At 33.0% G+C, this 55,315-nt stretch overlaps 3 protein-coding genes and 1 long non-coding RNA gene across 4 annotated transcripts; 3 read left to right on the forward strand and 1 right to left on the reverse strand.

Annotated features, from left to right (window-relative positions):
* Positions 1-18,471: 18,471 nt before the first annotated feature.
* Positions 18,472-21,458, reverse strand: LOC116417856. The gene is made up of 3 exons (XM_031932976.2): positions 21,268-21,458; positions 21,009-21,182; positions 18,472-18,911 (listed from the first exon to the last, which is right to left on the reverse strand). Exons 1-3 carry the CDS (start codon positions 21,358-21,360, stop codon positions 18,804-18,806), a joined length of 375 nt encoding a protein of 124 aa, XP_031788836.1. The 5' UTR covers positions 21,361-21,458; the 3' UTR covers positions 18,472-18,803.
* A 411-nt stretch (positions 21,459-21,869) lies between these two features.
* Positions 21,870-22,641, forward strand: LOC107980813. Its single transcript, XM_031933287.1, has 2 exons — positions 21,870-22,104; positions 22,412-22,641. Exons 1-2 carry the CDS (start codon positions 21,870-21,872, stop codon positions 22,639-22,641), a joined length of 465 nt encoding a protein of 154 aa, XP_031789147.1.
* A 3,536-nt stretch (positions 22,642-26,177) lies between these two features.
* LOC116417881 lies at positions 26,178-28,323 on the forward strand. The gene is made up of 4 exons (XM_031932987.1): positions 26,178-27,023; positions 27,103-27,227; positions 27,579-27,792; positions 27,878-28,323. Exons 1-4 carry the CDS (start codon positions 26,699-26,701, stop codon positions 28,060-28,062), a joined length of 849 nt encoding a protein of 282 aa, XP_031788847.1. The 5' UTR covers positions 26,178-26,698; the 3' UTR covers positions 28,063-28,323.
* An 8,356-nt stretch (positions 28,324-36,679) lies between these two features.
* LOC116417822 lies at positions 36,680-38,436 on the forward strand. Its single transcript, XR_004228067.1, has 4 exons — positions 36,680-36,759; positions 36,833-37,075; positions 37,611-37,737; positions 37,802-38,436. It is a non-coding gene; the product is annotated as an uncharacterized LOC116417822 (long non-coding RNA).
* The last annotated feature ends 16,879 nt before the right edge of the window (positions 38,437-55,315 follow it).

The raw sequence follows: 55,315 nt of genomic DNA on the forward strand, positions 1-55,315 counted from the left end.
TCGATCTTTCTCAGATCAATATTGAGCACTGTACGTAAAATTAGCTTGTATCGATTCTCGTAAAGATTTATTAATTGCTATTATCGAAAAGTATTGAAGTAAATGATACATGTACAATATGCGCTGACGACCAGCTTTTCTTCGATCGTGGGCTTCTCGGCGTGCATTGTCTTCTCTAACCGCTTCCTCCTGGCGATCGTCTTCTTGGTGAAGCACTTGTACAGTCTGTCAATATTTTCAATGAACTCGTCCCTCCACATCTTTATCTCCTTGATGTTCAACGATATCTCGACTTGTTTGCTGTCCTCGAGATGTGCCTGGAAACTGTCGCCTCTGTTAAGTCCTCCATCACGTAGACCTGCACGTCGCCGTTTTGAAAAATCAGAGCTATGTCGCGGGCTTCCAGGATACTGCACGTCACCTCCATGCGTGACTTCAGCAGCTCTCCATGTCGAACTCGATGCAAAACACCTTAATGGTATCATCTTCCATACGCCTCAAACGAAGCACGAACTGACTTTTCTCCGGTACCACGTTGAAATGCTCACTACATACGATTGCGACATCTTTTTCTGGGGACAGATTGAACTCGTATAGCTATCGCGCAACACGTCGAGTCTCACGTACGACCAGAGAATCGCTTGCTGAGACGCGTTGAAGTCCTCTTGTAACTGTTTCTATGAGTCAATCGTTCTTTTAGCTTGTAATTAAGTACACTTTGGCTCCGAATTTATTTTGAAATTATTTACTGAGATGTCAAATGTTCGAATTGCAAGGGTAGTTGAGGAATGGAAGGTAGCAACAACGTTCTTAATTAGGTATAGAGTAATTAGTAAAAGTATTGAGAAGTGCACAGTACTGACCTGTGAGGTTCCAGGAACAGTTAGCTAAGTCTAAAGGTCTTAACGAATTCCAACCGTTAATTTTTTACCGAGTGAAAATTATGATTTTATACGGTATTTAGAACTGTTCATATATGTATATACGTATATATGCATGCACAATTTATTCCCTGATAGAAATCTTGAGGAGTTGTTGCCGATTAATACCCGAATTACGAGAAATTACGCGAATGTATTTGAACCGTTTTCACCAGTTACCCCGTGACCTATTGACGTTAACCCGTGGAAAACTCGGTAACAACCCGCCAAGCAATATGAATTAAAAATTTTATATTGAATAAGTGCATAAGTGCAAATACTGCATCATAATAACCTCAAAAGGTTATGTTATATGCGCGCGCATGCGAATTTGGCTTTCCGAGCAGTGTAGCCAAAAGGGACAGAATAGAAGGAGGGAAAAATAAAAATTTAAAATCGATGAAAAATAAATATCGCCGAAAAAATATTTAAAATATTGGATAATTACTTACGAGGGATTATAAGAAAATTTACTGTAACAAAATAATTTTTTTGCATTAATTAACATTGTTATAAATAATCAAAGTTTTACGTATATTTCCCAATTAAAGCTGTGAAAAACTTTAATTTGTGCAATGAAGGGAATTACAATCGCTTAAGTAATGAATAATATAATATGTATAAATGATTTGATGGAAGTATAAAAAATGTTTTAAAACAATATAAATTGCAAAAAGGGGGATTAAGGCGCTTTTCCACTATCGAACGAAAGTATGTCATTTCACAGGGAACAGAAGTGAAGCGTAATCACGCAAACTATGTATGTACCTATAGGTTTTTAGGGTCGCTGATTACAATTCTGAGTTTAGATTTGCAAATCAATTTGTTTAAACAACTTTGTTTATGCAAATTATTTAAAAAACGACGAACACCTACAAAGTAATGATCGATCGAGGGTTTCTGGGGTCGCTGATCACAAATATGGTTTCAGATTTGCAAAATAATTTGTTTAACTTTGTTTATGTACATTATTGCAAAAACGAATAGCACATAGAAAGTAATCATCTCTCAGGAGTTTTTGGGCTCGCTGAACGCAAACATGATTTCGGTTTTGTAAAATAATATATTTTAACAATGTTTATGCAAAGTATTGCAAAATTGAATTGTTAAAAAAATCTCTATCGTAAGTTGTTTTCAGGCCGCTATGAACGCCGAAAAGCGCAATAGCTACATTTTAATAGCTCATGCAAATATATTTTTTATGTTAATTAATACAAAAAAGAAATTGCCAACGCGAGCTGTTCTAGTCTACAAAAAGCGCCAATATCTTGCTGTAAAAAGTATTCTTTGGACGTCGGAAGAAGGTAAGTTAAATCGAAATTTGTAGTACACAACCCTGTAGTTCTAAAACAAAAAGTTACTAATAGATAGATATACCTATACTCATCTGTTATAAATATCATTCATACAGGTACCACTATTACCTGTATGAACAGGAACCTGGATTCTGTGATTTTCTTTTTAATAATTGATCCTAAAATGTTGCATTTGAATGCACATAAGGTGGAGTCATATACGTATATAAAATATAAAATGTCTTTGCTCTATACCGTGAAAATATATGTATACACATTTATCAATTATATAAAACGTACCTACTACAGCGCGGTATGTATTTTAATAAAGATTTGTAAACTAGGTTGATAGGATTTTTAACTATAGGTACATTCTTAATCTCATGTAGCCCACGTGCCATAAATTTTAATAAGGGTACATTTTTTAAAGTTTACATTAGCTTAATAAACATTAAAAGTAACTATCTCACATAAATCTGCAGATATGTATACACTGAATAATAATAAGACGTAGCATGAAATGTAATTATCAGATGTATCATGTAACTCCAAAAACCGTCGAAGCGAGCGAAAGTAAATTCCATATCATATCTGAAACTTACTCTAAGAATTGTGATATCATTACAGAAAATCTATTGTGTATATTAAGGGTCCTCGTGTACATAAATTTAAAGTTATATACTTATTAAGAATGTTATACATTATACAAATTATTACGAACATGTGTATCTCATGTTTGCGTATGAGAATGACATAAAAGTTTGGACGTATTTGAACAACTTTTAGAAAGGCATTTTCAAATAATTATTTAAATGAATGAACGATTATACGGATCTGTCCAGCTCGCTTGCCCACGTAAAGGGCGTATTTAATAATAACATATTATATTTTTCATATCGTAGGAGCACAGGTTATTTAATTATTTGAGAGAGAGACATGACATTTTTTCCTTTATTATACAGGGTGACCCAATTTAAACGGGCACCGCTCATAACTCGTCAGGGACAGCCACAATCGAAAAAATGGTAGAGACCAAAGTTGTAGGATATCGAAGGGGCAACCCGTGGTGACCTTGGATTTGACCTTGAACGCGTTTTTCAAGGTCATTTGAAGGTCAACTTTGGATTTTTAAATAGGAACCCCATTCTTTTATTGCGGGAATGGAAAGAGCGGTAAATTTTACGTTCAGAATGGTATGTTCGGTTGCGGCACTGAAGGTCATCTCAATGTCCTGCAGCCAGAATGAAACCCCGCCTACGTAATTCCTCTAGCAACGCCAAATTAAAAAAAAGTGGTAGAGACCAAAGTTGTTGTATAGGGGGGGGGGGGGAGAATTGTGACCTCGAATTTGAGCCAGTCCTACAAGGTCATTTCAAGGTCAAATTATTTTTTTTTCAAACTTTACTTTTACTTTGTATCCGAGATGAAATCCCTTCTTAGATGTTCTCTGTCCAGCGGCCAAGACGCAAATGAGCCCTCGCTAGCGTCCAAACATAAGTCTCGCTATTCCCCGAATGATCCCTTCCGACGGTTAACTTGCGAATGACTCCTCTAGGTGGTCGCCACCTACCTACCCGAACTCCTGATGTGCGAAAAATAAAAATGGCTCCCGAAATAAGCCTTTTAAAATAAGTCCCGCGCTCAGTCTTGCCACCGCGACTCCGTCGAACCTTCCCCTACGACGCTTAACTCACGAATGATTTTCAAGCAGGCGCCCCGGCCCCGCGCCGTACCTGCCGCCCGAACTTTCGATTTGCAAAAATAAAAATAGCCTCCGAAAATTGTCGAAAGAGTCTCACACTCGGCCTTCCGCCAAAAATATTAACGAAAATTTTTATTAAAAAGCCAATCATCGATACAGAAAAAGATTAAGTAAAACATCGAAGTATTGTAGAAAAACGTCAAAGTTTGATAAAAACGTAAAAAAAATATTAAATGTTTTATTTTTAAAAAATCATAAATTGATAAACCGTAATGCCAAAATATGAATAGAATTTTACAATAAAAAGCCATCGATACAGAAAAAGAAAAAGTAAAACATCGAAGTATAAAGTAAAAAAGTTTTTATATTTATTTTACACACATTTATTATTTGAATCAGAAATAAATTGCATTATGTTTTTTTAAATAACGTTGTTGTTTTTCCATTTAATTTATTCATAAATTATTATTGTTTTAAGTATACATAGATATACATACATACGTATGTTTTTATACATATGCTATACACACATACATGTAAACACGCATGTTGAAAATACATATGTATAAGCAGAATTATAAAGTTTGTAATACATACCATGTCGTCACACAGATTATACATACAATTACTGGCAACAGTTAATATAATTATTTAGTGATAATTCCACTGTATAAATATTTTAATTCTATTAGAAATATTTTTGCAGCAGAAATTGGTAGGTACTTACATTTTTTGCACTTTTCTATTAGATAAGTAATAATAAACAACCAACAACACTAAAAAATGTATGTTCATTATTTAAACTTGTACAATATGTAAGCTGTAAAATATTGTATTTAACACGATAATAATTAATTAATAACATACATATTAATATAAAATATTGCATCTAAAGTTATGTTAATGTAAAAAAATTTTTATCTAACGTAACAGAATATTTATTATTGTTAACAAATGAAGATTGTACTTTTTACATAATTTCATTTAATATTAAAAATAATACGAATATACATTTTCTATTAAAATTTTTGTATTAATGTCTTGTATAAAAAAAGTTCTGCAATACGTAATGAAGGTATTTCTTGAAGAATCAATTTACTTAAAATTAAAAAATGTTTGATATAATTTAAAGTCATAGCGATTATTCTAGAAAATATTGTTTAAGAGCTAAATATTCCGATTAATTACCCATATTTTAAATGTATGTATAAGTTTGATTTCACTTCATAAAATTTAATAAGTTAAAATAAATCTTTTACTAAAATACAATTTTAACTATTTTATAAGTTATCTATTAAAATTTACTTTTAACACTTTTGGAATTACAAAATATTTATTTATTATCATTTCATAAAAGCTTCCTAATCAATAAATTATTTTATAATAAAAAATTAATAATTACTATTTGCAATTAAATAATTGTTTAAGTAGTTTTTTATTTATTATTTTTTGCAGAAAACAGTCTAAGTTCTAGTAATGCAGTAGAATTTTTAAATTTATTTAGATATTTATCGACTTCAAATACTAATTTAATAATTGAAAATATGTGATTTGAGTCATTTTTTTTATTTTTGTAATATTTATAATCTAAGTAAATATGCCGGACTATAGTCGAAGCGAAATTGTTGATATTTTATTGATTTTGGGAGAGTGTCGAAGAAATTATAATGCAGCAGCACAATTATATCGGAGGCGTTTCCCAAACAGAAATCATCATCCATCTCGAAGTACGATCCAGAGAATTGAACAGCGAGAGAGGCGAGGACCTCAAAGATGGTACGCTAAATGATGAAAATCTTTTCTTCTATTTTAAATTTACTACTTCGTTTAAAGTGCAACATTTTACACGCTTTCAGGATCCGGAGTCGAAAAAGTGGGTGCTGTTTGAAAAAAAATAATTTGACCTTGAAATGACCTTGTAGGACTGGCTCAAATTCGAGGTCACAATTCCCCCCCCCCCCCCCTATACAACAACTTTGGTCTCTACCACTTTTTTTTAATTTGGCGTTGCTAGAGGAATTACGTAGGCGGGGTTTCATTCTGTCTGCAAGACATTGAGATGACCTTCAGTGCCGCAACCGAACATACCATTCTGAACGTAAAATGTACCGCTCTTTCCATTCCCGCAATAAAAGAATGGGGTTCCTATTTAAAAATCCAAAGTTGACCTTCAAATGACCTTGAAAAACGCGTTCAAGGTCAAATCCAAGGTCACCATCGGGTTGCCCCTTCGATATCCTACAACTTTAGTCTCTACCATTTTTTCGATTGTGGCTGTCCCTGACGAATTATGAGCGGTGCCCGTTTAAATTGGGTCACCCTGTATACACTTACATACATATATGAGAGGGGGGGGGGTACTTCACAAATTAACAATACCGAGAGCAATATAGTGTGCTTTTTGCATTTAACAATCTTGTCGAAACATTTAGATAAGACAAATTTATTATAATTAAATAGAATAGAGAGTAGAGAAAAAACGTGTTTTTTAAATTAAGTATCAGCACGAGCAGTTGCTTATTTCACGAGCTACAAGGTAGATTTAATATTTATTTACAAAATAAAAGTCTTTACATATACTCCCTTTCAGTCGTCGATCTATACTACTTAAGTACTTACAAAATAATATTGTCTGAAGTATATATATATTTTTAAAATTTTTTTTAATTTTTTTATTTATTTACCAGAGTAATACAAGTAATACATAAGTTATACATGTAATACATGTTTGCTAACCTCCGGACATACTTGATATGTCCGAGGCAGCCAAAACATCCTATAGAGGTAGACACAGCTACCTGTACATAGGTCCAGTATGATACATACTACTTAGAACTACTTAAGAACTACTTAAAACTAGATTCCAAGATCTTCAGAAAATCTTGAACAGAATCAAACAATTTTAACAAAACCCAAAACCATAACAGATCCTAATTATGTTATTCAAATATTGCTTGTAATATACTATTAATTTTATAATATATTTTTCTTAATCCATTTTTTAATTTTGTTCTTATTATATTTTTTGCTAATATCTAAGACTTTAAGATTAATTTTGTTCTTTGGAAGACAATTGTATACTTGTATCGCTCTTATGTAGTTATTTTTATCACTAACTGCTTTAGAGCTCTTAGGCGGTATTATAAGTTTGTTTCTAGTTACACTGCTGGACATTACATATAATTTCTTGAGATCAATATAGTGGTATATTACGCACTCATATGCAAAAATTTGTTTCATATTCAAAGGACTTTCTTCATCGAATTTATTCTTGTTTACAAGTTTTAAAATACTTTTTTGTGCCCTTTGTAGTAGGTCGAGCTTATTTTTATAAGCACCACCCCATGCTATGTTTCCATAGCTTATAATGCTATGGAAGAATGCATAATATATCATTTTGAGTGTATCTGTTTGCATATATTTCGACATTTTATACATTATATATATTATATATTTGGTTTTCTTTATTATATACTCAATATGTTTATCCCATTTTAAATTATAGTCGAATATAATACCCAGATATTTACACGATTCAACCCTGCTTAATCTGTATATAAATGTCCAGATTAACTGGAACACTATCATTATAATTACCAAAAGTTATATACACAGTTTTTGTTACATTCAAGGATAATTTATTTAGTTCTAGCCAAGTACTTATTCATTTTACTTTCAACCTTCTCTCAAGTATCATCAGTTGTAATAATAGCTGTATCATCAGCATATGAGATAGTATTTTCATTCCGATCAGTTAACAAGTCATTTACATAGATAATGAACAGGAGTGGTCCCAAAATAGTGCCTTGAGGTACACCCGTAGTTATACTTTCATAACAACTTTCAGTCGTTCCAATCCTTACTTTTTGCCTTCTATTATTTAGGTAGCTTGATATTAGTTTATGAGCTTCCCCTCGGACACCATAATTATACAATTTATCTAGCAAAATCGAATGATTAACAGTGTCAAAAGCTTTTGCCAGATCAAGGAAAGTAATGGCTATCGGTTTACTTTTATCTAACTTGCTATATAATAGATTCGTTATAAAGCTAAGCGCATCTTTTGTGCCTTTATTTTTCATGAAACCAAATTGATTCTGTGCTAATATTTTATATTTATCAAGGAATGAGTGTAGTCTTGAATATATAATTTTCTCAAAAATGTTAGCTAGATTAGATATTAACGATATCGGTCTATAATTTGATACTTTAGTTTTAGCGCCAGATTTATATATTGGAACCACTTCTGCTGTTATTAGGGCCAAAGGCCATACAAATTTTCCAAGGCATAAGTTAAAAATATGAGAAAGTGCATTAACAATTATATATGATATTGTTTTCAGGGATTTGGTTGTGATATTATCAACCCCTCCATACTTCAATTTCATATTTTCAATTATTTGGAGTATCTCTAAGTTATTAGTCGGTTCCATAAATATAGAGTGTGTGTTAATAGGTGGCAACTGTAACTGTTTACCCTGTGGGTTTATTATTTTATCACTTAAGTTTTGTCCAATTTTACAAAAATAGGAATTCATATTATTAGCAATTTGAACTGGGTTTTCTATTATATTATTATTACTAATTTCAATTTTACTTATAGTATTTTCAGTTAGCAAATTATTTCCCATTTTATTTTTTATGTATTTCCATAGTTCTTTTGAATTGCTAATATTCTTCTTAATTAGTTTTTTTTCATAATTCATTTTTGCCTCATTAATCACTTTGTCAAAATACTTTATATAGTTTTTATATTCTAGTTTTAGTTTATCATTATTTGGTTCCTTTTTCATTTTAAAATATAATTGTTCTTTTTTTCACATGATATAATTATTGCCTTAGAAATCCAATCCTTTTTTGGATTTTTTCCATGATTCTTTGTTTTTATTACTTTTTTTGATTTGATTAGGTAATCTTGTATCTCATTTATAAGAAAGTTTGTAGCTTCATCAGGATCATGCATTGATTCTATTATATTCCAGTCTTTGTTGGTTGCTATTCTGTATAATTCAGTATAATCATATTGATGTTGTACAGCCTTATTTTTTATATTTGGTGGTTTTTCCATTCTCAAAAATAGTGGATAATGATCTGTAAAAGGAGTGGATATTTTAAAAGTATTTGTGCTGATAGACTGTGATTTTATATAAATATTATCAATGCATGTTCCATTGGCGCCAGAATCGTTAGGTCTAGTTGTATGTATAAAGCCAGGAAAGAAACCTTCTCCAAGCATATTGTTTAGTAATTCTTGGCTAACAATATCTTCTTTCATAATATTGATATTAAAATCACCAATAATCAGGTGGTTTTTAACATTTCTTTTCTTATTAGTATATGTTTTTAATTTAGATATAAATTCAAGAGTAGGTAGATCATGGCACCTATACAGTGCTGATATTTCAAGATTTCTATTATTGTTTAATTTTATTCTAGTGTTTAAAAACTTCAATTTATCAATCTCAATTGTCTCTGTAATTTCAGTAACGCAGTCTTTTATATATACAACTACACCATCATTTTGATTATTATTACTATTATTATAATATATTTTGTAACCCGGTATCGCATAAAGTTTGTAATTCAGTAAGTTCCATGTTTCAGAACACACAATTAAATATGGTTTAACCTTTAATCTCCTAATAAAAATGTTTAGCTTAGAAAAATTTGCATTTAGACTTCTGACGTTAACATATAGTATAATACTATCATTGCTACTCATATTTTTATTAAGAGATTTAATATCAGGAAACACTTTTTCTTCTTGTATCACTTCTTTTTGTAATTCTTCCACGATGTCAAAGTGCTGCTCCATTACGAAGATCTTTGGTTTGTTTGTCTGGAAAGGCGTTTTTGTGCTACGTCAGTGTTATTTGAAGAGTTCCCTGTCCTTCTTCTGTGTCTATTGTCTATGTTAGTCATTGCATTGCTCTTATTATAGATTCCTACATTACCTACAAATCTTGGTATAGTAGGACTGACTGGGTAATCAGTCATGTCGATGTATCTTTCTATCTTCATTTTTAATATTGCACATTTTTCAGTGACATTGGCCATATGTTTAAAGTCCAGATTAGTTTTATATGTAGTGTTACTGTAAAAACAGTTTATACATATATTCTCAAGTATATACATTTATAACAAACAACTAATAGAATAACTGATTTGATGTTGGAATTATGTAAGTTACATCTCCTGCTTCAATGAATACACACGTTTTATGAATATCATGTGTTTTTATACATATTTCATCAGACATTTCAGATACTTCTCTTATTATATTCGCATATTTATTAGTTTTTGTTTTAATAACACGGCATATTGTTCATTCAGTGTGTGCTTCAACGTTAATAATAAAATGTAATAATTCAACGAATTTACCATTTGTTAGCTGCGCGTAATAATTGCAAGATCGTTTATTTTTCTTCTTTGACATCATAAATAAGGAACCTCCATAAACGATCTTGTGATAAACTTTGGAATTTTTTGGTATATTGTGTGCATTTATTAAATATTCAGAAACTACTTGTACTTTACTTATATACGTAATATTGGATACTTTGTAAGCTTTTTGAACTAGCGATGATATGAGATTCTCACAAAAAAACATTGATATTCCAGGATATTCTGAATAAATTTTTTTTTCCAGAATTTGTATGGTTCGTTCAATGCTTTCATATCTTATTATTTGAGAAATCACTCCTTTAGCTCCATGAATTGATTTTAATAATTTATGATTAGCAGCTTCAAAGGCATAGCTCGAATGACAATACAGAGGGCCCCAGTTATATATGCTTTTAACTATATGAAGCAGTTGATGTGCATTATATGTTAACGCAGTTAACGAATATATATCTTCTGCTTCAGCCACAAATTTAAAAAGCATTTCATTAGCGTAATTCAAATCTGCAAAGGTAATATCGATTTGCAAACAAATGTGCAAGGCGTTTACTAATAATGACCAGTGTTTTAAGATTTTTTTGTGGTTTTTTAAAACCAAACTTAGCAAAGGAATGCTATAGTATAATATCCAATTCTCGTATTCTCGAGCTTTCCATTTTCCGCAGGCTTTTAAAGATCTTGATAACCGTGATAATTGATTAGGAACCTTTAATTTTTGAAAGATATTCTCAAGTATATCTTCCTCTGTCTTTGTTAAAATTTTTACGATGTACTCAGTAAATTGTTTACCAACACCAGCTACGTAACAGTGCATGTAGTCTGATGTAAACCCATCAATAATATCAAAGTTCTGTAAATTTAAAAGTGGCGAAGCAGTTTTAACACCGAATACACGTTTCTGAGTTTGCACAGCTTGAGTTGCATGTTCAATAGTCATATTATGATTTCTGTTTTCTGATAATGGATTTTCAAACGGATATCGCATACTTCCATTATAATAATATCCTTTGTGCAAACACCAGTCGCACCCATACTTTGAATTAAATTGACTAGTACCATTCATTGGTGCCTGAGCCACTGTATCGACACAAGCGATTAATGCATACACTTTTATAGTACGATTTTGATTTTTTATTGTACACGGAATACCTGCTGTTGAAAGTTTGTTCATTAAATTGACAAATGCATGTAAAAAAATATCCATTTGTGGTTTATTTGGACCAAACCACAAAGCAGTCGTAATAACGCTTTTTAACCTTTCTTGAATAGGAACTTCGTTAAGTATGAGGTAAATTGGCCATATTGAAAAAGTAGAAGATTTAAAAACTGGCGCGCCATCCGTATTGAACATTACCGTCGCATATGCATTGTGTTGAGGTTTATCCTCGTATTTTTGCTATGTTGCGTGTATACGTGTGTATGTGCGTCGAGAGAGTCACCGCGGTAACAATACCTTCTATGTGTGTAAACGCAGTTCTGAGAATTCGTTTCAATTCATGAGCGCGTCTAGTCGAACGTTATTAGAAGCGAAAATCATCGCGTCCAGTTGGCACCGAGCCTGCTTAGCGACAACAGTTATTCGTAGCTCCTCGTAGTAGTGGTTCTGGTGATTGCTGTGAGACACGGGCTGCTAATAGGTTTCCGGAAGGAGTGTGTGCTGACATCAATAAATTATTTTCTTTTACTTAAAGCGTTGTACCACTTTATTAAAACCCCAAAAGGTTATGGGCCCAGGTATGCAACAGTGATCCAAGAAACAATTATTGAAGTCAAGAAAAGACGCATTGCGTGAACTGTGAAATTTATTGTAAAGAAAATTTGCACACTCCTTGCGAAGATGTCCAGTGATATTCCGACTAACCATCTGGTGAAGTTCGACGGCAGCAACTACCACGTTTGGAAGTTCCAAATGCGGGCGGTGCTACAGGCTCATGGATTGCTCGAAATAGTATCAGGCGCCTCAGAAAAGCCCGAGGATGCGACGAGCACAGCAGGACAGAAGTGGATAAAGGACAATGCCAAGGCGATGTGCATCCTCTCGACAGCTATGGCACCTGAACAGTTGGAGAACTGCATTACGAGCGCTACAGCCAACGATATGTGGAAGAAGATGATTTTAATACATGAACACAAATCCGCCACGAACAAATCAACGATTCTGCAAAAATTCTATGCTTGTCGGATGGACGCGAGCGAGCCTGTTGTGCAGTTTGTTACGAGAATATGCAACATGGCAAGAATGCTGGATGATCTCGACGAAAAAAATTCTGACATCGGCATAATTGCCAAAATTCTTGGAAGCTTGCCGTCCAAATATAACAACTTGGTAACGGCATGGGACAGCGTGGATCCAGCAAAACAAACGCTTGATAATCTCCAGGAAAGGCTTATCAAGGAGGAACGACGGCTCAGTGAGTGAAGAAACCAACGCGCTGGCCGTTTCTAAAATTTTCCACGGACAACAAACAGAGAGAGCATCGACCAGCTATCAATCAAGAGTACCAGAGAGCCGGAGATCAGAAGCAGTGTGTTATTATTGCAAGAAGTCTGGGCACATTGCGAGAAAGTGCCGAAGGAAGCAAAACAGAATGAGAGGTAAACAAACAAATCATCGAGACGGCGAGAGGAATCGAGGCTCGGGCGATCGCAACGACGAGGGAGAGCGGTACAAGAGTGCGCTCGTATCAACAATCGAATACAAGCAGACGCGCAAGGATTATTCTCCCAGCACGAAAATTGTTGACCAGTACATGAGGATGGAAACGTCGGAGATTTGGATCACTGATAGTGGCGCATCGTGTCATCTTACGTTTCATAAAGAATGGTTCCAATCCTTTACTCCAGCCAACGGTTCAAACGTAGTTCTTGGAAACAACGAGGTATGCGAAATAAAAGGATCTGGCACGATCCTCATTGAACGATTCATCGATGGCCGTTGGATAGCAGGTAAATTGGAGAATGTATTCTTTGTCCCGGATTTGCGAAAGAACCTATTTTCTGTTGGTGTGTGCACCACCAAGGGGTATAGTATTTTATTCAAAAACAATCTAGTAGAGGTAACTCAAGATGACACGATAATAGCACAAGGAGTCAAGCAATGTAACGAAATCTACCGTATGCTATTTAGAGTCCTCGTCTGTCAAGAAGCGAACGCGTCGACTTGCGACAGTCTTCAGCTGTGGCACGAGCGGGCGGGGCACGTCAACACGAAGACATTGCAAACGATGGTAAATAAGGGCATTATAACTGGAATCAAAATAAAAGCAGAAACCGAATTCTCTTGCGAGGCTTGCCAGCTAGGAAAGGCGCACGTATTACCGTTTGCAAAGAATATCGAGCACAGAGAGTGGAAAATTGGAGAATTTTTTCACAGCGACGTTTGTGGGCCGTTTTCAGCTGATTCTCTTGGAGGTGCCAGATACTTCTTAACTTTCAAAGACGACTGGTCAGGTTATAGATTTGTGTATTTCTTAAAACATAAATTTTTAATAAATTTAACCGATCAATGAAAGTTCTGCACACAGACAACGGCCGAGAATATGTCAATGGACCCATGAAAGCGCTCCTGGCAGAGAGAGGCATCAAGCTGGAGACGACCGCTCCATACACTCCTCAACAAAATGCGAGAGCGAAAAGAGATAATCGCACGATTGTGGAGAGTGCTCGTACGATGATCATCCGAAGCCAAGCACCAATGCACCTATGGGCCGAAGCCGTCAATACGTCAATTTACCTTTTAAACATGACCTCGACTAAAAGAAGAGCCAATACGACTCCGTACGAGTGTTGGACGGGAAGAAAACCGGATTATTCACATCTAAGAAGTTTTGGAAGTATTGCGTACGAGCTCATACCGAAAGGACTAAGAAAGAAAATGGACAAAAAGAGCAACAAACGTATGCTGGTTGGATATGAGGGCGACTCCAAAAATTACCGACTCTACGATCCCCGCACAAGAAAGATTTCTGTCGGAAGAAACGTCACCTTTGCAGAAAATCAATTTTTCGACACTGCCAAACCCGCTGAGCCCATGGATTTTTCCATGCTGCTACCGAACGATGAACCTACCGACGCAGATGCTGAGGCTGCGGATAACGACCAGGTAAACAAGAAACAACAACAGACCACTGCTCCTCCTAAGAAGACAACAACCGACGCAATTCATCGAACGGGAGAAGCCTCAGATGCGAAGCCAGACACCAGTAATCGCCCAACGTAGCAGCCCTGTGTCGAGACAGAAGTCAGCGCATGTCGAAGATTGAGACTCCGAGAAAATATCAAAAAACCATGCAGATACGAGGCTAACTTCATCGAATATCAAGAGCCCGATTCCTATCAGCAAGCGGTGTCGGAATCCGATGCCGACGAATGGAGAGCAGCAATACGTGAAGAATTCATGGCTCACGAGAAAAACGGAACCTGGAGCATAGTTCAGAAGCCCGAAGGCTGTAATGCCATAGATTCTAAGTGGGTTTTTAAGATGCAGGAGGCAAAAGCGGGCAAAGAGAGACGATACAAGGCTCGACTGTGTGCCAAGGGCTTCCGACAGCAGTACGGCATCAATTATCAGGAGACGTTCGCGCCTGTAGTGAGATACGACGCCGTACGCGTCCTTCTTGCTCTTGCAGCCGAGCAGGACCTAGAAATGCTGCAATTATGTGATGTGAAGACGGCCTTCCTCTACGGAACGCTCGAAGAAGATGTTTTTATGAAGATACCCGAAGGCTTAGAAGATTTTAGTGGTATGAGTGTGAAGAATGGTCTAGTGTGTAAGTTAAATAAATCTCTGTACGGTTTAAAGCAGGCCTCGAGGTGTTGGAATACCGTTTTTAAAAGACTAGGAATGAAGGCGCGCTTCGCGCGCTCCTTATTCTATCTATGTCTAATAACCCTGGTAGAAAAAACAACATAAGTTTTGGGTACACTAATTTCTGCTAATATTTTTACCATATTACCTACCATATGTTACCATATTCTGTAATACTTTTAATATAAATATATTAACAACGCCCAAAGTCGTTGTCGTTAAGGTCTGAGAAGTGAATTTGAAGAAAAGTTCAGTAGAAGAGTCAGTGAGTATAAGCCTATTATTACAACCCTATTCATTTGCATTGTAAAAAAGCTAGGCAATTGAAATTTTACACAGATACTTGATATGCTACCTATAAAAACATGTAATCCAGATGATTTTAATTTAACTGTTTTCATTCATATTTTCACATTGAGGCACATGTGAATTTTTTAATTTGGCGGGTCACATTTTGCTTATAGGCAATTACGCAGTAAATACTATCTCTAGCACATTGTATTTTTGGTTTTCAGTGTATTTTTACATGAAGAAAGTGATAAATATTTTGCCTTTCTTGTCAAGACATTAATAAGAATTTTAACTCTTAACAGTCGTGAGAGATTTTGAGATCGATGCCTATTTCTCTATTTTTGCATTTGCTCTCATTCGAAAACTAACGGGTCTAGAGAGCGCATATTTTACATATAGATTTATTTTGTGTCAATGAAACAATATACAAAGTTCAATTAACCTTAACTGAAATACTTTTTATTTCGATTCCGACACTGATGTGAATAACTTATACGACTAAATAATTATCATGGGTGTTGAAGTCGAAATCAAAAGTATTTCAGTTAAGGTCAATTCAACTTTAAATATTTTCACAACTAAAACAGAAATATATATGCAAAAAATGAGCTCTCTAGAAATTAGTTTTTAAATGAGAGCAAATGCAATGCAATGGAAAAATCTCAAAATCTCTCACAACTATTAAAAGTAAATATTCTCATTAATGCCTTAACAAAAAAGCCAAAATATTTATCATTTTCTCCAGGTAAAAATACACTGGAAACCGGAAATACAATGTGCTAGAGATAGTAGTTACTGCGTGACTGTCTATAAGCAAAATGTGAGCCGCTAAATTAAAAAATTCACATTGCCGTTGGTGTGAAAATATGAATGAAAACAGTTCAATTATCTAGATTACATATTTTAAAATTTAAAGGGCATTGTAGTGATAAACTCAAATTCACTGACTCAGATACTGAACTTTTCTTTAAATTCACTTCTTAAACCTCACCGTGGGCGACTTTGGGCACGGAGACACAATATGTCTTTATACTTTTTATTCTTTTAATTGCACTTCTCACTTATATTTAAAAAAAAACTAAATAACATACACACACACACACATTATTACCTACTTCAAATAGGGTTAGGGTGACACTTTTCAATGCACATGTTTCAATACTACACTTTTGGTAATGATTAATTTATCAAGATTTCTTGTTGGTAATATTGCATATATTTTTTTCTGAATCCGCTATTCAGATTTCATACTATTCAACCTCATTTCATTTTATTTTAAACACCTGAAAAATTTCTACCAGGGTTATGACTGTTATGAGGGTTATGAATTTAAAGCGTGCGGGTTCTCATCTGTTACCTAGGCAACCGACCATAGCAACCAATCAGAATCACGTATTAAAGGCTTCACAACCAAGTCCATCATTTTTTTAAGAGAGGATATGTAGGCGAGCACGGTTTTAACAGTTGTGATGTCGAAAACTCAATTTTTGTCGGTAGAATGAACGATATTGTTGTATACGTTTTGTTATTTGTAGATGATGGCCTAATCATAACGAAGGACCGTACAGTGCTGATGAATGCTATAACATTGTTAAAAGAGAAATTCGAAATTACTGAGTGTGAGCCCGATGTTTTCGTAGGGATGAATATAGTGCGTGATCGAGCGAGGAGAGTCTTGTTCTTACATCAGGCAGATTACGCGTTCAAAATTTCAAGAAAATTTAATATGTGCGACGCTAAGCCTGTATATACCCCTGTTGAGAAGGGAGTCGACTTATCCCTGACAAAAGAACAAGAGTCAAATCGCGACAAGTTGCCCTACAGAGAATTAATAGGTTCGCTAAATTTTCTCAGCACTGTATCGCGCCCGGATATCACCTACGCGGTAAATTTAATGAGCAGATTTTTAGAAAATTTTGAAAGAAAGCACTGGGAAGCCGCGAAGAGAATATTGAAATATGTAAAAGCAACTGCAAAACGCGGAATATTGTACCAAGGCAGCGGGAGCCAACTCGAACCTGTAGGCTACTGCGATTCAGACTATGCGGGAGACCGAGAAACGCGAAAATCTACATCAGGTTACGTTTTTAAACTCTGTAACGGTCCCGTCTCTTGGTGTACTAATAGACAACGCGGCGTATCATTAAGCACTACGGAAGCCGAATATATAGCCGCAGCAACCGCGACCCGCGAAGCCGTGTGGCTCAGAAGCCTTCTCCGTGGTGTTGGACTTCCGCGTGCTGAAGCAACCGTATTATACATCGATAATCAAAGTGCCATACAGTTAATGAAAAATCCTGTATTTCACAAACGGACCAAGCACGTTGGCGTTCAATACCATTTTATTCGTGAAAAGTATGAAAGTGGCGAAATAGACGTCGTATATATGCCAACAGAACATCAACTTGCAGACGTTTTCACAAAACCTCTGGCACGTAATCGACACGACCAGCTGTGTGAAAGCATAGGACTTCATTACCTCGACCAATAAAAGTGTATGTAAAATATTCAGATAGCGGGAGTGTTGAGGTTTATCCTCGTATTTTTGCTATGTTGCGTGTATACGTGTGTATGTGCGTCGAGAGAGTCACCGCGGTAACAATACCTTCTATGTGTGTAAACGCAGTTCTGAGAATTCGTTTCAATTCATGAGCGCGTCGAGTCGAACGTTATTAGAAGCGAAAATCATCGCGTCCAGTTGGCACCGAGCCTGCTTAGCGACAACAGTTATTCGTAGCTCCTCGTAGTAGTGGTTCTGGTGATTGCTGTGAGACACGGGCTGCTAATAGGTTTCCGGAAGGAGTGTGTGCTGACATCAATAAATTATTTTCTTTTACTTAAAGCGTTGTACCACTTTATTAAAACCCCAAAACATTGCGATCACATTCTTGGTTTGTTTGAACAAACTTTCTGTACATCATACCGTCGTAGATATCTTTTAAATCATCAGGCTCATGCTGTCTTTCATTCATGACATAATCATAATAATTTTCATTACTTTCCAAGTAATCACGAATAGCATCAGATGGATTGATAATCGCAAAGAAACACGGGTTTGATGGATTTGACACATCAACACTTGTATTGCACTTTATACAATTGACTGATACCGTAAAATCGTCAAACTTACCAATGTATTGTGTACACGTAGGACAAGTAGCGTGTAATGTAATATTTTTATCATCATTACATAATTGATCTATTTTATATCGAGTTTCCGGTAAAACATCTTTACCACATATTATATTTATAAATTTCAATAAATTTGAAATACCTGAAACGGATAACGAATTTGATATAGAATATTTTAGAGCCATTAATAATAATTCAGCAGGACTTCTTTTAACGTGTAACGACATTAAATTAAAAAATTCTCTGTCATCTAGTCAATCCCGTACCGTATTGGCACTTTTCATTGTTTCCTTTAAAAGAGATGACAATTCCTCGTCACTGCTGTATATATCTTCATATAAAATATCTGTAGCAATATTATCCTGTACAGAAATATAATAATTAGTCATACAGATTAAAATAAAATGAAGATAAATTTAATTATATTCATGCTTTAACTATAATAGCCACTTCTTTGACCTAAAAATTGGGATGAAGAAGCTATTTATTCCCTTACATAACTTATTTTCCCGTGACCGCTAAAATTATCATTTCCCGCGAAAGCAAGAGTTCTTACACCCGCAAGAACAGAAAATAATTCTAAAAATTGTACAATTTAAAAAAAATTAAAAATGTCATAAATTAGTATACAATACTCGTGCGCATTGGTGATGATAACATTTGCTTTTTTGTCACCCTCGCTATGCTCGGGCGACCAAATACACTACAATTTACACTAGTGCGCGAAATTCTGAATTTTATGCCGAGCGTGTGCGAAACTCTGAATTTCGCGCACGCTCATCTGCTAAGAACGTAGGTTCGCACACTCGTGTCAAAATAGTATATTTCGATACAAGTGCGCACATGTATCGAACCATATTTTTCAACACGACGTGCGCGAAAACCGCGGTTTTCGCGGGGCACGTTTTTCGTGTAGCGTTTGCGAAACAACGTTTCCATAACAACGGCATGTTTCACGCCATATTATTTGTTTTGCGCACTAGTTGAAAAACCTGGTGTTTCGCGCACGAAAAACGATCCCGAGAAACCGCGTTTCACGCACGGAGTGTTAAAAAATTGTATTTTTAAACTGTTAATTTTTAGATTTTTGTTGTTAAATTTAAAAATTCTTGTTGCATTTTACGCACATTTTATCGAAAAATTGTATTTTTAAACTGTTAATTTTTATATTTTTGTTGTTAAATTAAAAAATTCTTGAAAGATTCGAAAAGTTTTAAAAATAAAAAATATTTAAAATAAAAAAATTAAAAATGTTGAAAATTACAAAAATTTTAAAAACTATAAAATGTTTAAAATGTTTAAAAAATGAAATGAATTAAATGAAATAATTTTGATGGTGTTTATAAGCATCTAAAACGCAAAAATTAATTAATTGCGTCACATAAACTATGGTGTGCAACAAGGGCTCAGTGGGCTTTTTGACCTCCTATGGTTGTAGTATGAGTCGAAACCAGTATGAAACATTATTCTCTGCACTTTCAAATCTTTTGTTATAAAAAAATATATCATTTTGATCATATATCTTGCTACTTCTTTCTTTCAAAATATTTCAATTGAAGACGTAATAGCCCTGGTAGAAAATTAATGATTCGAATTTGAGGTTACGAGGTTAGGATAATCACCAGCTAAATGAATGAATTTAATTTATTAATATTTTAATTCTTAACATTTAATATAGTCCTATTCTACTATATAAACAAGGATTGTATGATACGCATGCACTGCACTTCATTTCCAAAAACTAAACTAAAAAAGAACCCATTCAAACATTCATTGTGGTTTCGAGTACATAAGATAAGAATTTCACATTTTTCTTGTCATCGGTGATTTTTGACCAAAATCTTAAATCAGCCAATTAAAGTAATAATGCAATAAAGATTGCTTGAACTTATCAAGCAGCTCTTGGCATTTTCAAAAAGAGTGCACATCAATACTCTTTATTGTGTTATTACTTTAATTGACTGATTTGATATTTTGGTCAAAAATCATCGATGACAAGAAAAATGTCAAATTCTTATCTTATGTACTCGAAACCACAATAAATATTATATTCAAGTATAAAAAATTTTGCATTAATTAGGTTTATAAAATCTCTAGAGTTAAAAATAAAAAAAAAATTTTTAACGTAATCTGGAGAAGATGTGGGAGCTACTAAGAATTTGCAAATGCTCCCCAGGGTATTTAGTATTTAAAATCCCCAAAAAAAAACTATGACATGGATTGACATAATTTTATAAGTTATATGGAGTGAAAAACAGTGTTTTTAGCTTCGACATCCCCTCAACTATCAAATAATATTTTAATCGTTAAATAAATTATGAATGTATACATAAAATAAATGGTTATAATAAACATATATCATGAGTTGCAGAAGAAAATTTATTAACCGTAGAAGTACGGAACAAAAATTTATAATTTTTATACAATACTTTTAATAAAATGTAGGATAATTCACTTACAGAATCAAATAATTTGTAGTCATATACATCAGATGATTTAGCATTTTGCGTGTCTCCTACTATTGGATTATTGTCGTCAATTTTAATCGTTTCAACTAATTGTCGAATTGCAGGCAACTCTGGCTCAATAGGGATTGAACTACAGTTAATTTTATGTAGATCATCTATTTTTTCCTTAAAAATCAATAGGTAAAAATAAAATGAAATATAGAAATTAATGATTTATTAGAAAAAGTATCATATTTATAACTATACAAACCTCTTCAATGGATTTTATAGCTTTAGTGATAGCATATTTTGTTACTGGTGCATTTTCATCATATAGATACATTTTTCTCTTTTTCTCTGACATTTTTTGATTGCTGTATATAATTGTCTATGATGTTTGGTTATAACGAAAAATATAAGTATAAATAAACGCAGCCGTGCCTCTCTCTCTCTCTCTCTCTCTCTCTACACACACACACACACACACACACACACATATATATATATATATATATATATATATATATATATATATATATATATATATATATATATATATAACCCTAGCATGATTCAACGCGTACCGTACGTTCCGTCATTCCGTTATACTTATATAGGTACGTTCGAGATTCCGTTATATCTCTATCTTTCACCGTGATCGCGCTGATCATCCCAGCTTAATTATATAGTGTACTGACTCTATGAACTTATACAGTAAAACGCATTCGGAATGTTGGATGCGTTTTATTTATATGCGTTTTATTTAGTGCTTACTAACAGTGTTTTCAGCATATTAATTGTATGCACACTTGATTCATTGACGTGTTTTTTATAGAAAAATTGTTTAACGTGCTAAATTATTAATGGTGCACAATGGAATTCGCATTGGTATTCATCATTAATGAGTCAAAAATAGAATGCGTTTTACCAGTTATGAAAATTAAAGAAAAAATAAAGACAAAAGAAGGTGTTGAATTGCAGTCATTTATGCCAAAAGATGAAAATGATTTCATTAGTAGTAAATGGTACTTTGCTAAATATGGATCTGATTCAGGAGACTCTGATGCAACAATTAAATGGTCTAGAATAACTATTTTATACCTAGGTGGTAAGCAAAAAGCCAAATTTAATTTCCGTGCCCGCAAGGCAAAATGATTTAACAACATATTTTTGTTTCAAGATATTCACATTTTAATGTTTTGATAAATAATTAGTTTATGCATCTTGCTTAAAATTCTTATTAATAATATTCTTTAAAGAGAAATCATACGCTTCCTCTTTTAGGAAGCTTTGTAATAGTAACATTTTCAGTTTCACATTATTCATTTCAAAACAGAATTTATAAAATATTTTTTAATACGTTACACAAGAAAACTGAAAACATAAAATTATATGAAATAAAAATACCCTTTTAGCAACAGAAGATGACATTGAAAGGAAGAGAAGCAACGAAAGATTAAAATACACTAGTACTAAATACATGGAAACAGAATCCAGTTTTGACGAAGATAGCAATTTGGAATTGTTGGTAAGGGTTGAACTTGCGTATGAATCATTGATAATAACAATAGACATATTGCTATCGTTAGTATTGAGCCAAATAAGTAGTTTTTTTTTCTTTCTAATTTTTATGTTTTATACATGAGCTCTGAGTTTTTTCAGAGGTAAGGTTTATAGTTGAGCTATGTTTCTGAGAAGTACGATAATAAAGAAAATTGGTAACCTGTTTTAATAAGCTTTTCCATTTAAAGTTTGAAAGTAATGTACTTTTTCTCAATTATTATTAGCTTTCTTTCTTTACAATTTATGGCATTTTGTTTGTTCTGCAATAAGACAGAAAGTATATAATAACAAAACATTAAAGTGAAAACTTCTAAATAATTTTTAAATATTTTTGAAAGCTATATTTTGTTAGAAACGTCTATACTTACTGCTTAAAGAGGTTGCTCTGGTACGTCGACAGTAAAAATGTATACACATTTTTAAAATTCTTATGTCGCTTGGGTACAAGTGATATAATAATTTGGGACTTAGAAAATGTAAATAAATAATAATTTTGGATAAAGAAATGAAACTGTTTAAAAATAATCCAATGCACACAATATTTGACTGGTTTTGTGGTTAAGTGCATGTATGTTGTAAAGTAATTAAGTAATTAATTATTATGCATAGAGGTATGGTTAAATTCGTCAAATATTAGTTTTCTTGTACAAAATTTTTTAACAGAAACTGTTTGTTAATAAAATTAATATTTGCAAATTAAAACCAAGACCATAATACTGCATATAAAATTGAAAAAAATTTTATTATTATCTTGTCATTAGGGTATCCAAACGACTTTGAATTTTGCATATGCTTTTGACACTGCGTAAACTCTGCACAAAAAAATCTTGCTCACTACACAAAAATAACTGTATACATAAAAATTGTACACAAATATTTACTGCGCAAGATTTTTCTTCATGCATTTTTTTTTATTTCACCAGAATGGTAAACTCTACACAATTGTGTAACCAATTGTTGTTATACATTTTTTATTATTTAACTTGACCATTTAATACTCTACTCAATCGTTTAAGAAATTGTTATACATTGTTGCAGCATTAGATAATTCATTGTATAGAGTTTACTGGTGTAGTAAAATAATCTAAAATGCATGCAGGGAAATTTTGTGTACAATTTGTGTGAATACAAAATATGTGTGTAATAAGTTATTTTTGTGCAGTATGTAGGGCTTTTGTGTGTTTTATTCATATATTAGTTATATAATCTCCTAACTTCGCTTGGTAATAGAACATTTTTAAGGCCCATAATATAAGGCCTAATGTTATAACGTTAATTTTTTAGTTAAGCCAGGTGATCTTTTAACGACAGAGCCAGTAACGATAAGCCCTTTGATATAAGATTAGTCTTTTAAAACAGTATAGCCGGAAACAATAAGCCCTTTAATATAATATAAGATAAGATATCTACGCATAATAACTTATTTCCTAAATATGTTTGTTATTTTAAAATCAGATCAACCTCTTTAACATGTATAATCTTTTTGATTTACAAAACTTAAGAGCACATCAGATTGAAACATATGAATGTTTTTGTATTCGTTTATTGAGATTTATGCAGTTCTAGAGTACTATGAGGAAAGTCAACTTACGTAACGCGTTAATTAAGGGGATGTCGGAGCAACGCTGACTGGTTGAAATGTTCTGGTTTTCTTAACCTCAAAAATATTTTAGATTATAAATAATAAGCACATACACTTATTTATAGCACATAAACGCGGTGTTCTGAGGTGCGTATTATAAAATTCTACATTTAAAAGCGCTCAAATATGTACACTCATGTGTAATTTAGACAAACAATGAAAAGTACAGAGCGAGGTTAACCCATTAGAGCCTGAATGGACACTTTTCGACACCAAAGTTCAGAGATTCTCGGCACAATGAATTTGATCGAAAAAAAAAATGTTTGAACCACTGTACCCGATGTTTTAAAGGACGCTCTTTCCAATAGTGATGGTTAGAAATCCATAAAATGAGTTTTTGTATGTGAAAATTGATGATTAAAAAAAAAATACTGCTTTTTAAAAAATTTTTTTTTTGCGTATGCATTTTTCTACATCCATAATACCGATAAATAACGCGTCCATGGACCGTAAACTAAAAGTTATTGGCTTAAGATTAATAAAAAAAATTTTTATTCATACAAAATGGCGTTTAAAACAATAAATTTTACTTTCATCTTTAGCAATTTTTTTCTCAATTTACATGGATTTTAGGAAAAGTTTCCTTGAAATAAAAACGTTCTAAAATTGATCAAAAAATAACCTACAATTTTTTCAGAACCGTGAAAGAAAATTTTTGATTTTCAGGAAAATGGAATTTAAAAAAAATTGTTTAAACATTCTGAAAAATTTTGAGGGTATTCTTTGACTGATTTTAAGACTTTTTTGTTCTTACAAAATTTTTCCGTGAGTCCGTAGTTATTGAGAATAAAATTGCTGAAGTGTTATATTTTTCGATAGACTTTTTCCGGAAAATCAAACATTTTCATGTACGGTTTTAAAAATTTAAGAGTGTTCTTTGAATTATTTTAGGACGTTTTTACTCTGAGGAAATTTTTCCTAAAGTCATATAAATTGAGAAAAAAAATTGCTAAAGATTAAAAGTAAAATTTATTGTTTTAAACGGAATGTTGTATGAATACAAATTTTTGTATTAATCTCAACCCAATTACTTTTAGTTTAGGGTCTATGGACGCGTTATTTATCGGTATTAAGTATGTAGAAAAATGCATAAGCAAAAAATATGTTCTTAAAAAAATTAAAAAAAACATTATTTTTTTTAATTAGCAATTTTCTTATAAAACAGCTCATTTTAGGGATTTGTAACCATCACTATTTGAAAGAGCGATCATTAAAACATGGGGTACAGTGGTTCAAACATTTTTTTTCTATCAAATTCATTGTACCTTGAATCTCTGAACTTTGGTGGCGAAAAGTGTCCGTTCAGGCGCTAACGGGTTAAGCGACGAAGGTAAGAATCAGTAAGATGACCGTCATTTTCTCGTACAATATTTCATTATATATAGTTTTTTAATAATTAAACCGCTAAAATCTCTGTGTTCCGAGGTCACTTACACGATAACTATCAATCATCAATTTGATTTTCGTTGATTTGAAGTATATTAAAAGCAAATAATGAGTACTACGGCAGGAGGTGAGGTCACAATCAGTAAAGTTCGCTCCGACAGCTCCTTTACCCCTCAGATTGAAAATTTAAAAAAATTAAGAAATCTACAAAATTATGTCTGAACATTTTTAAGTTATAATTTATTTGTTGAAATTATATATATATTTCTTTAAGTTTATTCGTTTCTTTTATTTTTAATTTTTATCTGAATCAGTTTGTTTGAAATAGTTTTTGAATTTTCAATTTGCTAATTTTTGACTTGTAATTTTATTATGTATCATTTTATTCTAAAATCTTTACCACCGTACGTACGTGTCAGAAATTTCTAACGTTATTATTATTTTAATAACGTTAGAAATTTCTAACACCTACCACCATTAATAAAACCAAAATACTTTGTTTATACAGAAAAATAAAACTGCAAATCTGAAAAAGAAGGAAGAAGTTGTACGTAACAGAGCCCAAAACGTTTTAAAAGACTTGGGGAAAAATTATGTGTGCCCACGATTTGAAGATGTAGACGTTGATAGTAAAAAGGACCGTAGTTCTAACAATATTCAATTAAAGGATTTAAAAATTGTATTGCAACAGATCAATCCTCAAAATTTAAGCCAAGCAGCAGTAGATGATGCGCCATCTCAGTCTAAATCGACCCGATATAGTCAAATATATTCCTCTTCTGAGGAATCTGAGACACATGACGATGACGATACCCAAAAAGTTGTATGTTCTTTATGACAAAAATTAGAAAAATTGGAAGATATTACAGTAAACACAGCATTACCTGATGTCAGATCTTTGTCACGTGAAACGTCTCCGTTTCATGAAAGATCACGGACAAGCACGTCACTATCACATCGCAGGTCACGCTCCCGTCAACGGTCGCCCTCACGACGGACGTCACCGTTACAAATAAGGTCGTTTCCGCCTCAAACGTCACAGTCATCTCAAAAGTCACGAATACGTCAAAGGTCATCGTCACGTCGTAGGTCAGAGTCACAGACAAGGCCAATGACACCTGAAGCGTCAACGTCACGTCAAAGATCACCGTTACGTCAAAGGTCACCATTACGTGAAAAGTCATCGTCACGTCATGGGTCAGAATCACGGACAAGGATACTGTCACCTGAAGCGTCAACGTCACGTCATAGATCACCCTTACGTCGAAGGTCACAATCACGTCATAGGACAAAGTCACGGACAAGGCCATTGCCACATCGAGCGTCAACGTCGCGTCATAGGTCACCGTTACGTCAAAGATCACGATCACGTCAAAGGCCAACATCACGTGAAAGACGATTGCCTCCAAACGAAGGACATGAAGGGAGAGCGCGTGGTAAAATCATTACTCTAATTTTTGATTCATTGTGTGTGTAGTTACTATTTTTATAGTTATATAATTATAACTATTTCAGGTCAAAAACGTTCAAAGAAAACAATGGCAGAGTTTATTCTTGATTGCATAGAGTTTTATTCAGCGAGAGATGGTTATGGACACGAGGAAAGGCGCAAGCGATATCAGAGACCTAATGATGACCAGGTAATTGTTTAAAACTGATCAGTTTTATTTATAAAGCTATACGCAATAGAAAAAACGCGTAGTAAGATACGGATGCCCTTAAGGGAATGTGCTTTGCAAATCAGCCACGGGGTATTTTGTATTTCCAAACTTCTAGAAAAATAGAAAGTCCGATTGAATTTTTATTTTGGTAGAACGATTCATTAAACTTAACACTACGGCACTACAGACTCAGTTTTCCATTTGCAAACTTTATTCAAAAAGTTTTATGTAATAGAAAAACTGTTCTTTAGGACGACATCCTCTTAATCACAAAATATTTATTTATAACTTAATATATATTGTACTATTTAAACTATGTATAATTTGTAGCTATATCTGGGAGAAAATATATACATTGGAAGTTTTCAATGGGAGCTTTTGCAAAGAGAGAGGCCCTCTACATTTTTAATTTATCTGGCTTTGCACATATGGGATTCGCGTGATTTATGTAATAGAGCCTTAGATGTTAGCAAAGTTAACAATCATATACCTGGAAGGTCTCCTGTCAAGCTGATTGAAAACAATCTACTAAGATTACTTATAAGTATGATGTATTTTTTAGCAAATTAAATCAATGACTTCTTATTTTTTCAACCACTTTCTAACTACTAGTTTATGTTTTTGTACAGGCTTGTACTCGGACTTTTTGATACGCCAAGGCTACTCAGCAGAAGAAAAAGTACGATTTTTGTTAAAAGTTACCTATATTCTAAGATTTAAGATAAGAGATTTGAGACGCGAGGAAATAAAACGGCTTACCAATGCAGCACCTAATCAACGCAATCCTCGTAGAAAACTACGTTACACTGATTAAAATAGAATAACTAAGAAATCTAAATCAAATGAAACATACGTTGAAAATGTTTTATAAGGCTTTATCTTAATTCGCATTATTCCATTCTTAATTCTTAATTCTCATTATTATTGATTATTTTCAAACAAGAGAGTAGTTTTGACATGATCTCATCTCAAATATTGTGATTTAAAAGTTTGAAGAAAAAAATTTCTTTCTAGTATTATGTACATTTGTACAATTGAAATAATTACTTTTTATTTTAAGTTTCATTAGTATTTGATATACTTAACCGAAAAATGCTCAAATTTTATTTGTTTAAAAATGTAATTGACATGTTCATAGTTATCAATAAATTTTTTTTTTTCTAACCATCCAAAATACAATTTTTTAAATCCATATCAACATTTCTTCAGGAGATAATGTTGTATTTTATTTTTATTACACATTTTTTCGTTTAATCACGTGAGTACTCACGCACGTGAGTAATCACGTCATGAATTGATCGATACATTCACGTGAGTACTCACGTTAGTAACCACGTGAGTAATCACGTGAGTACTCACGAGAGAACTCACGTGAGTTTTTTCAGCAGGGTCTACTTTTTCAATAGGTGTTTTACAATGGTTAGAGATTTTATCAGTCAGCAGTTTGAAAGTTGTTTCAACACTCTTTTCATCCATACTGTTTATAACAATTTCATTCTCGTTTACTTTCCTAAATTGCTTAGTTTTAATGTCTTTCTCGTTGACTAGGATATCACAAACCATTTTAGTAAATTCTTTTTTGCCTGGGTATTCTTTTTCTTTTAGTAGGTAGTACATTGGACGTGACTTGTGCGTAAGTTTTTAGGTTATGCTGTAGCCTCACTGAATCATCATTTTTCTCCTTTTTAATTAGTTCTTTGAGTAGTAGATTTTTATCTGTTAGTTCTTGGTTAAGTTGTTTTAATAATTGATTTTCAACATGTAAATTTTCTAATTCATTATTGTCCGAGAGAATTGTTAGGTTGTGTTTTGTCTCCATCAGCTAATTTGGATGAATTTTCTTGTGATGACAAGATCGAAATTTCATTTAAAATTTTGAGTTTAACCTCATCCTCCTTAAAACTTTTTATTTGAGCTATTACAGTTTTAGCTTCTTGACTTAATGCAATATCATGGTCTTTTAAGGTTATGTTAAGCTCCACGTGGTCCGGGCATATTACAAACACATCACTGATATATTTTTGAGTCTTGCACTTATCATAGTCACTTTTGTGATATATGTTTTCACACAGTATACAAATTACAACTGTTACATGCTGTTTTGGGTGACACTTAAACACTTTATCAAGATTTTTATCAGGAGGCTTACCAGGAGGGTCATTCCCCCCCCGGCGCCATCTTGGAATATACAATAACAAATTTTAAAACATAAGATTTAATTAATTTTATTAAACGAATGTTATATATGCGAACGATTTTCATTATATATTATTGCGAGTTTACTAAGAAATGAACTACAAGCAGTTTTTTCGCGTTATAAATAAGTCATAAGTTTAGAAACAACTGTCATACATTATAAATAACATTATCAAAAAACTTGCATTTTAAACAACGTTTGGACCAGCATACTTATTCTTATAATACTTGCGGCTTCTTACTTTTTTCATCATCGTCACGGTTGGCTTAAATGTGCTTTTCTTATGATCTATTGCTTCTTTCGCGCGGATGTTTCCATCAACGTCTTTATTAGCATTTTATTTCTTTTTTTTTGTTTTGAGATCATTTTGTTTGCTGAATGTCCTTTCAGGGTCAGCGTTACCATGTTGTATTGCCAATATATTTAAAGCTAACCTCGATATTAACTGAAACGGATGCATTTCATGTTCATCTTTGATATTTTTATAAAAATCCAAAACTCTTCCACTTTACCTTCTGCTGATAAATATTCTGGTGGAATGTCTAAGGCTGGAAGATTTTCCCATTCTTTTTGAATTTGCAACAATTCTTTTTCTTCTGCTCCAATAAGTTTTTTAAACGTGGGCAGAAGGACGTCGAGTATGTTTGGATTTCTATCATGAAAATCAGTAGAAAGGGCATTAAGTGGAGATAAACATGCTGCACTCTCATAGACAGGATTGTCTAAGTTGTCGAATCTTGCCTTCATTTCAACGGTCAAGGATATTAAAAAATTGTAAGTACTTTTACAAAAATGTTCCTTACCGCTGCACGATGACAGTAAATATTCTCTTACTTCATCACCCAGCTCAAAATCTATAAATCTCAAACCATTATTTCTGTTCAAAATATCGATATCTGCTACTGGAGTCAAGAGCACATACTCTCTTTTCAAGAAGCAAGATACTATATTTCTGAATCTTTTGTTGAATGCAGCTTTAATTTTATGAATAATTATATTGCTGCTTTGTAGAAATAAATTTAATGCGTTTAGTTCGCGTGTTGTTTGTATAACAGTACGAAAAAATAGCACTTTGTTTCGAGTTTTTCCATTATTGAAACTATTTCTTTAGCTGTTGCGTCATTTTTCATACTTAATTGTTTCGTAAAATACAACAAGCATTCGTTTAACACAGGCTTCTAAAGAGAGCCATCGAGTCAGCGACATATTTAAAATTTGTTTTTCAGGAAATCCCAATATTATTTGTAATTCATGATAGTCGTGTAATCGATTTGCACTCCTAAGCATTGTACGTATAAGTTGAAATAACTTCATTATTTCGGCTGGAAAAAACTTAACTGCATGTAATACGCATAAATGCGTCTTATGCGCAGGGCATTGAATGCATATTATGCCATTAACAGCTTCTTGCAGCTTAGCTTTAAGCCTGCATTTTCGCCAATCATTGTATTACAACCATCGAAACAGCATCCGTAAATATTGTTCATATCAATATCATATGCAGCAAAAGAAGCACGTATGCACTCGAATAACCGCTCTGCACCCGCTTTCGCATTTTTGCCTTTTTCAAAAACGGGAATAATAGCCCATTGTTTCGTATATGTACGATAGTCGATAGGATCGACATATCGAACAATCACAGCCAAACTTTTCTCCTTGCTTATATCAGTAGATTCATCTACGCATATGCTAAACACTGTTTTCTTTAATATTTGGGCTAAATCTTGTTTAAAACTCTCTCCTATCACATTCACAATCAAATTCCTCGCTTTTGTTTTGCCTACTTTCATATCTTTCCAGATGCCATTCTCATCGAATCCTCTTAAATCGCGTAATAAAATCGGTATGTTCTGATACGAAATATTAACTTTTGCGCACATTGCCACAAATTTCAGCTCGGCCTCAATCTTCTTTGATTTTTCAATGGCTTCCAATTCCATAGGTATAACGAAATCGCCATCAACTGGCGCTACCTTCTCACCGCTTCTATGTAAATGGTACTGGTTCCGCATTGCGTGATCTTTGAGAGTACTAAAGGCAGCTCCTACGATTCGATCACAAATTGCGCAGATAGCTTTGTCCGGCTGCTTCTCATCAAATCGAAGCCATTTTTTAAACCCTTTTACTTCTAGCCATATTTTGCGAAAGTGTCTTTTCTTTTTCTTCGTGTTGGTTCTCTTAATAGTATAATTTAAATTTCCAGTAAGCCTTGATGAACTGCCACAGTTGGACTACAGAAAATGTTATTATCATTATTATTTGCTACTTATGATTACATTTCTATGGCTCAAAGGCATAACACGACCGAAATCCATTTTTCGTAATAACGATGAAATCGCATGTGAACTTTTGCACCATTACTAAACTCAACAGCATCGTATATCAAACTTTCTACTTCACATATGTCAATACGCATAAAGTACCTTTACGAAAATGCATTTACATTACAGAATGCTTTAGTCAATGCTTTACAACACGTGCTTAAGGAATCATTCCACTCATTTCGTCAAAAAGAAGCTATATTTATTAATTTTTTGTTCAGTCCCTACTTTAGATATCGATGTAATTCCTTTCAGGTTCAAAAATAATACTCTTAATATTATATTAATTAAATAAATTACTATTATCAGTAACAAAAAAAAGTAAAAGAAAATACCTTCTATGTGAGCATTCGAAAAAATCTGTACAAACGTTCTTTTGAGATAAAAGGTTATTTTATATATTGAATCTAGGCATATAGAATTGTTGCCGTCACCTTTGAGCACAGCCAGTATAAGCAAAAGAAAACGTACTTTGTATTTCGATTGTTATGGCGCGAGGAAACTCGAAAAATTGCACCGATTAATAAATCCATTTTGTTACAGACTGATGGATTTAGGTCATTATGCTTTTCAGTCACAGAGTTAATTTAAAAATTTTAATTTTACAATTATTTCGTAACTAACAATTTTTTGTGTGCTCCGCTTATCGTCATCATCCATCGTGTGTACATGTAAATGCGTCGACTGTTCTGTAAGCATAATTTGTATTCATTAAATAATCAATCCTCGTACTCAAATAATTACGATAGCAATGGCTCGTCAACTTGGACTCGATATTATTACAGTGATTTTATTATTTATACATATTGCAATATTCAAATAGACAGTTCTTTATTTCTTATACTTACGTGGAGGCTTCCATTTTGATTCCATATTTAATGTTTATTGATTAACTGCTTCATATTTATCAACTGCTGTTTTGGTTAGAATTGTTATGGTATAGACTTTTGGTATAGAGCATACACATCTATAGTACCGCCACCTCAAACGTTGGTTTGTCACCTTTTTCGAAACCGCAGTTGAAATAGCGAGGAGTGGACTCAGTCGTGTATAGAATACGCACCCTAGAAATCTCGGGACCATGGGATCGATTCCCGCTCTCCGCTTAACGTTTATGATTTTTCTTAATATTCTTAGCTTCAATCCCGTTACAATGTTTATATCTTTATCTTAATGATATCTATCGTGCAGTGTATATATAGCACTATATAGAGAGAAGCTATACGCCTATTGTTGATCACAAAATCCCCTATTGAAATTTCAAAATATTTTTTTCATTATAACAAGTAGTCAAATAGATAATGTTATATTGCATACCAAGGGCGTAGCGTGTGTTTCTTTGATACCGAGTATGATGTTTCAGTACGTGTCTGTGCGAGTGCGTCTACGAGCTATTTATTGTGTAAATATTGTTCACTTGAAGATTTTTATCAAAATTTATTGAGAAAAGCATAATACAATTGTGGAAAGGGTCAGGCATGATACAAAATGTATGCATATATGTTAAAAATATTGGTATTTTATGCATACTGTACACACACGAGAAATTGAATTTTGCACACCGAAAGTCAAAAACATTTGTATGTAGACCATTGCAGTAATCACAAAGCAACCCTCCTTACGATGAAAGGGACAAAGTTACTATATGCGGTTCTGCTGTAAATCGAATAGCATGAGCATATAACAATAGATACATTATAATGCACTGATTCTTATATTTGGCCGATTTCATTGTTAACAGATTATGTTGGCCTCATTAATCAGGGAATGACATGCTATCTAAATAGTTTTGTTGAATCACTGTTTATGACTCCTGAGTTTAGAAATGCTCTGTATAATATAACAAATCCAGCTGAGAGCTCTAACAACATATGCGTACTGCTTGAATTACGACAACTATTTCTTAAACTTCAGGTATTAATGATGAGCTAACTCTACATTTACTTTTTCAATTTAAAGTTTTATTTAAAAGTTTAAGCAGTGGGCATTTACAAAATTTATGAACAAAATGATATTCAAGAGTTCTATAATTTTTTATTTGATTTATTGAAAGGAGAGTTAAATACCTCGAACTCTAATCTCATCAATGATCTTTATGAAGGTATAATGTTTCCTATTATACACACTACTTGATTATTATTAGAATCAGAATGTGATTATATACGCATTAATAAAAAATTGTAAGCAGGAAAAATGATAAGGTGTGTTCAGTATTTGACGTGTAATGCAATTAGATCTACGGAAGATACTTTTATCGATATTTCATTGCCATTAAAATATGATGTTAATACTGAAGCGCATTATAGTACAGGTAAATATTTTCTTTATTTCTTATCATTTTATACGTTATAAGTTATCTTCGTAGCATACTAGCATAAGTAAATTAATTTTATAGCAATCTGCATTTGAAGCATTTGTGCAACCGGAGTTATTGGATGGTGATAATCAATACTACTGTGAACAATGTGCAGGGTTACGCATTGCCCGTAAAAGCCTGAAATTTATTGATTTACCATACATCCTTACGTTACATTTAAAGCGATTTTATTTTGACGAACATTCTAACAATAGGATTAAACTAAACGATAAGTATGTTATATAAACAATGACAATTAGTATTTTAGAATTGTAGTTGTAATATGTAAATATATTGAAAACCAGAAAACATAAAATCTTATTTTCATGAGTAATTATTTAACATTCGTGGTTAATTAATTAAGAGGAACGAATCCTTTTAAATTTTTTTAAACTTACACGTTCGCAAATGAAAATGTTTAAATTTCTACCAGGGACATCGGTGAGAAATTTTTCAATTTTAGTATGCAAAATTTCTACGTATTATAACACTCCCTTCGTATACTGCTTTCAATATTTAAGTACTATCCGCTTAAGATTTCAAGTGACCACATTGTTCAATCATTAGCCATAATTTTGAAGAATACTATATACATCTGTACTTTTGGTAAAAAATTCAGTATAGTTAAAATGATTTTAAGTAACCGGTAAACGCAAATTCTTTCATTGAAACCAGAAGTACAGGTCTACAAAGCACTCTCGTAAAATTTGGACTTAATCTAACTATGTCGTCAAATGTAATGTTTCATCACCTATTTGTATAACATTTTCTTTTACGTATAGTTTAAAAGCATTAGATCCCCTTCCTAGCCTAATCGTTATTTATTAAATGCTATCAATAATAATCAACAGTTAATCAATAATATAATGTTTCAGAGTTACGTTTGGTGAGAAAATAAATTTAAGTCATTATATAGAAGATACCGATAATTGTGGATTCACAGGCACAAAAGATATAACTTGTAACAGTTACGTAAGAAATATTATATTTTTACATTGATTTGTTCTTGACAACTGAAATAATGACGTGAACATTAATTTGTTTCTACGCAACTTAACAATAACGATTTCTATAATAAATACTACTTAAAAATAAGTTTTGCCATTGAAATTATAAGTAGTATATTTTCTTTCACCATAGGTACTGACACAGGCTCCTACAAATACGAACTTTTTACAGTCCTTATGCACCGGGGCACTGCTACTGACGGTCATTACTACGCTTATATCAAAGATTTCGAAACTAAAAAATGGCAGTGTTTCAACAATACTAACATTTTTTAATTTTTTTCAAAAATTTAATGTTTAAATAATTAAAGTAAAATTTAATTATAGGTTTCGTTTGAAGAAATTCAATACAATCATATCAATCAGGCAATAAAAAAACGTACCATAGAAAAGGAAAAAAATGCTAATGCATATATTCTGATATATAGGCAGATAAATGCAGATCGCAATGAACTACCGCTAACGGTAGCTGATTTTCCTTTACATACACAAGTACGATTATTATATTATTCTTATAAAACGTTGAATGTGGCAATGTTAATTTTAATTATATAAAACTACCATTTTGACTCTTATTAATTTATTTTAAGATTAAGATAAAATAATGTGCAAAAGGTATGCATTATGTTGAAAATTTAATTTAGGGATGTCCACTGGCACTTTATAGGTTAAACTTCTCTCCGTTTGAGCCGATGAGATACAGTTAAAAACTTCACCAATAAATTTCTGTGATTGCCCGGCAAAAACATTAAGTTCAGTTTTGTTGCAAACTGAGTTAAGAGCGCGTTTCACATCTTAAAACAAGTACTTTTCATGTATAAAGCTCAAATCATATACTAAGGTGCAATAATACTCCCAGTATATAGTTATCCGCTTAACCGTCTAAGTCTACCCGCTCGAAAATCATTCCCGGAAAAACCGCACAAGTCCATTTGTATTTAGAATAAAAAATGTCCTGCGGTCAATGTTCATCGACGATTTTTTTCATTTTTAAAATTCACTAATATCGATCTTAGTTTCTTTTAGACCTTTTCTCAAAGCATTTCCAAGCTAAAAAATGTTGTATTTTGGTAACTGTAACTTTTTTCAAGACTAAAATTCCCCGCATATAAACATCATTTAAACAGGGAAATCTTCACTTGGTCCGTATCGGACAAAAAAACATCCTTTACTACATTTGTCGCTGCTTCACAAGAGTTGCATCTTCGTTAGACCATTTTTTTCTTCGACTCCATGCAATACAATACAAGTGCAATTTATTAGGAATGCATAGAACTGCATACAAACATTATTAGAGCATCGAGAATTACTTTTGAAACGCCAAAAACCACTGACCCACGCGGCGTAAGTGCCAAAATTTCGCTTCTGAAGTTGCAAACCGATGGTGGTTCGCGCTTGTAACGGTCTGAAGGCCATTCGACATATTCGAAAAGCCCGCGTCTGCGAAGTAGGAGAGGACGAGACGTGCGCAGGACGATATGTAGGTATCGGTATGTATGTATGGGTTATGAGAGGTGATTTCTAGACAACGCGAAGCCGAACAGGTCAGATTAGAGCGAGGAGGCCAGCGACGAACAGGCTCCTGCGCAAAAGTGCGATCCCAGCGAATAACCAGAGTGACCCGAAAGGGGTAAGTATGTCTATAACTAGCCAGTCAGCGAAATGTAATTATTGTAAAAATGACACGAAGTTAATTGAAACAGTTTTTTGAAACGGACGGAGAACGGTTGTGCGAAGGCAAGAGTTTCTGAGCGGAAACGCCGAGGTCGAAGACCGGTAAACCAAAAGTCGACAGACATCCACACACGGAATCTACATCTGGAGCAAACTAAGACCTCAGCGGTTCTCCTCTTGCACGGCTTCCCACAGACAGATCGGCCTTCCAACCCTCCAGGCTGGAGATCCGCAAGCAAGTGTCGTACTTATTATAGGCGACGAGGGACGTGGTAATATCTCGTTGGAAAATTCGCTTTGACTATAATAAATATTTAACATTATACTGACCACGTCTTTTGGACGTATAAACAAGAGTGAGTATGAGTGGTATGAGTGTGTGTGCGTGTAAAATACGAGACATCTCGCGAGAATTATCGTGGTAATATAACTCTGTATTGCATTCTACTATTTTATATAATTACAATTATGATGAACGAGATATATCTTACTTATAAATTATATGTACATTAAATATCCAAACCACGCAATTATTACACGCTGGACACATCTCCCCTAAATGGGTTTTAAATAACGACGTATTCCACGCCGAAGTATGATGCAAAAAGGTTTGAAAAAACCATTGTTTTCTCGAAGCCTAGATTAAAAAAGTTGTACGATAATATTTATATTGCTCACATAGTTGTATAGATATTACGGTATACACACATAATTACGAGTCATATATCCTACTATAAAGAAATATGCCTCGTATTGACAGTTAAAAGCTGATAAATGTTTATAATAATTATTATAATACAATTATAGGAAACTTTTCACTGTACACCATTAACTACAGACATTCTTATGAGCTCTAACGGAGAAGATGTTAATCTGAATGGAATGAATAAGAATGATGTACTTACAGAACCCAAGGAATATGATGTTAAATAAGGTAGGTATATACTAAATATATAAGCAATAGTATATTGTGTAACTATGTTTTTTTATATTTGAAGGTCCCTTCCTATGAATCTACATGTCATACCAATATATATAGTAAACGAGGAAAATCATACCAATCTTTGCGCAAATGGTTTGCTTAAACAAAATAAGAATATGCTTTAAGCCATTTTTTAGTAACAAATTGTAAAAAATGCATATTTTTATCAAATAACAAACACTAAGTAGCCAAAGCCGCAGTTTTTGGAGTTATAATAAATCAACGATTTTTTGCTGAAAAACGGTTGCTAGTAACGGAGTAACCTCGCTTTAACGCATCATAAAACTTATATTCAATCATTTTTTCCAAGCATATTTTTCTTCAATTTAAACAAACTGTCAGAAATCTCAAATATATTCCAAATTTTATTACTGTTCACCCCGTAGTTAGGGAAATATGACGGTATACGCGCGCGCGCCCACACACACAGCCACACGCACGCACGCACACACACACGTGCACACACACGCAGACATCCGCACGGAAATTATCTAAAAACATGTGATTCCAACTCCAAACAACTCAAAATACGTTTGTATGAAGTTTTAGCGAAACTGCCAATTTTGCTATTACAAAACTTCGTCTAATAGGAAGCAAAAGCATAAAGTTTTATGCAAATTGTAAATTAATACTAATTTCAATTACTTTTCCATTGAAATTGAAGCATGAATGTGCATGAAAATTATATTAAAATTTAAGTAATTCCTAACAGAGTGGTTTTATTTTACGCTGGTCTATAATCGAGCACTTTAATGTTAGTTACCTAATAATAGATAAAAATAACGCGAAAATCATGTATCTGCAATAATTGAAATTATTAATGATAACTTGGATTACATAACTCACATAGCAACTTACAATATGTTATTATTATTTTTATTTAGTTGCCAGTACTTAATGAAAAAGAAAAAATAGAAATGTGGTTTTCTCTTAACGAAGATGCAAAAAATATTAACAACATTGAGTCACCAATAAATAAACAATCATCTTTTTCTGTTGATTCATATCCAGAAATTGAATACTTAATGCCCAAATTAATCGAACAATTATTCAAACTTGGAATAATAGATACAACAGATGTTATGCATTCATCAACTGTTGATGAACATCACTTCTCAGCAGGATATGGGCATGACGATACTTATGAAGATGTGCATTCTGTATCAAAAGAGGAAATGGTACAAGAATTATCACAAGAAATAGGTAAGAGAAGATGCGCTGTTAAAAATGTCTCCTACAATTTTCATGTAAATTTCTGGACGAAAATTGTCCAATTTAATCAATTTCATTTCGTTTCCATAAATAGTTGTTTGTAAAACTATTTATTACAATTACACGAAATTATATGCAAATGTACTTTATTACGAATTTAAAGTTGTCTTGTATATTCAATTTAAAGCTTATATTACTTGAAAAATGAATTTAAATGAAAGTAATGCTTATAGTGTACATAAATATAGAGTATTTTTCCATAATTTTCATGCGATTTTCATCTTTATTGTGGGCGCAAATTTTTCACACGTACATTAAGTTTAATTCATGTCCATTAGCATAAATTAAGTATTATATCTGTATTAAATGATAATTAAAATTACAGCATTAACGTTAATATTGTATTGAAAGTATATAAAATTGAATGCTAATTGTACATATTAATATAATTTGGAATTCTTTTTGCATGAATTTTCAAACATGAAAAATACATTTAAATTGTAGTTAAACAACTACAAGAAAATAAAGAATTTAATCTTCTTCTCATGACCCCTTCCTCAAGGTTACGGACATAAAAAAATAAAAAATATATTACATCTTTCCACTGCCTTTTTCTTAACTTAAGTGTGCTTTATTCAGAGGGTTATTTCTTACTATCAAAATTTCACGTAAAATGCTTACTTTTTTATATCATTTACGATATAAAATAACAGTCGTGTTTATAAATGTATACCAACGTGCAGAAAAAGGTCATGTTCTTCTCCTGACTATGAGTTTCAATTTGTAAAATGCAATCGGCTCTTGTATCTCATACTTTTTTTCAGACCTCTGTAGCTTGGCATGAGGGTCTGTAAATTTGTTAATTACGTTGCCTGTAGTTAGTTTCTCCGAAGGTAAAAAAATTAGCAAATTTGTCGTTATGTGCATGTGTATATTTTTGGACTAAAAGTGCAAAAATGCAGCGCTAGCTGTATAACTATAATGCAACCTCTACAATTTGGGTTAGGGGCTTGTATATTTCGTTGACTTTAACTGATTTCTTTATAAATAAACAACGAGATAACAATAGATTTTCCGGGTTTACATCTCTTCATTTCAAATGAGAGCGCTAAAAAGAGAGTTGAGCGCATGACGTTCGTACGGTGTATGAATCGATACATAACTGTAGGTTATAAAACATCATGCTCTATACTTTCATTATTATGTTATTGTTCAACTACTTGTACCTACCTTTGAGATACTGCTTACATTTTTGAAAGATTAAGAGCCACTGCTTTTTCGTAAACTCAACGAACTGACTGATAGCTAGAGGTTGCCAAAGTCACTTTCATAACTATAGAATATTATAATAATTGCTATATAACGCATATTTAATAAATTTTGTATTTAGATGAAAATGGAAGTTGTAAAAAGTGACAGTTCATGTTTAGCTGATAAGCCATCAAGTGAAAAAGCCATAATTGGAGAAGTTAACGACAATAAAGTTACTATGCTTCTAATATCTAACAATAATCAGCAAAATATTATTACCTTCGAAATTTCGGCAAGTTGTATATGTACAATAGAAGAACTTTTGATTAAGGTAACTGATGTATTTCAATATTCTACTTTTCATATCCAAGTTATAAATGGTTAATATGTATAGGCAAACATAACAGCATTGCATAAACCTTGTGTAATGCTGGGGAGTGATTCAGGGCTTGAAGTTGATTACATAGTAAATTATATACAAAATCCAGTAGAAGCATGTATTACTAACACATATGATAATGTAAATGAAAGAAAATCATATTTTCAAGAAAATAATGATGAACAGATCTTTAATATCGAAGATACATCGTAAGTTATCATTGCAATAAAGTATTTTCAATTCTTCTTGTAGAAAAAATTAAATAATAATTAGTTAACATGTCCTTGACGTTTTTATTAGGATCATAAGTTATATTTATCAAAATTTTGTTTTTATATCTTTTGTAGCTTCAAACATTTCATACATTTAATTCACAACGATCACGTAATGTACAAAACAGGGAAGGAAGCTGCCAACATTCTGCGACAATGCCGGATGAAGTTGTGATAACCCATGTAAGCATTGCTTTTGTAATGTTACTCAAATTATATAATGTATATTGAAAACATCCCTGTTAGAAATTTCACGATTTCCGTTGGTAGATGTATTATTGAATGGCGCCATTATTTTTCTAAATCAAGTCAACAGTTATATTTAATTAAAAACTATAGTAATACCAACGATTATATTTTTATTATACGCATGATCGAATTCATGGTTATCGATTTTTTAGAAGAAAATTAATTTCAAGTTCATTATTTTCAAGTTACAAACGATTAAAGTTGATGAAATAAGCCTTTTTTTATATATTTTATGCTTATTTTCATTAATTTGTAGCTCCGAAGCGAAGCGTTTTTCAATATATGTATAGATAAGACTTTTCTTACAACATTTAATGAATATTGAAAACAATTATTTAAAATTAATAAAAATCCTAAAATTAAGAATTTAATCTGGACCGCCAAAATCATCAGATAGCTTTTTTCATTACCAAAGTGTCTGTATAGCTCCCTAAATGGATCTCATATCATAACATAATAAAAAAAAGCATCTGTTTTTGAAAAATTTTGAAAACACATTCGCGATTTTACAAATAATACAGTTAAATTAAAAAAAAAATATGTTAAGAAGACAACGATTCTTGATATTTTTCTTAATTTTCTGTCCTCTGTCGAGTAATTCTCTGTCGAGCTGAATATCCATCAATACCGATCGTATTAGTTATTAAATTCAGAAAATGAAGTGATAATTATTTCGATAGATTTATTAAACAATAAAAAAATTATATATGTGTATATTTTACAGAATACTCAGTCATATTGCAGAAATGTAATAAAAAACGAAAATGTGAAGAAGAAACAAAAAGGAAGTGTTCCCGCCACTGCAGCTTCTGATACGACGTAAGTTATTGCTGATGAATGAGTCAAAACATCCTTGTTTCAATGTATATAAAATAGTAAATATTCTGTTAGTTTTAAGAACATTTTACAAATAGACTCCCGCTGACCTGCCAGGATTTCACACACGCACACACGCACACATATGTGTTTTAGGTACCGAAATTGCAATTTAATCCTTTAAATTCAAAATTAAGGCATTCAATCGCTGACAACCTATAGAACATATTCCCAAATTTATTTTTTAAACGTCCGATTTCACAGAGAATCACCGATATATGGTTGTATGTCCTGCTGTAGCCCTAATAAAATACAAATTGAATTTAGCGTTTTTTAATTTCCCATGTATTTTCGTTAAGATTTGCCGTTATTTACATGTCAATTTATTTGCAGGTTATTGATTTACCCTCCATGTAAAGGTGGAATAGCCATTAAATCCGAACATTTACAATGCTTGGAGGAACAAAGATTTCTAAATGACATAATAATCGATATTTACTTAAAATATTTAATTGACGAGGTTATGGAACCTCAAGAGCGTGACTGCACATTTTTATTTAGTACATTTTTTTTTCTAAATTATTCGACAAAAGTACGGCTTCCGCTAAAAAAAGGCACGCTTCCGTTAAAAATTGGACTAAGAAAGTTAATCTTTTTGATAAAGATTTTATTATAATTCCTATAAATCAGAAGTGAGTATTTACATTAATATTATGTATTATTGGAGGGAATCTAAAATTCGCTATGAATAAAAAAATCTTTATTTGATATTGGAAAGCAAAGCCAACGTTTCGGGCTATCTCGTTTAGCCCCTCTTGAACAGGCACTGTAAAACTTACAAATATTTTTTGTTCATTCACGTCTCCTGAGATTAGAAACGGCACTGGAAATACCACAGGAAAATTAAAATCTTATAAACGTAATAAAAAAACCTTTAAGTAACACTATCAGGAACCTACCTTAGATGTTGTCGGTTTCTAGACTCAGGAGATGTGTCATCGATTACGCACACACTCTCAGACTCATTTTAATTTCCAAACCAAAGGTAGAGTCTGTTACAATGCCGCTACCCTAAGCGGGTCTTGGGCGTTGTCGTCCAGATCGGACGGGTGGGTGCCTATCACCACTACACAGCGCGTCCTTAGGTTGCGGATAGAGGAACAGCCCCTGAGAAAGAGGTTAGCTGCGAATAAATTGAATAAGCAGCCGCGGACAGCCGATAGGAACAGGCGTGGGTGTGATGAGCCCACACTGTCGAACGCATTCATCTAAAAACACTACGAAAGCACCACAACAACAAAAACACTTCACATTATCTCTTATCTCTCAATCTATCTCTTTCATCACACATTACAAAAATGGGCAAAAATCCTGCTGCCGAGGAGGATGCGGGAGCGATGACAACTGCCCCGATAGGGGATGTGTAGAATGATTCGTCACCTGGTCTTACGCGGTAACGATGCCAGCGAAGGCGCGCTGCCTTGCAGGGGGGCGTTAGGATGCGAGAATGAAACCGTAGTGTGTCTGACGACGAATTGACATTGTCCTCGTCAAAGTCGGAAAGCTCTCATACTTAGTTCTAGAGAGGTATGGGGGTTATCACCTCTAGAACGGTGGACTCACCTGCGATCGGAACAGGAACCGAAGCGCGCGGGTTTAACATAACATCATGGCTCAAAAAAATCAAATCCGAACCAAAAGGGACTTAAGGGTCGGAACTTGGAATGTTCGCAGTCTATACAGAGCAGGTGCGTTTAAAGAACTCGTAAAGGAAGCTGATAGGTACAATCTAGATTTGAGTACTATCATCGGGTAACTTCACGTACCTGTATGGGGCCGGGAGTGGGGGATCTCTAGGCACCGTATTTCTCGTAAGCAAAAGCATCATACATTCGGTTAAAAGTTTCAAATCCGTCAATGATAGGCTCTCGTACATCATTATCGAAGGTGAATGGTATAGATATGTATTTATTAATGTACACTGTCCTACGGAGGACAAAGAAGAAGAAGCTAAGGATATCTATTACGAAACTTTAGAGCAGGTAATCGACCAGTTCGCGTCTTACGACACAAGAATAGTATTAGGCGATTTCAATGCTAAAATAGGTAGGGAGGTAATGTTTAGGCCTACTATAGGTAAGGAAAGCCTGCACGAAGCCAGCAATGATAACGGTATTAGGGTCATAAATTTCGCGGCGGCAAAAGATCTTATAATCAAAACTACGTGTTTTAAGCACAAGAACATACACAAGGCAACGTGGACATCGCCGGACGGGGCCACACAGAACCAAATTGATCATTTCCTCATTGAAAAAAGACGTCATACTAATGTTCTTGACGTAAGGGCTTACAGAGGGGCAGATAGCGACTCGGACCACTTCCTAGTAGTAGCCAAATTAAGAGCTAGACTAGTAGCGAATCAAAATAGTAAGCGAACAAACAAGGTAGAAAGCTTCGATATTGAGAAACTACGAGATAGAACAGAGCGAATTAGGTACCAGATAGAAATTAATAACAGGTTTCAGGCACTTGAAGAAGCAAACACATTGCCGGAGGGGAATGACGAACCGAATAGCTTATGGGGGGATATCGAAAAAACGGTAAAAGAGGCCGCGAACAAAGTACTGGGTAAAAAGAAAAAGCCAAAGAGCAAACCATGGTTTGACGAAGAGTGCGAACTCTGGTTTGAAAGGCGCAAAAAGGCTAAATTAGATAGCTTACAAAATAGAAGCGATAGGACCGTAGAAGAGTATTCTAACGTAAGGAAACACGAGCGCGATCTACAGAAATAAGAAGCGGGAGTATCAAAAGAATCTTATTAGAAGAATAGAAACTAACAGTAAGGAAAATAACCCCCGCGAAATGTACAGAGGGATTAACGCCATCAGAAAGGGTTTTAGTAGTAGAGCGCAATTGATGAAGGACGAAAACGGGGACCTCGTAACAAATGATAACGAATTACTGTCGCTGTGGAAAAATTATTTCGATAAATTATTAAACGTGCACGAAAATAGCGAAGAATTAGGGGACGAAATTCACACTGCTGAACCCCACGTCGAGGAACCGAGCTACCAAGAAGTAGAGGCCGCGATTAAAAAACTAAAAAACAATAAAGCCGCGGGAAATGACTTTATACCAGCTGAGTTACTCAAATATGGGGGCGTCGAGCTCACTTTCAAAATCTATAAACTAGTATGTGCCATCTGGAAAAATGAAACAATACCCGAAAATTGGAAGGAATCTATCATTATACCGATTTTTAAAAAGGGGGATAAGACAGACTGCAATAACTATAGGGGTATTTCCCTTTTAGCAACGTGCTACAAAGTTCTGTCAAACGTAATACAAGCTAGACTCACTCCATTCGCGGAAGATATAGTAGGAGATTATCAGTGCGGATTCCGGCGCAACAGATCGACGAGCGATCAAATGTTTACCATAAGACAGTTGTTAGAGAAAAAGTGGGAATTTTGCGAAACCATACACCAACTATTTATAGATTTTAAAAAAGCGTACGACTCTATTAACCGAAGCAAAATGTATCAAATTCTAGTACTTCTCGGTGTAGCGAAAAAACTCGTGAGATTAATTCAAATATGTCTGAACGGAAGCACGGGAAAGGTCCGAGTAGGCGGTAATGTATCAGAACCCTTCAAGATACGCGATGGTTTAAAACAAGGGGATGGGCTCTCTACGTTGCTGTTCAACTTAACGTTAGAGTATGCCGTTAGAAAAATGCAGGTTAGCCAGCTGGGCGCAACGCTTAATGGAACAACGCAGATACTAGGCTACGCAGATGATTTGGATATACTGGGGGATTGTAGGGAAACGGTAGCAAGAAACGCGGAAATCCTCATAAAAGCGGTGGAGTATACAGGGTTAGAAGTGAATCAAAAACAAAGTACATGATTGTGGATAAGCTAGGCATCTGCAGAGGGGAGGAAGATCTCAGAGTTGGGAATTTTACTTTTGAAAAGGTTAGCGAATTCAGGTATCTGGGTACGACCATAAATGATAGAAACGAGATTAATGTCGAAATAAATAAGAGACTCCATTCGGGTAATGCTTGCTTCTACGCTGTGAGTAATTTACTTAAGTCGAGGCTGTTGTCTAAAAACGTTAAAATAAGAATATACAGGACAATAATACTGCCGGTGGTTCTGTACGGGTGCGAAACGTGGGCTCTCACTAAGCAGGCGGACAACCGTTTTAGGGTATTTGAAAATAAAGTCTTGCGAAAAATATACGGGCCGAAGAAAGATGAGGAAACCAGGGAATGGAGGAGACTACACAATGATGAGTTACACAATCTGTACGCGTCACCAAATATTAACAGAATAATAAAATCGCGCAGATTGGGATGGGCAGGGCACGTAGCGAGAATGGGAGACGACCGTACGGCAGCGCGTGTCATGAAGGGCAGGCCGATGGTAACGCGACCTCTAGGTAGACCTAGACGTAGATGGGAGGACAACGTAAAAGCGGATCTAGTAGAAATAGGACGGGTGAGTGTCGATCGGAGAGGTGCATCTTGGGTGGGGTTGACACAAGATAGGGCAGCGTGGAAGGCTTGCGTAGATGAGGCGATGAACTTTCGAGTTCCAAATGCCATGTAAAAAAAAAAAAAACCAAAGGTAGAGTAGACGAGAAACCGATTTGCTTGCTACTGGATTGTTTATACACTTCTATGTGTTTAACAGAAAATATTTGTAACTTTTGCAGTGATATATTTGAAAATATTTGTAACTATTGAAGAGGGGCTAAGCAAGATAGCCCGAAATGTTGGCTTTGCTTTCCAATATCAACTAAAGATTTTTTTTACTCGTAGCGAATTTTTGATTCTTTCCAATAATAAGTTTAGTTTTAAACAAGAGTTTTAGAGTCTTTTCAATTAATTAATATTATTTGTGATACAGTGTGCGTAAAATGCACTTTTACGCACGCCCCGCGTGCGTTTAATCGCATTTTCCGCCCCCAGTATCAAAAAATAACGTTCGATACACGTGCCGAAAGTTGATTCTACATTAGTGAGATTGTCACCCTCGCTTCGCTCGGGCGACAATCGTCCCACTCGTGTAGAATCAACTTTTGCGCAGTTATATCTAAATATACTATTGTCTACCTGTGCCGAAAAATTGATTTCTTTTAAAAGACTTCAGCTCTTCAAGTCTTACAAAAGTATTAGCTAATGACAATAGATCGCAAACTTCTATTCCACATATTTGTCAAAATACTTCTTCATTACTAATTAACTATAAATAATATTAGAAATAGCAAAAATAGTTTACAATTAAACATGACAAAATTATAATTATTATTAGATCTATCGCTCATTCATTTGTCAATAATGTTTTTAGGTAGTTGAAATGATTGCCAAGAGTCAATCTTGAAATAAATTAGAAATTCTTTAAGCTTAATTCTTGCAGCTAAGCCTCCGTTAACGAGTAATAAAGATATTTACAGATATCGTTAATAGTCAGTGTTATGAAACAAGATTAAACATATTTATATGTAATATTTATAGAGAAAACTGCTAAGATGTACCGTCGGTAGTAGTTGATTCTGGAAGAACGTTTTTAAAATGCTCCAATCAATTTTCCTGATTTATAAAAATTAGCCTATAACGTTGCGTCATTTCAATAATGTTCATCCAGAATCAACTATCTTAAATTTCGTAGATATTTTTTAATTTACAGCCGGGATTATAATAATAATAATAAGCTTTCAATGGTATAAAAAATAATTCCTGTGATTTCTTTGAAAAATGTCTCACGGTGATCATTACAAACATCTTCAAACGTAAATTATATACAATTCTTTCATATTACGTAATTTCTCATGAAAACTGATGTGTAATTTAATCTGGCTTTGAAAAGCATGATGGTGTAGGTGTATTGATCAATGTACCATTCAATCGTTAACAATGTCTTATAAAAGTTTACGACAGTCGCTTAACTTTAACTTTAGCAGAACTTTTGTAAAAACATTACTTTACTTAACAGGCAAGACTTTTCGTAATTATTATGTACACATTTTTTACATGGGAAGGTTAAAACATATCTAATATTATAACGCAAAAAATAAATGAAATATTCCATACGAACAATTGTCAACAATTAGGAACAAACACTGATTTTTAACTATAATTTGTCATCCCGGTTCGATTATAAAATCTGAAAAGTGTATCTCTACACATAATATGCCAAAAAGAATGAAATTGCAGCCTCATAATATTGTAGTTGTTATTGAGTACAACGTTTTTATTTGTATATTTTTATTTGTATATATTTGTATGATATAGTACATTACGATACATGTAACCTAAGTGGCACTTTATTACACGGCGCTTAGGTATCGAATTCCAACTTAGGTTACAAGTATCGTATACTATTTTATAACATCTGCCTGCCCTAAGTCCTCTATCTCACAAGTATCCATGACGTAAACGCGGATTTAGGTCACGCCGTGCTATAAATCTTATAACAGTATTTTAAATTTGACGATACTTCATCATATATTTAATTTACTGTAATATATTCACACACTCTATATTTAATTGATAATAATTATATTTAATATTTAAATACATTATGTACAAAATCTATTACAGGAAAAGAATGAATGTGATGGCAAATCAAGAAGCGGAGAGGAGAAAACGTAAATTTTTTTTGTATTGTCATAAATGTGAAAATTAGTTATGAAATGCACATGTATATACTCTTTAATTTGTTATAGACCGTGTATATTAGTATTTGACTCTGCATAGGATATGAGCCCCCTAAATGTTGGAAATATGCTTGTTGAATATTTATATTGGGAGTACAAAACCAAAATGAATAGTCCAATCAAACTCAAAGATTTTGATTTACAGTGCACTTATCCTAAAGTTCCTCAACAGCATAATGCTTTTGATTGTGGGATTTATGTACTACATTATGTAGAAAAATGTATTTCTGTAAGTAAAATATGATTTTACTAAATAACAAAAGAAGTCTTGCATATATGATATATTCATTCTTAAATTGCAATACAGACAAGAATATTGGATTATGCATCATTACAATCTCTGGAAGAATGGTTTCAAATAGAAGAAATTGTTAACAAAAGGCAGGAAATAAAGACATTGATAGAGTTGAAAGGTAAATGTTTTTAAGTAATGTAGGGGAGCGCTCTAACCATGCATGGTTACTTATAAGTATAGTTATAAATATTTTTGTATTTGTTAGTAAGAAAAAGTGATATTTTATTTGGAATACAATGATATACTTTTAAATAGATTAAATTCAATTTTAAAACTTTAATTTTCATCATATCAATAAAGTTTATATTCAAAATTGCCTTAAATAAGCAAACTGAGAGACTGTCTTCTAAATATGTTATTGTGAATGCATTAAAAATACATAATAATATTTTTCAGCGAAGGAGCAAATGGAATAATTATTTCTAAATGAAAGGAGCTCAGATGCGCGTTTCCGCATTCATACGCAAACCATACCGACAGTTACTCAATATTATTTGCACTGCATAGGGCAAAGACATATTATAATTTATATACGTATGAGTTAACCTTACGTATATTGAAATGTAACATTTTAGGATCAATTATTAAAAAAAAAATCACAGAATCCAGGTTCCTGTTCATACAGGTAATAGTGGTACCTGTATGAATGATATTTATAACAGATGAGTATAGGTATATCTATCTATTAGTAACTTTTTGTTTTAGAACTACAGGGTTATGTACTACAAATTTCGGTTTGACTTACCTTCTTCCGACGTCCAAAGAATACTTTTTACAGCAAGATATTGGCGCTTTTGTAGACTAGAACAGCTCGCGTTGGCACTTTCTTTTTTGTATTAATTAACATAAAAAATATATTTGCATGAGCTATTAAAATGTAGCTATTGCGTTTTTCGGCGTTCATAGTGGCCTGAAAACAACTTACGATAGAGATTTTTTTAGCAATTCAATTTTGCAATACTTTGCATAAACATTGTTAAAATATATTATTTTACAAAACCGAAATCATGTTTGCGTTCAGCGAGCCCAAAAACTCCTGAGAGATGATTACTTTCTATGTGCTATTCGTTTTTGCAATAATGTGCATAAACAAAGTTAAACAAATTATTTTGCAAATCTGAAACCATATTTGTGATCAGCGACCCCAGAAACCCTCGATCGATCATTACTTTGTAGGTGCTCCTCGTTTTTGAAATAATTTGCATAAACAAAGTTGTTTAAACAAATTGATTTGCAAATCTAAACTCAGAATTGTAATCAGCGACCCTAAAAACCTATAGGTACATACATAGTTTGCGTGATTACGCTTCACTTCTGTTCCCTGTATAATGACATACTTTCGCCCGATAGTGGAAAAGCGCCTTAATCCCCCTTTTTGCAATTTATATTGTTTTAAAACATTTTTTTATACTTCCATCTTGTTCAAATCATATATACCCTTCATTGCACAAATTAAAGTTTTTCACAGCTTTAATTGGGAAATATACGTAAAACTTTGATTATTTGTAACAATGTTAATTAATGCAAAAAAATTATTTTGTTACAGTAAATTTTCTTATAATCCCTCGTAAGTAATTATCCAATATTTTAAATATTTTTTCGGCTATATTTATTTTTCATCGATTTTAAATTTTTATTTTTCCCTCCTTCTATTCTGTCCCTTTTGGCTACACTGTTTCCAAGTTGTTGCCGAGTTTTTTTGAAATTTGTGAGAAACAATTCGTCTTTGGAACTAGCGATGTGCTACTGTACTGACTACTTCAACTCGTCAATTTTCTACCAGGGTTGGTTCAAATTAAAGGAGTTGAATATCAAACAATCTATTAGAATTATAAATTACATATTAATGTATGCACAACACACATACACATACGCATTAACTTATCTAACACACGACTTTCACTTTTGTAAAATACTTATGATAATTTTATATTAACTTAATATTCATTAACCAATTCTTCAAACTCCCCTACTTCAACGAAGCCACTACAAAATTTCTTACATTTTTTAAAGGATTTTAAAGGAATATCTTCGTCATTTTTTTGCAAACTTGAACTGCCACTAAGAATCACTTATGATTGATAGGTATTAATTCTCACCTTAACAGACCACGCGTAACTAAACTGAAATGAATAGTACTGAGAAAGTATAGTAGATTCTATAGGGCTAGACGACATACACGCTGATACAATACACGCATGTCAACAAACGTACAAATTCCTTGATTTGTATACCCAAATCTGAAAACCATATTTCTATCAAATATATGACTAATTAAGGTTGTAATCTATACAGCAAATATACTTTACTCTATACAAACAATTATAGTAATTGTTTTGGTTATTAAAGTCGATTAAAGTATATTCAAGGTACTAATAAAACTAGTTTTGGGATCATATAAACAATTAAGCAATGAATAGTGATTTTCAAATCGATTTAAATTAGTGAAAAAATTACAATTCAATTGCACTAAAATAATTACTACGTAAACATCGATAAAAATATATTAAATTTTCTACTGATTTTTCGTATCAAAACCGATTGTAATTAAGGGGGCACACCACCTTAGAAATTAGAATCAAAATTTTTCATTACAAATTTTAAATACTTATATAAATAAACCATTATTTTACTATTCTTTGACATAATTACCTTTATTTTGATGGTTTTAGACTTTCTATATACCTCTATAATACCTAAGTATAGTAGGGAGTCCATAATTCACTGACTGTAAGATTTCAAAGGAACGAATGGCCCAAAGGAGCTCAAACTCCAGGATATTGTTTAAAAGTATATTAGATATGGTATGAATGAGGGGATTTAGTTTAAATTTCATAGAAAAAGTTTTATAAGTATATTACTGATTTTTTAACATTTTTTGATTAATTTTAACATAATTATCATGTAACTTTTTTTCTATGAAATTAATATACTTTTAAACAATATCCTGGAGTTTCAGCCCATTTGGGCCACTCGTTCCTTTGTAATCTTACAGTCAGTGAATTATGGACTCCCTACTATACGTAGGTATTATAGAGGTATATAGAAGGTCTAAAACCATTAAAATAAAGGTAATTATGTCTAATAATAGTAAAAACCGCTGCCAATTCATTGGCACGTAGCTTCCTCCAACTAAATTTATAGGTCCAATAAATAAAATATTCTTTTAATATACAGTATATCTGCCTGCTAATGTATGAGGCGGTTTTTGATACATAATTTAATATACTAATGCTTCGCGCGCTCTTGATTCTATCTCTGTCTAATAACACTGGTAGAAAATCTATTATAAGTGTTGGGCAGCACACTAACGTCTGCTAATATTTTATAAGCATGTAACATGTTACTAAATCCCTCAAAACTATTTTTTAATAAATATATTAATAATGCTCAATGTCGTCATCATTGGTTTGAATAGTGAATTTGAAGAAAAGTTCGGTATAAGAGTCAGTGGGTTTGTCTATCATTACAATGCCTTTTGTTTGCATTATAAAAAAGCTATACAACTGAAATTTTACACAGATACTTACTATGCTACCTAGAAAACATGTAACCTACATGATTGTGATTTAACTGTTTTCATTCATATTTTCAAATCGAGGCCCATATGAAATTTTTAATTTGGCTTATCAAATTTTGCTTGTAGACAGTTACACAGAAACTACCATCTCTAGCACATTGTATTTCTGGTTTCTAGCATATTTTTACATGAAGAAAGTGATAAGTATTTTAGCTTTTTTGTCAAGGCATTAATTAGAATTTTGACTTTTAACAGTTGTGAGAGATTTTGAGACCGATACCTGTTTCTCCATTTTTGCATTTTTTCTCATTCGAAAACTAACAGGTCTAGAAAGCTCATATTTTGCATATAGATTTCTTTTGTTATTGTGGAAAGATATTTAAAGTTGAATCAACGTTAACTGAAATACTTTTGTGTTCGACTACAACACCCATGATAATTATTTAGTCGTATAGCATGAGTTTGCATTCACATCAGTGTCGGAGTCGAAATCAGAAGTTTTTCAGTTAAGGTCGATTCAACTTTAAGTATCTTTTCACAATCACAAAAGAAATCTATATGCAAAATGTGAGCTTTCTAGACCTGTTAGTTTTCGAATGAGAAAAAATGCAAAAATGGAGAAACAGGTATCGGTCTCAAAATCTCTCACAACTGTTAAAAGTCAAAATTCTAATTAATGCCTTGACAAAAAAGCTAAAATACCTATCACTTTCTTCATGTAAAAATATGCTAGAAACCAGACATACAATGTGCTAGAGATAGTAGTTTCTGCGTAACTGGCTATAAGTAAAATTTGACCTGCTCAATTAAAAAATTCGGATGAGCCTGGATGTGAAAATATGAACGAAAACAGTTAAATCTATCTAATGAATAGCCTGTTGTTATGATGGTTAGGTTGGTTAGGAACACATGTAAACATGCGTGAATTACTGTGAAAAAAAATTGACGGCAGTGTTCGTATTCTATAATAAAAAAAAACAGAGGGATCTGCAAACTTTTGGACAATGAACCATCCAAAACTTATCCTCTCTTAAAAAAAGTATGGCCTTTGTTGTGAAGCATTTAATATGCGATTGTGATTGGTTGCTGATTGGTTGCCTAGGCAACGAGATCAGAATCGCGCTTTAAATTCATAACCCTCAAAACAGTCATAACTCATAACTCTGATAGAAATGTTTAAGGTGTTTAAAATGAAATGTGGAAACCTTGAAAACAGATAAAATATATGTAATATAACTAGCAAGAAATTTTAGTAAAAATTAATCATTACCAAGAGTGTGTAGTATTACAACATATGTATTGAAAAGTGGCACCCTAACCCTATTTGAAGTTGTAATAAAGTGTGTGAATATTATTTAGTTTTTTTTTTATGTCAGAGAGAAATTCAATTAAAAGAATAAAGAGTTTTAAGATATACTGTGTCTCTGTGCCCAAAGTCGCCCTCGGTGAGGTTTGAGAGGTGAATTTAAAGAAAAGCTCAGTATCCGAGTCAGTAAGTTTAAGTCATATATATAAATATATAAATGCGTTCTTTGTTGTCTCTAATATATTTTGACTTATATCGTGTTTTATTATACCAAACTATTATTTTCAACAAAAATACTGATAAAAACAGCTACCTTTGATATAATACACGAGTGTCATTCACAAAATGCTCAAATCAAATAAAAAAAAATATTGCTTTCTCTCGGTTTCCTGGATGCTTGCTCACACGTAGTTTTTAGTGTCTAGGTGTAGAAATAATTCGAGGCCGGTGTCTAGGTATACAGGGTGGTCGATGATGATATTTAGGTGGTGCGCTCCGTGGTTTTTGGTGTCTAGGTGTAGAAATCATTCGAGGGTAGTGTATCAGAACGATCAATGATTTCATTTCATAGTGATGAAAATGTTACAAAAAAGCCATGGTCGAAAGATGCTAAAGATGCTTATAATATTTTATTTTTAGGAGAAATATAAAATACTCAAAAAAAAAAAAAATTACTAAAAAGAACTAAAATCTCTAAAAAAATTAACTTTTAAAAAAGTAAAAGGTTTGGCGAGTTTGATATATTCCGCAATGAAGTAACAGATAAAAAAAACTGAGATCAATCAACCAAAGTCAAGTTTATTATATTTAATCATAATGAAGCAACAATATTTTTTTTTGGTCAATAAAGTGCTTATTTAACTTACAGTTAAGTTATATAATGATTAATTAGGAACAACTCTCAAGATACTTACTACGTAACTTGTCATGACTGTTTCATTTTGTTTATTGGTGAACAACTAAAATTTTCTTTTCATGTATTAGAACGTCATAAAAACACCATAAGTACAATGAAACAGCCATCGAAATCAACATTGTTCATAACCTTTAGCAAAATCACACGAGAGATCAAATAATGAGAGAAAAAATAAAAGATTTCGTAAGATTTTGCTATAGTTATCAACATCATAAACCTATTAGAATAACATACATCTTTTTTCAATATATAGAGTTTACACCCAAGTGAAAAATAAATGAATAGTTTTCCATTGATCTGATACAATCTTTGTTTAGCCACTTCAAATATAATATTTAGAATAATAACTAATGACTTATTCGTCAACTAAAATAGTAGATTACGATACGTGTGACTTAAATGGTTCTCTTTTACACGGCGCAGTTAGCACCCGAGCGTAGCGAGGGCGCTAAGCGCCGTGTAAAACTGAACCATTTAAGTCAAGAGTATCGTATAAAATTTTATAGCACAGACTGCTAAAATCCGCAAGTCTCGCCTATTTGTGACTAAAGTAGTCCTTATTTGCACCGTGAGGTTAGCGCACGAGCG

Source organism: Nasonia vitripennis (assembly GCF_009193385.2).
Source record: "Nasonia vitripennis strain AsymCx chromosome 1 unlocalized genomic scaffold, Nvit_psr_1.1 chr1_random0009, whole genome shotgun sequence".
Taxonomy (NCBI): domain Eukaryota; kingdom Metazoa; phylum Arthropoda; class Insecta; order Hymenoptera; family Pteromalidae; genus Nasonia; species Nasonia vitripennis.

What these genes read in the sequence shown, in the direction of transcription:
- LOC116417856 (XM_031932976.2), bottom strand. Translation starts at nt 21,360, where the DNA reads ATGTCAGAGAAAAAGAGAAAAATGTATCTATATGATGAAAATGCACCA. An exon ending in CTATAAAATCCATTGAAGAG is followed by an intron (nt 21,183 to 21,267) that starts GTTTGTATAGTT and finishes TTGATTTTTAAG; the next exon opens with GAAAAAATAGATGATCTACA. An exon ending in ACTACAAATTATTTGATTCT is followed by an intron (nt 18,912 to 21,008) that starts GTAAGTGAATTA and finishes ATTTCTGTACAG; the next exon opens with GATAATATTGCTACAGATAT.
- LOC107980813 (XM_031933287.1), top strand. Translation starts at nt 21,870, where the DNA reads ATGGAATTCGCATTGGTATTCATCATTAATGAGTCAAAAATAGAATGC. An exon ending in AACTATTTTATACCTAGGTG is followed by an intron (nt 22,105 to 22,411) that starts GTAAGCAAAAAG and finishes ATACCCTTTTAG; the next exon opens with CAACAGAAGATGACATTGAA.
- LOC116417881 (XM_031932987.1), top strand. Translation starts at nt 26,699, where the DNA reads ATGACACCTGAAGCGTCAACGTCACGTCAAAGATCACCGTTACGTCAA. An exon ending in AGAGACCTAATGATGACCAG is followed by an intron (nt 27,228 to 27,578) that starts GTAATTGTTTAA and finishes TATAATTTGTAG; the next exon opens with CTATATCTGGGAGAAAATAT. An exon ending in TCTACTAAGATTACTTATAA is followed by an intron (nt 27,793 to 27,877) that starts GTATGATGTATT and finishes GTTTTTGTACAG; the next exon opens with GCTTGTACTCGGACTTTTTG.